The sequence below is a fragment of the Chinchilla lanigera genome, unplaced genomic scaffold, assembly GCF_000276665.1.
Source record: "Chinchilla lanigera isolate Chin_1 unplaced genomic scaffold, ChiLan1.0 scaffold00014, whole genome shotgun sequence".
Classification (NCBI taxonomy): Eukaryota; Metazoa; Chordata; class Mammalia; order Rodentia; family Chinchillidae; genus Chinchilla; species Chinchilla lanigera.
Window position 1 is genome coordinate 30,001,135 of NW_004955415.1, and position 72,089 is coordinate 30,073,223.

Sequence of the window (72,089 nt, forward strand, 5' to 3'; positions counted from 1 at the left end):
CTTTAATTTTTTTTTTTTTTTAAATTTTGAAACAGGCTATTGCTAAGTCATTAAGTCTGGGTCTCTAACTTGTGATCTCTTCACCTCAGTCTCCAAGAATGCTGGGCTTACAAGCAGGTGCCACCTTGCTGGTTCCAATCAATTTTATTTATTTATTTACTTGGTAATGGGACTTGACCTGAGGACCTTGACCTTGCCAGGCAGGCCCCCGTGCCACTGAGCTATATCCCTAGCCCTCCAATCAATTCTAAAATAAAGCTAACTTTCACTGCCCAAACATAAAATAATTTAAGTTGTATGCATTTTGTTACGTGCTTTAACTAATAACAATGGTAATAAATATGTCATTTAATTGTCCTTTAAAATTGAGCATTGAGTTATATGTTTTCTAGACTTCTGAATTTCTGTTTGTGTTTAGTCAAGCTTGTCATGGTTAATTGTGAGAAATGGCAATGTGTGTCTTTGCATGTATATACTTTTTTCTGTGTGTGTGTGTGTGTGTGTGTGTGTGTGTGTATGCTGGCACTTTTTTGCTATAGTTTGGGCTGTGCCCCCCAAATTCCTATGTTGAAATCCTGAGCATGAATATGTCCAGAGGTGACCATATGTGGAAGGGGCCTTCAAAGATGTAACTAAGGCTAACTGAATTCGTTAGGGTAGGTTCTAATTCAGTGTGCCTGACTAGTGCACAGAGAGGGATGACCCTGCAACGACCAGGAGAAGGCACCTTTACAAGCCACCGGGCAGGACCTTGGCAAAACCAATCCCATGGACACCTTGATCTCAGACCTGTGGCCTCAAACTTCATGAGAAAATAAATCTCTGTTGTTTAAACTCCTCAGGCTGTGGTGTGCTCTGTTCTGGCAGCTCCTGCAACCTCAGAGAGTAATCCAGAAGTTAGACACACTAGGAGAGGTTCTTGTCATAAACAGTGGATCGGAGTGGCCATCTAATCAGAGATGAGAGCACTGTAAATTCTCTGAGCTCGTCCAGTTCACAAAACCTCACTGAGTGCGCTCCCTGCATGAAGGCGCTCCAGATGCCCTGGTGAAAGTGACCCATGGCCCTGCCCTGTCAGCACCATGCATGCAGGAGGTACAAAAGGTGCTGGGGTGGTTCTGAGAAGAGGCTGGGGAAACCACAGTTAAGCGGGGCATGTGTGGGAGGATCCTCAGGGGCTCATCCTTGGGGGCTCAGTGGCCCAAGCCAGGACAGGAAGCAAGGAGTCAGCCATGCCCTGGAGCCAGGAGTGCTGGGTGAGCATAGGGAGGCAGGAGATGGGCCTGCTGGGCAGAGCCTGAAGAGTGCTTTGATTGTACTGACCCAAATTTATCCAATGAACAAGGGAAGTAACAGAAGTCTTTTAAGTGGAGAGGCCACGCGAGTCTAAGTGGAAGATAAAACCCCAAAAAACATCTAGAATCTAGTCAGAATGTGCTGGATGTCGGCAGACAGACATCGAAGCAGACCAGGTGCCAGGCCTTGAAGAAGAGAGCACAGGACAGGGGGCCAGAGCCTGAAAGAGTGCCCAGACCTGGCAACTTGCTTTTGCTTTACTTTCTTTCCATAGGTAGAGAAATAATTCACTGTCACACAGCTGGCACCCTTCCTGAGGCTGCTACCTGCCGAGCTGGGAGCAGTGTGAGGCTGGGCTCCCTGCCTTTCCCGGGTCTGCTAGGGAGAACCTCAGCTCGGGCAGCTGAGATCATTAGCATAGAGACAATGGGCCTCAGTCTCAGAGAGAAGCACTTGAGAATCGAGAGGCAGGAAATGAGTGGGTCCACCGGAGAGATAAAGTGTGATGACAGTCGTCCTGCTGCTCGTTATCAGCATTGGTGCAGGGGATGCCGGGCCTGCTAACTGGATTTGCACTGAGTAGTTCAACTTCCCCCTGGCTGGGACTCTACTGGCAGAAGTTGTGCTCTGGGCCTGGTGGCCTTTGGAAGGTGAATGTCTTGTGTGAGGGTACAAGTGAGCTTTCTCAGAAGAGACCTGAGACACTGTATCTCCCTGCCAGTCCTGTGCTCGCCACCCTGTCCTGCCTGACCCACAGGCCTCCAAACACTTGGCCCTGGCTGCCTTGGGTTTCTCTGTCCCTTACTGATTTCTTTGCTTCTTTCTTTATTCTTGTCTTTGACTTATGAAAAAAACAGAAATGCATCTTCTCATGCCTTTACAGACTGGAAGTGGAGCTCAAGTGCTGGCCCAGTTAGCTTCCGGTGCTGGTTCACTCTGGGCTTGCAGAGTAAGTGGCTCATGCTGGCTTTCCCTAGAGACAGAGATGGCTCTCCCTCTTCCTCTTCCAAGGCCACCAGCCCTATCCAACGGGGACCCTTCCCTTAGGGCCCCATACACCCTTGACCACCTCCCAAGACCCCTCTCCAAATACAGTCATGGTGGGTACCAAGGCTTCAGTGTGGGAATCAGGGGGACACAGTTCCATCCAAATTAGGCAGTGAGATATAATGAGAAGACACACTGACACTAGCAGCATGGCCCTCACTCATTTCCTGTTCCTTGAATGACTGCTAAAAGAGGCTCATCTTCCCCTGGGCTCCAGAACTGGTGCCCTACCTTGGATCTATAGGCTCAGCCCTGTCCTCAGCATTAGAAGAAAGCTTCACCCAGAGCCCTTCCCTAGCCAGAGTCCAGGGGCTCAGGCCTGAGCTAAAGAGCTGAGCTTCACACCTGGCCAAGGTGGGGCTTCATCGTAGTAGGCTCCACACCCATGTGAACCATAAAGGTTGGAAGCATCTGGAACCCAGTTGCTAAATCCTACTGAGAAGAGATGTCTGCTTCCCCTTCCTGGCTGTGGTGGGAGAAAAACCTGTATCCCTGAGAGTTGCAGGGACCCACTGGCAAGCCTGTATGAAGCTGAACACACAGGAAGCCAGCAGCACAGAACTTGGGCCCTGAAGTTCTTACTGGGCTTAGAAGCTTCCCCATTTCCGGATTTGCAGGCATCTGCTTGCCCGCCAAAACTCAGGTCGAGGAGCTAGCATGTGAGCCAGGTATAACCTCATCAACAGAAAGAGTGGTCTTTTACTGTATTTACACCTATCAAAGACCTCACAGCCGAGCAGCTCTCAGAACAGATGATGAAATTCCCTCAAACCATTTTCAAATAAAACCTCTGGTTTACAGTTTGCAAAAACACCTTCATTCAGAATTCAGAGAGGCTTAGACCAGAGCAACATTTTTCTTCTAAAAATATCTACAGCAGGATTTAGAACGGTTAACAGGATTACTAAAACAAAGAAGCCCTGGAATTTTGGGAAATGGTATTTGCATTTGCAAAATGATTTGCCACCGGACCCGCCAGGTAGCACTTCATGGAAATCCAGAAGCTGGTTTTGAATAGCTAGATCATTTTTCCTCAGCATCCAAATCTATAGTAAAATTGATGTCCTAGCTGTGTGCAGTCAGTGTTGCAACATGCTCAGAGTAGCTCCTGGATGTGCTGAATAATTCTGATGCAAGCAGAGTAGCTGGGGCTCAGTCATATTTATTTGCCTCACCTCAATCCTCTACACCAGTGTATCGCCTAGAAGCCTTCTTGATTCAGTTGTCCCAGTCCTGCGGCCACCTTCCCTGGTTGCCAAAGCCCGCGCAGCGCCTGAAATAACTCCAAGTTCGCAGCACAGGCATTTGGGCTGTCAGAGATGGCAGCGTCCCCTTGTTTCTTCATTCAGGATTTCTCCCCTCAAAGAGCACTTTGTGCTGCCCTAGCTCCTTCCCTGCTTGTACGACTCTGAAATGAATTCGCACTGAAAGTACTTGTGGAGTGGTTATGCTCCCAACTGCAATTTGGAACCAAGGAATGAATATTTTATACTCAACGAGTCACTGAAGATTTGTGAAAGGTTTTTAAAAATAAAATGAATACGCTCATTATTGTTGGCACAGGATGACCATAGCTGGGAGAAAACAAAAATACTGCACAAGCCTTCAATCACTGGACTTTCAAAAATGGACCTGGATGTGTCTGGGGAGATTCGGAGGGTCTGTGGTGAGGACAGAGTGTCCTCTGGGGCAGACAAGTGCCCCAAAGAAAGGAACTAGGAAATTAAAACCAGAGACACTGGGGCAAACTCCGATCTTGTTTTAAACCAGCTCAGATTCCAGAGGTGTCGCTTCAGGAGGCGCTGTCCGTGCCCTGGCAGAAAAGAGGTGTCAACCTGGGAAGCAGCCCTCAGATGCCTGTGGCTTCCTTCCACTGTAAAAATAGATTTAGAAAATAATCCAGTGTTTGGCAAGGTCCCTGCCAAGACCGAGAGCCCTCTCGGCCCCTGTGTGCTGCCTGTATATTGCAGTAAACCATGGGTTTTGTGAGCTCTTCAAAGCCGCTTAGCATAGCTGAAATAAAAAACTAATCCATGTGATGAACTATTTCCTTTTTCCCATTCTAGAAATGTGTGAGGTGCATTTTTCTGCTGATATCTTTGGTTTATACCAAAGGATCCTGTTCAGGAATTTTCACTGGTGGAGCCTCAGCTTAAAAGAAGGAGAGAATAGAAGGGAAACTGTTCGGGGTGTGTAACTGTTCAGCATGACCACACGTAGGAGGACAACATCCTCAGACACCCAGGTTCTTTCCTGGAGTCCTGTACAGGAGGGCAGTACAGTCACAAATCATTTCTGACATTCATTTTTCAGTAGAACTTGGCCCACTCTTATGCCGAGAGGTGTGTGGCAATTTAGGGGGAAGGGAGGTTTCTGAATTGGATGAGGTGGCTGCCACATAGTGAGCCCAGGGATGCCTTGTGTGTCATTCTTTAGCAGATGTTTTTAAGTGACACCACTTCTTTATCTCTGTCCTCAAAAGGTTTATTCCGATTGTTCAAACCCTACCCCAGACCACGGTTCCTTTAGATAGAGCCAATCTATGAGGATTCTGTGAAAATTCAGCATTCTGCAACAAGAACACAATTTTGTCATGAAAGATTAGGTACCATTTTTACCCATGATACAGGCAGGGATTCTATAGTTCATTAATACAAGATTTGGCAAAAGTTTGGTTAATATGTGTCCTTGTAGCCTGGACGTGAACATGAGGGCCCAATAGGTGCAGTCTTTGAGGACAGATCAAGGTGCACAGCCTTTGATTCCATGTTGCCAATGCTAGCGATTAACCTACAGCTACAGGAAGGAACCAAGATTTACTATCCCGTTTACTGCAATTGTGAAAGTGTGGAAAGAATATCCGAGCAAACAACAGGGGACCGGCTCTGTGCTGTCGAGTCCTCACACACTTGCAGCCAGGTGCCACGCAGCCACATAACAGGTGCACTGACAGGGTGTGTGTGTGTGTGTGTGTGTGTGTGTGTGTGTGTGTGTGTACGGACCTCCACAGAGCTCAGTGCTGAGGAAACAGAAAGGGAGCTCCGGGGGAAAAGTTTAATCCCACTTGTATAAAAAGGCACATAGGTGCACACACATATGTGAAAAATTTCTGAAAAAGCAGAGAAGAAATTGTCATGACTGATGAACTTCCAAGGATGGAACTGAGGGACTGAGGAGAGAGGAGGGAGAATGTACTTGTTATTTTATATTCATTTGCTTACTTTGTTTTTAAAATAAATCATATTTGTGTATTATTTTATTATAATCATGCTTATTTAATTTTGTTGTTGTTGTTGTTGCTGTTGTTTTTCTGGTACTGGGAATCGAACTCACGATCTTGCACTTGCCAGGCAGGCACTGTGCCCCTGAGCTAAATCCCCAGCCCCTTTGTTTAATTTTTTAATAAGCAATAAGTCCAGCTGGGGCCACAAGTCTGCATTTCCTGATTTAATGTATACCTTTCTTGTTTCTGTTCAGCCTCTCTGGCAATCCCCTGTGCTGGGCCACCCTCAAGCACCCTGTCCTGTGGGAGGGAGGGAGCAACATTCCAGAAACGACCCATGCACCTAACCTCATGAGGATGGCTCCTTGGTCTCTGTCTACACAGTCCTAGTGAGCTTTTTTGAAGCCACGGTATTACTCATCTTTTTCTGTGTGACAATCACCACAAATTTGGTAATTTGAAGCATGCTCATCATTTTCAGGCTCTGGAGCAGGAGTCATGATGTGTGGCAACATCCCATAGGCTAGGTTCACAGGATGGGCTGGGGCACGTACCTCTCGAGGTTGGGCTGGAGCTTAGCTACTTTTCTCATTGCTAGAACAAAATACCTAATATTCAGAGTTAAAGGAGGAAGGGTTTATTTCAGCTCACAGTTTGTAGTGGTTTCCTGCTAGCTCCAAGACAGGGTAGCATGGCAGAGGGGCATGGCAGAGGGAAATGGGAGAGGAGAAACAGTCCCTGGCAGGCCAGGCGGCAGGCAGGAGCAGCAAGCAGCAGTAGCTTCCCTTCCTCTTTTATCCCATCCAGGACATAAGTTTTTTGGATGATGTCATACATTCCCAGGGTCAGGCTTCTCATTATCCATACCAGAACTATGATTAAACCAATTAATAGACTGATCTAGTACTACACACTCTTAACCCCAGTATCATACACTCTAGATCCAGTAATCTCCCAAAAGCCCAACCTATGAATACATGAGGCTTTCAGGGACATTTAGATACAATCCATAACAGTTGAGAAAGACCCACATTCAGGTCCTGAGATTATTGGCTGGAGTCTGTCTTGGATCTTTGCCATGGGTGCCCAGCCTGATCCCTGGTTCCATCAAAGCCATCAGCAAGACAGATGTGCCAGCAATAAGGTAACCACAGCAGCAAATTCATCACTCATCATTTGGTTAGAAGCCAGTCACAGGTCTCACCCTTTTTCAAGCAGAGGGGACTAGCCAAAGGCATAGACCCCAGATTGGGAAGGAATGAGGGTAACCTTAGATTTTACCAGTCATAAACCTGTGGGATTGACCCTTGGGTAGGGTAAAATAATCCTGTCAGAAAATTGTGATAGCCACAGATGGCTTTCCCTGCATTGTCTTCATCTTTCTGCTTCCTTTCCACTTCCTGGGCCATTGTTTACCCATCCTGTGCTCAGCCCTGTGTCTCCTTTCCTGGGTTTCATCAGGTGATGTTGCCTGTGGTGAAAGACTAATTTCCTTACTTCCTCATCCGGGTCCCCACCTCTAGTCCTAGGGAAAGTGACTTGGAAGCAAGGGGGGCGGGACACTTGAGTTTCCCCTTCCTGCCCTTGGCCCCTTGCCCCCCACTCACCTGTGTCCCATGCACCTCTGGCTTTCTTCCTGGGGGCAGTGGCTGTGTGAAGTCCTCCAGTGCTGGTCATCTATCTCCCATCAGAGAATAGAACGCAGGGCACGATGTTGCCTGCACTCATTCACCACAGCATTTGCAGGACCCAAGCATGGGGACTCCTCTAAAAACTGCAATGAGATAAATGATTATGTTAGCTGCAAGTCCTCAGTGTGCCCCGACTGCCTTCTCTTGTGTGCTGACCCTTCTACACATCCCCGCCTGGGTACCAAATGCCTGTGATTGCCCCAAGCCTGGCTCTGCCAGTGTTATGGGTGCCTGGGTAGTAGCATCTAAGCATAGCCCAGACCTCCCTTGGTCCTCCCAACCCTCAAGGGCTACATGCTCTGGAACTGGTTTGCTGCAGACCTTTCCCTCCACATCACCCACCTCTGCATTGGTGGTGGCAGCCAATGTCCAGCTGTAACTAGACATGGTCATGAGACATGACACTGACAACTGTCCCTGTCTACCTGTGTATTGTGTAATGACAGGTGGCAATGGATAATGACCATAAAAACACCATCACCTCGCAAAGTGCCCACCGTGTGACCAGTGGCCAGCCAGGGGCTTCATTGCAGCAGAGTCCCCTCTGCTCAGGAACCTAGACCCTCACCAGGGCAAGAGTCATGCCCCAACCCAAGTAAGTACAAGTGCGGTTTCTAAACCAGCTTATTAGAAGAATGTCAGGGAAAATAACTTTAATAGTGCTTTTGCATTAGGAGGAAGCTTTAATGAAAACATAGTTTTAACATAATTAGATTGAACTAGCCCAGCACTGTATACATAATCTGAAATGATCTCACTTAAGCTCGCCTAGTACCTTGACAAGTCACTGCTGTAAGCGTCTAAGAAATGGATTTCTAATATTTGATTTTTCCTATTGTTTATTCAAAATTTAATTTCACCACCATAATTTGCATTACAGGAGTCATTAAGGCAACACCTTTCTCATTACTGTAACGAGAAGACACGTTCAAACAAAGGTACTTGGAGAGCTTAGGACTTCCTACTCCTGCTCTGGGCCTCACCAGAGCTGGCCAGTGCTTTTTGCTCTCTTGGATAGGTGCTCTCACCCTGCAAAGAACCCAGCTTATGTTCGATTTTAAGTCCTTTTTCATGGCCTCTCATCTACAGTCTTTCTATGCAAACCAATGCTTCGTTTCCATCTATGCTTCTCTATCTTTTTTGACCATTGTGGGAGAGGAGAGTGGTGTATCAGAAGTCCTTCTACTGAAGGGGACGGCATCCTGCCCAGACTGGTTCATACCTGGACTTGTCCCTGCCTCTGGGAGACAGGGACAGCAAGTACACAGCAGGGATATTTTTGCCACTGGGCTGGGATGTCCCAGACGGTTATGTGGAGGGGGTAATTAGGTCTCGGTTTGGGTGAATGACACCTTTCCATGAGCAGAGAGAGGACTTGGAGGCAGATGTGCCTGGGGCTGGCGTGAGCTCAGGACGTGGCAGGCTCACCTTCTAGTTGCCCCACTTCTAGGCTGTGTTGCCCTGGGCTGCTTTCTCAACTTCCTTGAACCCTAATTTCTTTGTCCTTGAACAGAGGACGAGTGAGATGGCATCCCACCCCAGTCCTAGAGAGGTAGTGTTCAATGAGCAAATTCATGCCTAAAATTTGTTTGTTCTAGATGAGAAAGGAAATGGGACCTGCCCTCTGGACTTCCCAATTTCTAAGGTAGCTGGAGTCCTCCTCCTATGACTCAAGCAAAGTTGAGGCTCTGTTAGCACAGATGAGGGGTGGGGACACTGTTCAAGGAGAAAGCCACCACAGTGTCCACCCCAATGTGCAGAAACAAGGGGCAAGTGAAGGGTGAATTCTGGCAAAAAGCCCAATCCGAAGAACAGAAAGAAATACCCCACTGTGAGTCTTATGTGCTGCATTTCCTCCACACGTGCTTGGGGCTCTGCTTCCCCTCCACCCAGGTTTCCACATGCTCATTCAGTGCAAGCAACACCCCAGCCTTCCAGGAGCTCCTGTTCCACAGCTGAACCTTAGCCTTGCTTTCCTTCACCCTCTGCCCAGACTCAGGCACCTGCCTTTCCCTCCACTGAGGCACTGAGGCCCTTGTGCTCAAACCATCCAACACCTCTATTGATGCCAGGAGCAACTTCCAGAGCTACTAAAAGCATTTCCTTCTGCTCTGTGAAGCCACTGTCAGGCGAGTACTTAGCCATGTAAACCTAATCCTATTCCTCCCACCCTTACAGCCCCCAGTACCTTCCCATTAAACTTAGAATAAAACTGGTGCAGAAATATCAATATTCTACCATCCTCCATCCTCAAGTTGGACCTCAGCAACAAGGACAACAGGGCTCAGGAGTCAGTGGAAGCAACTCCAGGCCAATTCAGTCTCATCAGGCGGGGGAAGCAGAGAGGCCATCTCAAAAACTAAACAAAACAAAACGAAAATCTAGAAAATGAATAGCGTAGTAGGAAGTAAAACAGAGCTCCTCTTGGCCAAGAACATAAATGGGGAAATAATACTATTTACAGCTTCTAATTACAAAAGGGATGATCAAGAGTGCTGTAAAGGTCACAGAAAAGAAGTTAATACTATTACAATTATCTATAAATAGATAATTAGTGGAAAGTGTATATAGAGAAAACACTAAAAATTAATGTTAAAAGCTGCTGATTTCCTCATCTTTGGTAGCAAGTCATCCATAGTTGAAACGAAAATACAAAAATAATGACAATGATCTCATGAAATGTTTTATATTCATTTATTTTAACTTTGGAACCATTTAATAACTACCACTTTCTACAGTGGAAAAATATGTAACATTTCCTCAAATTTTACTTTACCATCATTTTCTTTGTTTAAAATTAAACTAATTAATCAAAGTAAAATGTCATAAGTAATGGGATGTAATTATCCTGAGGTCATCTACCTGCCCAATCAGACTACCTGCCTGCCTGTCTGTCAGTCATTTCGCCTGTATGATGAGATGGGGGTCTTAGATGCTGTTTACTCACCCACTTCTAATATGGTTTCTTTCCATTTGTATGATATTGGAGGATTTCTCTTCCTTCCTTTGTACTGCTCTGGGTTTTTAATATTCAGGAATTGGCATGGAAGTGTGTGTTTTGTTTTGTTTTGTTTTGTTTTTTTGATAGATGTTTTCAAAGCAGATGCTTGTAAAAAAAAAAGAACAGATGATTTAGAAACCAAATAATTGGTGCAGCTGGAGGTGAAATGGATAGCACTGTGGAGTGTTACGGTTCCCATGGGAGTCTCATCTTGGACAGTGCATGACTTCCTTACTGCAGTGCCTTCTTCCTGCTTCTGCTGTCTCCCACCTGCTGTCCTTCCTGCTCAGCCTTCTTCTAAGCTCTGGTGCACAGAGGGTCTCTAGCTCTCCCTGAATGCCTGGGACCTGGGACCTCTGTACAGCGAACTGTGTCATGCAGTGGAGCTAGAGTCCGTGTTTATGACTGATCTTCCCACTCACAAGCTCTTGAGCAGGACGGGCTGGCTGTCCTCTCCACTACTGGCCCAACACTCACAGACACCATGAAGCCAACTGGGACAGGCTCTGGACTCAAGTGCTGTCCCACTGCCCGGGATGCTGCTAAGTGGAAAGATGGCAGAGGAGCTGGTGTTGTGACCTCTTGGCACTCACAGCTGGCTTGTGGCAGGGAGTCCTTCCTAGGTCTTCTGGAGGGGATCTAGGATGCATAAACTCACACCAGAGGAAGTGCTGGCTGGGCCCCAGCATGAGCTGAGTGTGCACCAGATGCTGTCTCATTACCCCTGAGTTTTGTGGCCATACCTTGCTTAGACACACACTGTAGTATACTAAAAATGGGTTCTATGCTGAACACACACCACTTCTCCTCTGAGTGGTGCTCTGATGTGGGTTACAGGAGCCACAGCTAGACCAAGTGGAACCTAAAGTCTGGTTCCCTCATCTCTAACAGCCAGTCCTTCCTTCTACATAAAGGGGAGTTAATGTCCTCAAGACTTACCTGGGGATGTGAGAGTAAAAATGAGTAATCTCAGCCAGGATGGTGGCACCCACCTGTCATCCCAGCATTGTGGGTGGTTGAGGCAGGAGGATCCCAAGTTCCAGCCCAGCCTGGCAAACTTAGTGATTAGAGAGCTGTCTCAAAACTTAAAATAAGGAAAAATTTTAAAAGGCTGAGGATGTAGCTCAGTGTGAAGGCCATGAATTCAGTCTCCAGGACCACACACACACACACACACACACACACACACACACACACAATTACTGTTGTAGAGATGACCCCTCCAGTTGTGGTAAGGAGCAAGTGGTCTGGTTTGTATCTGAGGGAAATCTTCAGCCAGGTATTGATGGAGACCACTACAAAGCAGCTTTGAGCAAGAATTAATTTTTTTTTTCTTTTTTTTTTTTTTGGTTTTTCTCCGGTACCAGGAACCGAACTCACGACCTTGCGCTTGCCAGGCAGGCGCTTTTGCCGCTGAGCTAAACCCCCAGCCCCTTGAGCAAGAATTAATTTAACCACTTCATTTTTAAAGGTTTTTTTCCAACTCTTTCCCAGTTGTCAGTATCTACAGCGCTTGCATGAGGAAACCATGACTTATATTTGGTTACCTCTTATAACATTTTTGTTCGGTCTTTTGTGGCACATGAGCCCCTGAGCATTTAAGGAAACCTTGGAGCAGCTTTATGTATTTTTGCTCTTCAGTTGAAAATTTTTGGCCTATTTTACTCCTGGATAAAAATGGCTGTTCACAATGGGAAGACTTACCCCTATTCCTTGTAGAATGCTTCTCTTCCCTCCTTTCTCCAGGCATTTCTGATAAAGTTTTCATCTTGTGAAGGCCTTCTTTGTCTCCCACACTTTCTACTCTAGATAAACTTACTTGTTCAGGATAAAAATTTCCAGTCCAAGGACTATACATCCCTGTTCGAGCACCAGTTATCAGGTTACTAATATCCTTTAGTTATTACAGGCTGATCAGGTCTGCAATCTCCCAAACGAGTGTATGGTGAAGGCTAAATAAAAAGAGAATGGAATGATCTCAGAGCTCCAGGAGGATCAAAGCCCTCTTACAGCAGTCAAGATTCTCTCAGGGCTAAGATCAAGACCTTTTCTTGGTGGCCTATATTTATTTGGTTATCAGAAGGGAGGGGAGTACTCAAGAAGGGTGGAATCACACAAGGACTTCTCCAAGTAAGGTATTAAATTAATCCTTAGTAAGGATTAAATTAATCCACAGAGGAGTGAGATGCCTGAGGCCATAGTCTTAATCTAGTTGATATTGGATCCAGGTGTCCTCGGCTGTGATCTTGTCTTATCTTTTGAGGCTTTCCAGCTTCATCCACCATTACAGGCTTTAGTAGAGATTAATGATTCACAGAGGTTCACTTACTATGAGTCTGCCATCCATTTCCAGACAAGGAGCTTTGGACAGGCTCACAAAAAAGCAAGGAAAGCCAAATGGTTATTATTAAATCTTGCTCAAACCTGCTTTGTAGTGGTCTCCATCAGGTTATGGGACACAACAATCGGGCCTTAGCTGCACAATTATTTCTTTTATTTTAGCTTAAATTCACAAATCCTTTTGCACCTCCCCTCCGTGGTTGTAAACATAGTAATATGATGTCTTCCATCAGTACCAGGTGTTGAGTGGGCGAGAATGGGCTGAGCTGGAAGTTGGGTCCTCCTGCACTGATCAGCCTCCCCGGTCTCCATCTCCCACTCCCCAAGTGGTCCGCTGAGTGCTCCTTGACTCTGTAGTTAGCCCTGTCTGTCTGGTGAGGAAGCGGGACTGTGAGTGTGGCACCACAGGAGCAGAAGGGAGACACGTCTGATGCTTGCCTCTGGCTCCTGGGGTGTGAGCATCTCCCAGATGTCGTTACACAGAGTGACAGTCCCCACACTCACACCACTGCACTGACTGAGAATTTATATGGCTCCCAGTAGGGGGTCACCAGGCAGGTTGCAAATCATGAAGCACATAATAATAACACACTGCAAAAAAAGGAAATGAGAAATGGATTCAGACTTTTTTAATTACACTGATGTGAGTTTTTTTCAGAAGAATGAATTTTGTAAGATTCAGAGAATGGTTTACACATAAGTGACAAAACTGATGTACGTTCTATTTTCAGTTTGCAATCAGTTGCCACCACTGTTCTCTCCCCCAACCCATGGTTGATTGATTGATCAATTGACTGACATATGGATGTTCAGAGCTGGGTGGAACCAGGGCCTTGGGCAGGTCTGGCAATTGCTCCCCCACCAAGCTACACACAGTCCTCCAATTCTATGGTTAAAGACTTCCTCCTTCTCTGGAGGAAGATGAAATTGTCTGAACCCAGACAATCTTATCTAGAAAGAAAAGCAGGCCCTGTGTCCTTGTCCCATGTCCAGGGCACACTGCGCCACAGGCTACCTGCGCTACTGTCCAGAGAATACAACGCTCATGAAAGGCTGAACACTAAGTGTGCTCACCTGCGGCATCCATTGTGCTCTGTGTTCAAACCCACAAGGAACTCAGCCTTGCTTAGAACTTGCTGTAGGCCAGCAATTTCTTTTCTCCCTGGAAAGGACCTTTTTTGCCCAATATGGAGAACTGCCAATGCAAGGGACAGTTGGCATCAGGTTAGCCTTGCTTTTAAAGTCTGAATTGGCCAGGGGCTCCCCAAGGCTCAAACCCTGGTGCCACACCCTGAATTCACTGCTGCGCTGAATCTCTGGACCGCTGTTACCCAAGTCACAGACAGAACTAGGCAGGGGCAATGGCTGGTCGGGGCTGCACAGGGAGTGGACTTGAATCCATCTGAGGCAGCGTCTAGCCTGGGCCAGTGGGGCTGCGCTGTCTCCAAGTTGCACCTTTGCGGTTGTGTGGAAATAACTTATGCTTCATTTTTGTTGCTGCCTGTGAAACTTTTATTGCTTCCTTTCTGTCTGTCTTTATTTCAGATCGGGTTTTTTGAAGAGAGAACTGACTTGAACTCCTGTTTTGCCAGCAGCAGCTGCACGTTACTCAGCAGTCATCTCTGGCCGGGTCCTGCTCTGAGATCAGATCTTAATCTTCAGGATCTTCACTGCCACATCTCCTGTTTGTTTCATCTCTGTTTTCTCTTCTTCATCTGAAAAACCATAGAGATTTCACCATGAAAAATTAACTTCCCTCTTGTATCAATCAGTTTTTCACTACATGTTAAAAACACAGCATAGCTTGAAGGTAACACAACAGAAAATCAAGCAAGAAAACAACGGTCTTGTCAATATTTTATATAAAATATTTTGGCTTAAAATCCTCAAGAGGCATCCATATATAAGGTGGCATGAAGTTTTCTGTCTTACATACAAGGATCAAATCTAAAGTCACTTATAAGCATAGGAGCGGAGATGACAGCTCTGGAGGAAACTAAGCAGCTGCTTTTGAACCAGCAACCCGAAGGAGTGGAGTGAGCCATGGACTCGGGACTGCGGGAGAGACATTCTGACTCCTTCTGCTGAGAAGAGCTATTGAAAGCACAGACGGCATCAGATACTAATAGAAAAGTTCCAGAAAGGCTTAGCAGGATGATTTAGCCAAGAAACCTGTGGATGGCAGCTGTGACTGTGCATGGAAGTCTGCAAGTGAGGGGCCGTGGAGTTGCTGAGGCCCTTCGTGCAATCTGATCACCAGCATCTGCCACAGGATCTCACTCTAGGCACAAAAGGCAGGAGGAGAAAAGGGCTCCCTGTTTGTCACCCCCACATGTCAAGGCTTAGGAGCTGTGACTCAGAACGGTCAGGAACATTCCTCTCCCTCTGACGGAATCCCAGACATATCTATCACACACGAAACTGGATTCCTGTAACTTACCAGCCTTGCTTGTGTGCCGCTAGCCTCTTCCAAGACAGACAAATAAAAAAGTGGAGGGGACGGCGGTAAATTCAGTTTTGCCTAAATCTGTGTAAATCATCACCATCTTGGTTCCCTCTGCAGCACCCTGCTAAAGATAAAGAACGTAAAATAAAAGAAATCATAGCCACCTCTGTGATGGGATGCTGGCCCATTCTTCCAGTTTAGCAATTAAGGGCACAGCAAGCAGGGAAACATCAGCTGCTCCATCCCACTGTGCATAAAACAGATCAGAAAGTTGCAGCTGAATGTAAGTCCACGGAAAACCATGTTCATGTGGGGAGACTTCCACCTCATTCATGCTGAGCCACTCCAGTACAAAAGAATTGTTTTTAATTGAGTGTGAAATACTAGGTTCCTCAATAATGTAAAACAATTATCTAATAATTCCCTTTCAAGTGCTCCCCTGGGATCCTTGGAGAGCCACAAAGTCAGGGGTTCTCAGGAGGATGACACATGCCAGACATGTGAAACCGATAGGCACTGGTCAGATGATCCTGACACAGGGGAAAGAGAATGACCCTCACCTTCCCAGTGCTCACAGGCTGCCCTCCTCCCAATAAGAGAGGAAAGGGACTCAGTGTTGTGTCAAAGGCCAAAGTGTTTGACACACTATGTAATTTTTACTAGTTAATTTCTTGCAATGATTGCCAACTTGTGGTTTGAATTGAGAACAGGCTGTAGGCAGTAGAAGAGTAAGAGATTGGGGAAAAAATACATAAAGAGCTGCATTGTGCCTTAAATTTATGACAAAATCAACGTTTAAAGCTCTAAGGTTGTGAACTCACGTGTGTGTGTGCACACACAAAAACATCTGTACAACTTTTAAGACCAAAACAGAGTACCGGGTTTTCTTTATTTTCTTTAAAGACTAAACAATAAGGAATCAACAAATCATTTCTGAAAGGATTAGGGTTAAACACAAAGGGGTCCCGCTGACACTGGACATGGTGCAGTCTTCGGAATGGTTTCCAGGGAGAGCTGAGGAATTTCTCGCCCTGGGCCGGGCTGGGGCAGGAGGGGCAGACTCACCTCTAGAGTCCACCACAGCAATCTTGGCCTTGGGTGAGGGGTGATGACAAAGCGCTCCATCTTCCAACATGCATTGCATCCTCAGCCTCCAAGACCACTTAGACAGAGCAAACTCTGGTGTCACAGAGGTCACGTCTTGGCCCAGCTGTCTCACCAGGAGTGTTTGTCTGTACTGGAGCCCTCAGTGGGTGCTGTGAGCAAGGTAGAGCTGGTCCAGGGCCATCTAGGGTCCTATTCAGTTGGTGTGATGTTCGGTTTTAATCTAGTGTTATTCTTCACGGAAGCCCATTCAGCCCTCCAAAGGGCCCCATTGATCCCAACTACATTCTTGGGCAGCAGGTATTTTTATGATAATACCGTGTGTTTAGTGAGCACCCTGCCCTGTGGCAGGTGGGGTCAGAGCTAGCTCGGCAGGCAGTCAGCACTCGACGGAGTCCTGGGGTGTGGAGCTGGGTATTAAGTCACTGTGGAGCAGCCGCCAGTGCCCTTACCACACACCGAGCCCTGTGGCCGGCCTGACGCCTCCCTCCCTCCTGACGCCTCCCTCTCTCCTCACGCGGCCGTCCCTCACAGCCATCAGCTCCTATTTGCTTACGTCTGCCTCGGTTGCTGCGAAGCTCTGCACACACAGACCTGACCAGGTTCTCCCCGCAGATTCCAACCTCCAGGGAGCCCCAGGCTGAGCTGCCCGTGTGGTTAAAAGCAGGAAGCATAGTTGCCCAGAAGTAAAGAGAGCCAGCTGGCCAGCGGAGTAGCGGGACTTTTCCACCCGAGCACAGGAGGAGGAGGTGGCTTCTAGCAAGAGCAGGGACAGGTCGGGCCCCAGCTGCTGCTGGGCCCAAGGAGGGTCTGCTGGCCTTGGGGAAAAGAAAAGCTCACCACCCTGCATTTCATACCAGATACCCAGGCAGTGGGGGGAGGATTCAGCAGGAGAGGTTTTCCAATGATACAAGCAACACAAACTGATAGTGCAAAAATTAGAAGATAGAGCGACATAGAAAAAAGAAAAACCCTTAAGCATCACCCATAAAGACACCTCCAAGGTGACAACCCTTTGCTTTGTGATGCTCTTTCACTCCGTCTGTGTTCCTGTGTGTGTGATGTGTATGTTGCTTTGCATAACCAAAGCTGTATTATTCTAAGTAGGGTCACTTCACACACAGGCTGTAATACACAGCAAATCATCACGTTTTAGAGAGCCTTTGAACTTCTGTGTTTTCTCACATGCCCCGTAGAGAGCAGGCCCAGGAGATTTCTATAACATCCTGGGAGAGGCCAGTGCTCCAGGAATGACACTCTGGTGCTAAGTCCTGAGGGAGCCTAAGCCTGAGGCACCAGGAATGAGGGTGGGACCACCACCCAGTTCGGCTAAAACAAGACAAATTATGAGATGCCAAAGTGTACACTTATTTTTCAAAGGCAACCAATTATTTTACTTTATGTGTCGCTTTTATAAACAAATCTCCATTCATTACCTGCAAAAATAATAGTGTATTTTGTGTTCTGAGGTGAGTCTGTGAGCAGTAGCTGTGAACTGTGACCAGGAGGGACCCAAGCTAGCAGCCTGCATACCAATGTCTTTAGTTTCTCATTTAAAAAAATATTTGGGGTTGGACAGGTCAGGGCCGGGTGGGGCCCCTCTGTCCCTGGGCAGCAGGAGGGGCCCAGACTGGCTGCTGCCCGCGGCCCCATGCACGGTGCCTCCACCTGAGGTCAGTCACAGGGTTGCTGCTGGACCTTCTGGCTGACAGTGCACAGATAAACACGAAGAAAGCCTGGAAAATGGATTTCAGCTCTCTCTGCTCTTCAGGGCTGTCTAGAAGTTTAAGATGAATATCACTTAGTAACCATCTGTGTCTAAAATTTGATGTAAAAAATCATTACTAAACCTATGGAAAACCCCAAGACTTCCTTTTACACGGGAGCCTGAGCTACAGGCTGAGGACCAGCATGGGGCCAGGGAACCCCCATTGTGCGTGAACCCCAATTGTAAATAACACTGAAGCTGATGAGGAGAGAATAACTTTGCAAAATAAAACCAAATCACAGGGAGTCTGAGGCTCCTGAGCTTCTCCAGTGTGGGGTGCTCTGTGACATCACCTGCATCCATCCTGCACCAACTTCTACAGGGATCTACAGCTCAGAAGTTTCCTTAAAATATTTCCTTCAGTGGAGAATAAGTCACCAACAGCCTTTGGCTGGGCTCTTCTCTTCTATATTCTGCTTTCTCCTCAGCACCCTGAGAGCAACAGACCTGCTGCCTTCACTGATTTAATTCACCTACTCTGCCCACAGCTGTTTGCTAAGCGCTCCCTAAGGTTGTTTTCCTGGGGTGCAGACCTGAGAAGACAGAGCTCATCCAGGGATGTGGGTAACTTAGCACCCCAGGCACAAGAATGACCTGAGGGAGAGATGCAGGATCATCAGACCCCAGGGACTGCAGGGCCAGAGTGGTCACTCAGATTGGCCGGAGAGTGACGGCCAGGACCTTGCATCCCTCCAAATGTCCCTGGGGGGGCGTCTCCCTGAGAGCAGCTGTGACAGTCCCGGGCTGGGCTCCTCTGAGCATTCAGACGCCGTGGGAGCCGGCGACATTTGTTGAGTGGAGCAGGGGTCTGGGCAGAGCTTTCCAAAACCCATGGGCATGTTTGTTAGAGGGACTCAAGAGATCTAGAACCATAAACAGAGGCACTATCTTCTTTGGGAGTAGCTGGGCAGGACTGCCTGGGTCGCAGAGCCCAGATCTTCTCTATCTTGTCCCTCTGCCCCTCAAGGCCATCACGGACAGCTACATGGTGAAAGCCTTGTGGCAGCATGGTCAGTGCACACAGCAGGAGAAAAGCGTGCAGGGCTCTGGGCTCACCCCACTCCATGTGGCACTTGGACCCGCTCCCAGTGATATAGCTGAGCGCTCAGTCCTAGCCCCTAGAGTGTGTTAGCGAGGGACCAAGAGCACGACAGATCACAGTTGGCAGGGCAGACTTGGGGAAGTACAGGGGCCAACCCCTGCACTCAGCTAGGATGTGTGCTGCTGGATCTTCATCCCACACTGACCTCTGCTTTCTCCCTCCACCGCTGAGCAAGCAGGGCCGCCATCAATGCTGGTCACCAAGGTTGTCCGGAGCCTGGTGGCTGGCACCTGCCTCTCTGCATCTGGGTAGGAGGTGCACAGGTTTACAGGTACCCTGTACTTTGGGTCTTCAAGAAGCTACTGAGCCAGCTGATTTAGGACAGATGACGCCCTCTGCACCACCACCCCGCTCCTCCTCCCCAAGTAAGAGATGAAGTTTCTCCCTGTATTTGGCTCAGGGACTGAAGCTTTCAGGAAAGTAGGTCTGGCCTTCAGCATGGCTTGACTCAGGACCTGAAACAAAGTCACAGAAATGTCATTCAAGGTCTCCTGCTTAGTTTTGCATTATTTTACCTGACCCAAATGGAAGGACAAAACATCTATCTTCTGTGAGCGTCTTTTAACTCGAGTGTGTCCCCGGATGTGTCCACACTGTATGTCTGCTGCATCTGATATCATATCAAGTGAAGTTACCTCTGGTTGTTTGTCTATTTCTCCATGTTTTGGAATTTGGGGTCCCAGAGGTCCATAGTTGTCCTGAGCGCTCCTGCAAACATTGTTGCCTGAGTTTCTCCCAGGTGTCGGAGCAGAGATGTTTTGCTGGGGTGGAAGAAACACACACCCTCCAGGGCTGCTGACAGCATCGCCCATGCCCATCCTACCAGCAGAGAGGAAGGAGCCCCTCCACTGCCAGGACATGGGAGCCTTGGACCTGTACAGAATGACCAGTCTGTTGGGCATAGACCTTATTTGATGGTGATTTTAATTTTATCTTCCTTATTATCAATTAGTGTAGGCATCTTTTTAAATTGGTATTTGTATTTCTTTTGAGAAAACTGTATTTATGTCTTTGGCCTCTTCTTTCCTAAACTGTGCTTATTTTATGTTATTTTATTGAGTTTTTGAGGCAAGATCTCACTAAGTAGTTCAAGCTGGGCTTAAACTCACTATGTAGACCAGGCTAGCCTTGAACATGACAGTGCTCTTGACTCAGCCTCCCAAATATTGGGATTATACGCATACACTTTTTTAGCTATGATTTTCCTTGTCTTCTTTTAAAAATACTTTTATTTGGTCTTTTGAGATAGGGGCTCTGCTTTTGAGCAACTTTTGCACCCTAGACTGTTCCTTTTGCCATTTCCAGCTTGCACACGTCTTTAGGTGGGAGCCTTGCTTTGGTGTCATTTGGTGTGGAGCTGGCCGGACTCCAGTGTTCTCTGAGTCACCAGACTTTCTTGTGAAGATTTGCACATGTATACCCCATTTCAGAAATCTCACTTTCCATGATTATATCTGCCTCCACAGCTTCTTCTCAGTAATGCAGCTTTACCATTTCATTTAAATATCTTGGGAGGCTGTGACTGAGTTTTCAGTGGCAGGTGGCAGGAAACCAGTTATTTTACCTTTACAGATGCACAACTTCCTCAGTCCCCTTATTAAGTGGTCCAGTGGTGAGTGACTGTGTTGGATAGGGTTCTCTAGAGGAACAGGACTGATAGTAAAGTTCACTAGGAGATTTACTAAGAAGGCTCACAGATGGGGCAGGAGAGCCCACATAGGTCATTGCACACTGGAGAGCCAGAAGATCCAGTAAATGCTCAGCCCAAGAGCTGGAAGCCACAGACCGAGAAGGACCAAGGATGCAGCCCCAGCCCAAGGCTGAAGGCCTGGGAGCTCCCAGAGAGTCGCGGTGCAAGTCCACATGAAAGGCTGTGGAGGCTGGAGTCCAATGTCCACAGGAGATGGTGACGGAAACAGCCATACCTGCTCAATCCGCATGGAGCTTTTCAAGGGCAGGCTGATATTTTCCTTCTTCTCCTTCATTCCCTGGGGGCTGCAAGCCTATTGGACAGTGCCACCCACACCAGGGTGGGTCTTCTCTGTGGGTTTGCTGGCCTGTGTGCCAGTCATCTCTGGAAACACTCACGTGTGCTCTACTGACCTTCAAGGACTCTCTTGGTCCAACCCAATTGACAGTCAGAATTAATGGTCACGGTGGCCTTGGGCTCCCTTGTATGTAAAATGGGGATAATGAGAGGAGGGACCATCTGGGTCTGGTTTCCACCTCCAGTAACAAGTCACTGCAAAGCCTCGAAGCTCAAAATGTCATCTACTGCTGGCGTTCTGAGGGCCAAGAATCCAGGTCTCTCCATGGGCTGTGGTCTCCTAGGACAGATCCTTAGTAGGCATCCCTTCCAAGTTCTTTCATTGGGCAAGGTCAGCACGATGTAGCTGCCTGGGGAGCTGGACCAGCCATTGACCAAAGTGTGCCCTAGTCCCCCGCCCCCTGCTCTGCAGAGTCCATTAACCGCTGCATGGGTAGCACGGCCGGGCCAGCCCCACTGCAAGCCCTCCAGGTGTGTCTGCTGCTGCTACACTCAGTGCATTTGCCCAGCACTTGCTTCTGTGCTGAGTTCCCATGTATGACAGGGTCCATGTCTAGATACTGTGGGATATTTCTATTTGTTGTTTTTGAGACAGGGTCTTAGCATGTAGTCCAGAGTGGCTTTGAACTTATGATCCTCCTGACTCGGCCTCCTAAGCGCTATGATTATAGGCATTTGTTTGTCACCACATGCCTTCTCATTTTTTTTTTTTTATTTGTTTTACTTGCAGTACCGAAGACTGAACATAATTCTTTAAACTGAACTACACCCCCAGGCCTTTTTTATTGTTACTTTTTATTTTGAGACAACGTCTCACTAAGTCATCCAGGCTGGGTTCCAATTTGCAATCCTCCTGCCTCAGTCTTCCAGAATGTATTTGTTTACTTCTTCTGTTCCTGTGGTGTGATGACTAATGCTGGTGTCTGGCCTCGTGTCCCTGTGCAGCATGACGAGGACTGGAGCAAGGGTGGCACTGCCTGGAGCCCAAGGGATGTCTCTGCACCTGGTTCTCTGGCCCAGGACTCCCAGGCGCACAATCACCACCCTGTTGGGGCACCCAGGAGGGGGCAGCTGTTCAGTGATGAACAGGTTTGCTCCTCAGAACCAGCTCTAAGTTCCCACACAGCCTCCCATCTGCAATCTGGAGGTGCTATGGATCTAGCAGAACAAGCAGCAAGTAGAAATTTCTCTCCAGCTCCTCCTTTCCCCACATTCAGAGGTGGTCTCTGGGAAGAAGTGCAGGTTGCTGAGGATCCCGGCCGAGAGACCTCCGTCCATGTTCTGAAGAAAGCACAGGTGGAAAGCAACCGACACAGGGCTGGAATCTCCTTCAGAAGATGTAAACCTTCACGTAACTGCCGGTGGGAGTGCGGCTCACGGGTACAGTGCTGGGTTCAATCCCGCTGCTGTGGGAGGACAGCAGCATCATGCAGGAAAACGTTAGACTTTTGTGTGCCTCGGAGGAGGAGTGAAGCAGAGAATTACACTGGAGCAGTTGACATCTCTCCTCGTACCCCAGCAGGAAACTGGATCCAGGGCGCTAGGATGTATGGGAAAGCATAGTAGGGGATTCCCACAATTACACTGGATAATATTTGCACAGCTATTTTAAAAACTCCATAGCTGAATCTTCGCTAATTAGATTCGCCATCTAATGGCCATTCTTAATTCAGGAAAAACATTTTCAGAGGATTTAATGATCTGAATCAAACAAAAGCCGGGGCTGTTGTTCACATATTGAAATGACTCAAAATTCAAGCGGGGGGTGAGCTTAGAGGATTTCACCCCAAATTCTTTGCTTGTCAGAATCAGATCTAACTCCTGGGAGTCTGTCTTTCTGCCCTGCTAAGGGGTCTGAGGGTCCTCTTGGTCAGTACAACCTGGGAAACAAGACAGGCAATCCACTCAAGTGCCACTGCATTGTCGATGGTGTCCTGAAAGCCCAGGGAACTCTCCTGGATGGGTTTCCTGGAGATAAACAGGGAGGGGAGGAAGTAGGAAAAAGATCAGTTTCTTCCGTGTTATCTAAGAGCAGATTTCTCCTTGCACGGTGGGGAACCTACCTCTCCTCATCCTCTTGGGGAACAAGGAGGAAACCAGGGAGTCTGAGGAGGCAGAGAATTCTGCCTCTTCCTTCAAAGTGACATCCAGAGTTGCAGTCATTTGAACCTCAGGGCCCTGCCTGAGCCTCACACGCTTTTGCGGCTATGCTCCACAGAGAGCTTTGCTGTGTGTTGCGTCTACACTAGAACCAGTCCAGTGGAAAGGGCTTTACTTGGAGCAAAGAGACTTTGATGGGGGTGAAACTCTGCATGGATTAAGGGGTGGCTGTCTGAGCCCTCGATGTCACCAGTGTGGTGCAGGTTCCCTCTTTGCACATCTGAAAGTCCCAGGAGGGGGGTGTATAGAACTAGGTGCTCGGGTCCTAGTGGGGTGGTGCCTTCCCCTCCTTCCAGATCCAGGTCTTTTGAAACTTTCTGGACTATGAGGCCTGTCATCCTGATGATCTCACTTCCAAGATGGAGAGAGTTTCCTGTCTCCCACGAGCTTCTACACACCACAAGGTGCCACTTCTTAGGCATTTATAACATGCCACGCAAGGCACTGTTATGCCCTCGCGGCTGTCAGTGGTGCGAGACAGGAAATGCTTCCTTTGCTTTCCTAAACACACACCCAGGACTACGAGTGTATTTTGTATGTGTGCGTTTTATACATGTGCCTGTGTATAATACAAAGCTTTTGATTTTCAGCACGTGTGAACTTATAATTAATAGGCAGTGAATTAAAAGCCAGTTGGGCTAAACGTTCTGATGGTCAACTCAGACTTTTGTCTCTGCCCATGAGTAAATTATTCCTGTCACCTTGTGTTAAGTAGTTTGACATAGCAAGCACATCTAAAGGTGTCAGCTGAATGACTAACATAACAAGTCAGCCACTCATCCCAGTCCTGCTTTGGGACAACACAGAGGAAGTGTTGTCACTGATGACTGCATGGGCTGCACCAGTATTCATTTGGTGTCACCAGAGACAGGAGCAGAAAGGCAGCTCTCCTGGGAGTTCTGTGCTTCCTAATGCTGGAGATGCATTTTCAATCCGTGCACCTGTGCGTGTATGTGTACCCAAGTGTGTGCACATGGGTACAAAGATGTCAAAGGAATTAAACTACACTCTGAATTTGGATCTGAATGGTCACGGGAATTCCAGTCCTCTCACAGTAAAGTCCCTGTAAAGCAGTCCGTCCCTCTCTGTGTCTACCCTCATGAGCCCTGGCCATGAGTCTTTGTATTGGCGCAGCCCTGTGTGCTAGAAGAGGTGTTGGCACAACATGATCAAAAAGGGCAGGGTGCATTTGGGAACGGCTTGGTGTGGGTGCAGATGCAGCAGAAAGGCCAGCTCGGCTCCACCACCTGCTACTCCAGGCAAGGCTGGAGAGGGAAAAGGTGGCACCTTCAGGAGTCTGGCAATTCACCCAGCTATTCCACTTCCTTGGTGACTGTACCCTCTTGAATATTTCCCCTTTCTTGAATGCATTCTTCAATCCACCATAAAGACCATGGTTTTATGCACATTATTCACCCTGTCGTAAGCCATTCAGCAAAAGGCTCCTAGAAGGTTTTTCCAAATGGCATAGAGCAACCTTCAGTGCAGTAAATGGAACAGCAGAAAATGATGACTGCCCAGTTCTTTAAACACTGCTCTCTCTCCCCTAAATCTTGGATTTCAGTCAGAGTAAATGCTCTATACCTCTTCTTTCTCTTAACTTAACCTACAAGGGCCTTCAGCAGAGACAATTCATAGTAAAATCAAAGAAATGTGGCTTTAACATTTGAGGGAAGTTTGAGTCTCACTGGATGCAACTGATACTCAGAGTTCCCTTGAAAGGCCAAAGCAGGACCCTGAGGGAGCATCTGCCCTGGGAACTGGTGCTGGAGGTCCACACACCAAGTATCAGGCCCACGTCATTCCCTTGCTACATAAAGTTCTGCTCCACAAACACAATAATGTGCTGTTCCAGATAAGGTTAGATGAGCCCTGAACCGAGCAAATCCAACCAAACAGAAAACACATGTTCTTGATTCCTAAAATTTCACATCTAAAATTTTGATATATTTCCCACGGTGCTTTTCCTTGAATCATAAGCAAGTCTTGAAGAAAACTTTTTATTTATTTTCCTAGAAGTTCTATTTAACATGAGAATGGCCAAATAATGAATCTGAATTTTCCATGCTGTATGTACCTTGAGTAACTCCAGCTTGGCTTGCAGTTTTAGAGTTTCAACTCAAAATGACCCAGAGGGTCAAGTAATAGATATAATCTTCTGCACTTGTATTTACAATATTGTGCATTCCTAGAGAAGAAGCAGAAGTGGAGACATGTCCCTATCTAGGAGCCTAGGAAGCCTAGGAAGCAGCTCTCTGCACGTTGATGGTGTCCATCCTGTACAACTTCTGTTTGATGTGTTCATGGGGAATCATTACAATGCCTGTGGCCGTGAACTGCAGAAATATTGAATATATACGGCTTTAAGAAAAGGACTCCAGAGGTCTAGGGGTTACTCAGGGATGGTATGCTAATGTAGCATGTGTGAAGCTTGGCTTCGATCCCTAGCACTGCAAAAAATACATATAAAAATGTATTTTCAAACTAGAATGCATGGTGGAGGAAGTATGAGTTCCAATTCTGGTGTCAACAAGGTTAAAGGTGGCTCTCTTGCACCAGGGCCGCAGAGAACAGAATGTGCTGTGAGCTTGAAGAGGCCACTCCGTACCTCGAACTTGTGTGACCAAATAGTGACACTGTGGGGGACACAGAGAGGGACTATCATTTCAGGGAATGTGCTTTGGGGAGAATACATGTGCGTGTATTTCCAAATCACAGTGCAAACCCTTCTTTAAGACAGAACTGTTTTGATCTCATTTTCACCTTGTGAAAGTTCTGAATGCAGAGAAACCTCTGAACTGGAAATCAAGTCTTTCACAAAAGAAATTTCCCTTTAGAAGTTTCCATTAAATAACTGTCTCAAATTCTGAGTCTTTGCAAATAGAGATCCTGTTTTTCAAGATATTATTCCTAGGCTTTTGAACAGAGAGGAAGAAAAGATAAAGCAGAAGGTATTTTGAGTATGACCAGGTGTGAATCTTAAAGCACTGGTTACATCTCCAAAGAGACTTGGAAGCCGTTAGGGATGTGCTGGCCACAGAGATGAGTATAGTGCAGCCCCTGCAACAAAGAGATCGCTGTCTGGGGTGGGGCTGGGCGTAGCTGCCTGCTGTGACCTGGTAGCCTTGCCTCCCAGCCAGTGTTGCACGAACTCAGGAATCACGGCCCAGTGAAGACCCTGTTGGGATGACCTATAAGCAAAATGACTGCGTGGTTTATGGAAACGTATGAAAAAACTAAAAAACAAAATAAATAGCGTGCATCTGTTGACTGTTTGCAGTAGCTCACGTGACCTCCTCAGGCCTGATACCATCGCTTCGCACATTTAGTTAGGTAAACAGATTTGCGGAGGCCCGCACACATCTCCGGAACCAGACATTTGGCAATGAAAACCAAAGATCACACAGTGAGGAAAGTGACTTTTGCAGGTACTGGTGGTTTTCATGTGCTTGCTCATGGCTTGAGCAGTTTCACTGGGCAGCCCAGGAACGCTTCATCTTGACAGGTGGTCTCTGCCGCCTACCAGCCCCCTCTGCTTCTGCACACAGGAAGGTCTCCAGAGAGGGGCTCTCAGAGGGAGTACGCCATGCAGGGAGGGAAGGAGCTCAGCCAGGCTGTGGGGCTGTGGTCTCAGTTCCAAGATGGGGAAGAAGCAGGCCGAGGGGTGGGAGGCACTCTTGGAGGAGGAAGATCTCCTTGAGGTAGTAACAGATAGACTGGCCTGCACAGTGTGATTCTTGGGCAAGGAAGGAGGGCATGCAGAGGCTGGAGAGCAGCAGGCTGAGGAGATGGAGGGAGCTGAGATGGGGCAGGACCGGGGCACGGGGGCAGAGAGCCTGTTGGACTGTGGGGGAATCTGGAACTCTGCCCTGATGTGTTGGAGGGCCCATACCTCACTACATCATCCTCAGCCTCTTCCAGAGCTTTTTGTCACTTACACAGTCAAATAAGAGCTTCACACTTTCCCAGTCATGCTGGCCCAACTGTCCTATGACTGTAAGGGGATAAGCCTGATTTCCTCACTGGTCTAATGAGCATGGGTTGTTATTATCATGGACACTGGGGACTCCCCTGAACAGAAGCCTGTAACATCACTGTAGAAGAGGGGCCATCTCCCTTCCTAAGAAGTCAGTGGCCCTTAGAAAACAACCGAGGTGCTAGACATCCTGGGCCTGGGCTTCAGCAGCACCAGGGGCTTGGCCTGGGAGGAGTGGGCCCTGGAGGAGTGCCCAGGGCAGGACTGAAGAGGAAAGGAACTTAAAAACTGCTCATAAAGACCTCAGCTTTCTGCACAAGACTGCAACCAAAGGTCAGACCTGGGGTACACGAGTAGCACAAAGTGTTGCAATACAATTCACACACCATGAGGTTTACCCTTTCAAAGTGTAAAAGTCAGTGGTTCTTAGTATAGTCACCGAAGTGTGGGGTTATCACAACCAATCTTGACGCATTTCCATCACAGAAAAAGAAATCTCTTACCTATTAGCAATCATTTCTCAATCCTCGCCCTGTCTCTGAAGACCAGAGGTGCGAGGTGTGCTCTGGACGTTTCACCTGGAGGGAATCAGACACTAGGGGACCTTTGGTTTCTGCATCTGTGACCGTCACTTGCCCAAGTGGCACCTGTGTGTTAGCATGTATCACTGCTTTTTGTTGCTCACTAGTAATTCCATCACAGGAATCCACCACATTTTGTTTATCCATTTTTCAGTTGATGGAATCTGCAGTGTTTTAAGTGCAATGCTGCCACAATTGTTCTTGCACAAGTGTTAGTGTGGATATTTCTTTCAGTTCTTTTCATGAACTTATCAGCTATTTCTGTGTCTTCTTTGGAAAAGCATCTGTTCCAATGCTAATTTTAAAACTGGGTTGTGCTTTATTACTGAATTGAAAGAGTTCTGTGGATACAAGTTCTTGATCAGACATATGATTTGCAAGTATTTTCTCCCATCTGTGGTTGTCTTTTACTTTCTCGGTAGTAAATTCCTCATAGCCCAAAAGTTTTTAATTTTGATGAAGCCTATCTATTTATCTAGTTTTCCTTTAGCTGCTTTAGCTTGAGGTGTTATATTTAAGGAGCCAAAGCCACGGAGATTTACATCTATGTTTCCTTCCAGCGGTTTGTAGATATAGCTCCTATAATTGCATCTTTCATCAGTTTTGAGCTGATTTTTATCCATGGTGTGAGGTAGGGGTCAGAGCACTCCCCATTGCATGTGACTCTCTAATTGTACTGGTCCCTGTGCTCCTTCTCATCCAATCATCTTGTTGAAAATCAACTGACCATAAAAATGAGGATTTACATTTAGAATTCTATTCTTTTGATCTATGTATCTGTGTGTCTGTCGTATATAAGCAGCAGATGATCTTGAATAGTATCCTTTTGAATGATTTTGAAATGGGCACATATAAGTCTTTCAATTTGTCTTTTTTTAAAAAAAAAATTATTGCAGCTGCTTTGGGTCCACTGAGTCTCCACATCAATCTTAGTTTCAGCTCATCAGTTTTTGTAAAAAAAGGAAGCTGGAGTTGATAAGGAGCATGTTGAATACCTAAACTAATTTGGGGGAATATTGCTATCTTGACAATACTGTTTTCCAATCTATGAAAATATCTTACTTATTGTTATTTTCCATCAATAATATTTTGTATTTAGTGTACTAGCCTTGAATGTCTTTGTTAAATTTATTCACATGTATTTTCCTCTCTTTGATGCTACTTTAAATGGAATACCTTGGAAAAATTCATTTTCAGATTGTTCACTAATGTGTATAGAAATACAACAGATTTTTAGATACTGATCATGTATCCTAAAACTTTGCTGAATACATTTATTAGCTTTTAATAGAATTTTTGTGACTTCTTTGGGATTTTTTTACATAGAGGGTCAAGTCATCTTCAAGTAGAGATACTGTATTTCTTCCTTTCAGTTTGCTTACTCTTCTTTCTTTTTCTAGCCTAGTTTGTTCAACCAAAACCTATAGCAAAGTACTGAACAGAGTGGTGAAAGCAAGCATTTTTTGTCTCACCCCTGATATTCTGGGAAAATTTATCATCTTCCATCTTTAAATATGACTTTTTAGACAACCTTTATGGTTCAGAGGAAGTGCCAATATGTTCTTAGTTTTTGAGTGTTTTTATGATGAAAGGGTGCTGGAATTTTTCCAAGGCATTTTCTATATCTATTGATGATCAGGTGATTTTTAATATTTATACCATTACTATGGTGCATAACGCTGGCTGGATTTCTTATGTTGAGCCATTGTTATATTACAGGGATAAATCCAAGTTAGTTATGATATATAATTTGCTTTTTGTGTATTGGTTTTGCTTTACTAGTGTTTTATTGAACTGTTTCATTTATATTAATAAACCATACTGGGTGGTAATTTTCTTGTGACATCTTTTTCTGACCTTCCAGTCGGAGTTGTAATGATTTCATAGATGGTGTAATAAAATGTTCCCTCCTTTTATATTTTTTTGGGAAAATTCTGTGAAGAATTGCTAACTCTTCTTTAAAGGTTTGGTAGAATTTACCAGCTGAAAGAAATCTGATCTTGGTTTTCTTCTTTATAAATCTTTGTTGTTGTTGTTGTTCTTGTTTTTAATCTAATCTCTTTAGTTTTTACAGGTCTGTTCAGGTTTCTATTTCTTCCTCACACATTTCTAGTAGATTATCTGAAGAAAGTTATCCATATCAGATAGATTATCTGAATCAAATAGATTATCTGAAATGTTGATATATAATTACTCATAGCATTTCCTTATATTGTTTTTATCACAGAAAAGTTACTTGTAATATCCTTTCTTTCACTGCTGATTTTAGTAGTTTTTGTTTTCTCTTTTTTCTTGGTTAATCTAGCTAAAGTTTGTCAATTTTGTTGGTCTGGTGCAAGAATCACCATTGGTTTTATTGAATTTATTAATTTATTATTTCATTTATTTCTGCTCTAGTATTTCTTTCCCTGTACTTGTTTTAATTTTAGCTTGCTCTAATTGTTTATACTCATAAAATACAGTGGTACCTCTGTTTACAAACTAATTTGTTTTATGATTTGGGGGAAGATGGCTGCGTTTGTATTTGTGGGGGGAAGATGGCTGTGGTTGTGTTTGTGTTTGTCATCCAATGCAGAGTTTGTGAATGGAAGCAAAATTCTGCTGAACACTTTTGCTTCTAGAATGAATTATTTGCAAACAGAAGCATTTGTGAACTAAGTGAGGTATTATTATAGGTTAAGGTGTTAAATTAAGATATTTCTTCTTTTCACCTAAAAATGTAGGTTTTTACACTCATAAATTTCCCTTTAAGAAATGTCTTAGTCATAATTTCATGAATTTTAATAGTGGTTTTTGTTTTATTCATCTGAAAATATTTTCCAATTTCCCTTACAACTATTTCTTTTTTGACATATTTGTTACTGGAGGTGTGTTGTTTAATTTATACTTACTAGGGATTTTTTTTCTCTCATCATTAGTTTCTAGAGTTATTTCTTTGGGGCCAGAGAACACACTTTGTATGATTTAAATTCTTTTAAATTTTTAGAGATTTGCTGGGTGTGGTGGCACACCCTTGTAATCCTAACACTTGGGAGGCTGAGGCAGGAGGACTGCTGTAAGTTCAAGGCCAGCCTGGGCTACAGAGTGAGCTCAGGGCCAGCCGGAATTGCATAGTGAGATCCTGTCTCAAAAAGAAAAAAGTTTTTTAGAAATTTGTCTTATGGCTCCATACAGGGTCCACCTTAAAGAATATTCCATGAACTTATGAAGGATGCATATTCTGGTGTTGTTGGAGTGTTCTGCATACTTTTGTTAATTCTAGATGTTTATAGGGTTGTCCAAGTTTTTTTTTGTTTTGTTTTTGTTTTTTGGTACCAGGGATTGAACTCACAATCTTGCACTTGCCAGGCATTTGCTGTGCCACTGAACTATATCACTTGCCCTGTTGTCCAAGTTTTTAGCTCCCTTTCAGTATTGTCTAGTTGTTATAGCTCTTATTCAAATGGGCTGTGGAAATTTTCAGGTGTTACTTTTGAATTGCCTATTTTTCTTCAATTCTTTCAGGTTGAGGTTCTGTCTCCTTAATTCCTAGATCTTCTTGAATAATGGATTCTTTTATCATCTATTTTTTTTTTTTTTTTGGTACCAGGAATCGAACTCAGGACCTTGCACTTGCCAGGCAGGCATTTGTGCCACTGAGCTATATCCCCGGCCCTGATTCTTTTATTATATAATACAATGTTTTTTATGTATCCTTATTAACAACTTTGATGTTAGTCTATTTCACTTGGTTACAGCCTTTTCCCTATGTCATTTCCCATCTTTGTCTCTCCACTTGTGCCTCTGAGTATGTAGTTTATCTCCTTTAGACAGTGTTGGTTCACTTTTTCATCCATGATTTTGTTCTTTTATCTTTTGATTGGATTAATCCACTCATACCTAATGCTGTTATCAGAATAATAGGATTTATACCTGCCATTTTACTCTTTATTTTCTATGTCTTGTGTCTTTTTCTTCTTTTCCTCCTTTCCCACCACATTTTGTGTTAAATAAATATTGCTAGTCTACCATTTTTCTTTTCTTGCTATGCCTTTTCCTATAGTCTCTTAAGTTATTTTCTTAGTAGTTGCTGTGAGGATTACAATTATGAATTTACAATAGTCTTGTTCCAATTAACACATATTTAATTTTAATAATGTACAAAACCTTTGTTCCTTATGACTCCATTCTGTCCCTCTCCTTTATGCTATTAATGTCATACAGATTGCAGCCTTATGCATGGCCTCTACTCCTCAACTTCAGCTTTATCATTATTGCTTAATGTAGTTGCCATATAAATAATATAGCAGAAAAAGGTGTCATGATAAAAGATGTTTCTAGTGTCTTTTGTATTTACCTATGAAATTACCTTTTTGGATATTCTTTGTTAATTCATGTAGATTTAAGGTTGCCAGCCAGTGTCCTTTTGTGTGTGTGTGTGTGTGGTACTGGGGATTGAACTCAGGATCCTGTGCTTGCCAGGCAGGGGCTTGTACCGCTGAGCTATATCCCCAGACCCCACTGTCCTCTTATAACTCTCACCTAGACTTGCTCTGGTATTTCTTGTAAGACTGGAAAGAAATTAGTTTTTGTTCTTCTAAGATTGTTTTGACTTGTCCTTCAGTTCTGACAGAGTTTTGTTCAACATAGAATTCTTGTTCAGAAGAGCCTTTCATTCAGTACTGTGACTCTGACATCATACTGCCTTCCAGCAGCTGGTTTCTGATGAGACATCTGTGGATAATCTCATGGGAATCCCATGTATGTGATATGCTATTTCTCTTGTCTTGCTTTTTGTCTTTGTCTTTGGATTCCAGCAGCTTGATTACAGTGTATGTAGATATAGACCTTCCTGGGATGATCAGATTTGGTGTTTCCTGGTCTTCCTGATGATGTAGATCAACATTTCTCATTGAATTTTGGAAGTTAAGGCCGTTATTTTTCCCACTGTTCCTTTTAGAGCTTCATCTCTTTCCCTACCTTGTAACACTCATCGTAAGTATGTTGGTTCACCTTTCTTTGTCCCACTGACTGGGGGCTCACTTTTCTTCATTCTTTTTCTTTCTCTTCCTTCAATGAAGGATCTCAATTTATCTATTTTCAAATTTGTTGATTCTTATCTTCTGCTGTCTTAAAATTGCTATTGCACCCCTCTAGTGAATTTTTCATTTCAGTTAGTTTACTAATCAACTCAAAAGTTTGTATTTTTAAAAATTCTTTTTGTTGATATTTTTTATTTAGTGAGATATTAGTTTTGTAACTTCATTTAGTTGTTTTTTTTTTTTCCCCATCTGCTATGGTTGGACCAGGGTAAGCTGAGAGGGGACAGCAGATTTCCATGGGAAAAGAGGAAACAAAGATCACAACTCAAGGACATTTGCACACAAGCACCCCTTTCCCTGGAGCAGAGGCACCAGATAACAGTGCATCCTGGATGTGTGAAATGTGTCAGGAGGATATCACATCATGGAATTTAACCATTTTTCTAGACCTTTCCTTTTCTGCTAGAAACTTCAATGCAGTCCTCCCTTATGTCCCATGACTTCCTTTTTCAAAGGGGGATGTATGGAAGGCACTAAAATCCAAAGTGCCCTCTCACAGGTCTCAAAGTCCTTTGCAATTTCATCCATGAGTTCCATGGGCCCTGTGGTCATTTGTCTTTGCCTCACCTGTCACCCTCCCCATGTGGCCAGAGGGGCAGTGCACCCTCCAGTCTGAGACACAAAGACGTGGGCCATGCAGACTGCTCAGAATTCTTTACCTTGAGGCCATACCTCCTGTGTGTCACAAGGACCTTGGCCATCTCTCCTCAGAGACAACATGCTGCTCTTGTTGTGGAGGTCTAATGCCATCCAGGCTAGAGGTTGAAGCTGGCAGAGGCCTGGGCCCCAGAGCATGTGCCCAGCCTCATCTCTACCTGACCAGACCTCAAGTCCACCTTGAGACTTTCACTGGTTCAAAGACTGTAAAGTAAGTGGGAGACAGCTTCTCAGTACACCACTTAGTCCATGTGGGATATTTGGCCAATGAAATCTGATTGAACAAAGACCTTTATGGCAGCATAGGGAATGTGAAAACTGAAAAATTTTCATGAAATCACCAGGTTTTCAGAGACAGATGTGCTCCTGGAGGGTTGTGTTCCGTATGCCTGCCTCATACACCCACAACAAGCCAGAGGACGGCTCTAAAAGCAGGCTGTGCAGGGAAACTAGAAGACAGTGTCGGCGTCTGGAGTCTCCTCAAGTAAATTTCACTTGCAAGGAGTTATGCAGGAGGTGACACGGGTCATGGGGAAGAGAGACAGGAGCACATCACACAGCCCTGAGCACCTCGGTCTGGCCGAGGAACTCTGGGAAGTGGTGTAGACAACACCATAGAGGGTGAGGAAACTACCACGGGCTGAGGGTCATGCATGACAGTCACTCCCTGTCTCTTTTGCCTGTTGGGTGATCCATGAGGAAGCCCAGGCCATGAGTGTCAGGTCCCTTGGTGACTGCCATCACTCTGCTCCTCTCATGAGCTCTCTATCCTGACCAGCCAAGGCCCCTTTCCTTTCTTTCCCCTGCAGGTTGTTTTTCCAGAGCAGACTCCACTGGGGCAGCGATTTGTGACATGCACATAGGGGCTTAAAGATTCAGGTTATGTGCTGTCCCTGCTGCCTCCTCACAGCTCCGTCCTGAGCAGGCCCCGTGCAGGACATGTGTATGACGTGCTCCTGGGAGAGGTCGTCTGACCCCAAGGCATGTGTTCTTGGTGCTGTCCCTGGCTCCCCTGCTCTGCACCCCTCTGAGTGCGTCCCTTGTTGTGTGTTACACATGCTGCCCGAACCACTGGGCAGTGGCTTCCAACAACAGCGCACCCCAAGCTCCCAGAGCATGGAGTGGTCACACGGGGCACAGAAGAGCTGGCCCAGCTCTACTGCACCTCAGTCAGAAGTGAACGCTTGGCCAGCATTGTCTGAAGGCACCTTGCTCACTTACATGTCTCACATCGGGACAGGGGACATTCACACGGCAAGGACTGGGACAGCAGTGGCTCCCTGGGTGACTCCAGTGATGGGCTCTGGGTGGGCAGCTTCTTGCCTGGAGGTTTAGGGCCTTCCAGGTTAAAACCCCAAGGCAGGGCAAGCCGGGTGGACATGTCACCTCCGGAGACCAAACCTCAGGGGCCACACATTGCCACTTCTGCCATTTCCTATGGGTCCAGGCAGCCATACCAGTGCACCCAGGTGCAGAAAGGGAGCTCTGAGCCCAGATCTCGTGGGTCAGTGGCAGCCCTGCCCTGGGAGCCAGCATGAGGACAAGAGATGTTAAAACACAGCCCCGGAGTCCTGACAGGTAACAAGGGTCCCCTGGGGGAATAAGGGTGCTGTTTCACCTGCAGACTCCTCCTAAACACTCCCAGAGGTGCACAGCTGTACACAGAAAGCACCCAGTGTTGTGCCTGCAGGAATGGCTTTAAGTCAGCTTGCATGTTAGCGGGAGAGGGAGAAGAAACACTCTTCAGGCCTCATGGGCTCAAAGGGATAGGCGGCTACTGCCTTTCCTGAGGTCCCTGCTGAGTGGATGGATGGGTGAGTGGGGGATGCAAGCAGGACAGGGTCACATGGGGCAGCAGTGCCCTAGGCTTCCTTCAAGAGGATGAGGAGGACAAGTGGTGCTGAGTGGGAGTGGTATCTTCCACTCCTGGGGCACCCCTTCCCCCAGCCCAGTTCTGGAGCAGAGCGTGGTAATACTCAGAGCTCTGCATCATTTTAATGTGTTTTGCTCAGACAGAAACCTGCTTCCCCAGAAGTGAAATTACTACCTCTTCCAAGAGGTGGGTGGCAATGCCAGCCAGGCTTGACTGTGCCAGGCCCACTGCTGCCGCTCACCTTCTTGGATTCTTTAACAAGCTGGTTTGGGACTGAGGAGCAGAAAGCAGGGACGTTTTTACTCCTCCCACTGAGGGTGTTTCTGGCAAGTCCCACCGTGAGCCCACGGGCAAAGGGAAACCTGGGACCCCCAGATTCACTGCAGCCAGGCAAGAAATCAGGCCCTGTAAACAGCTGGGGGACATCTGGGAGTCCCTTGCCATCTGCAAGGAGGAAGGGCTCATCTTTCCTCTAGTAAGTCAGTACTTTGTCTTTTTAGGACAGAAGGAATTGTACTCACTTGCAGACATTTCTGATGTCAAATGCAGTAAGATGAGCACAAGCATCCAATTTAACATTTCAAGAGTGCGCTGCAGGCTCAGAAATGAGAGAACAAGGTGGCCCAGACTGTAGTGCAACAGGCCTCTAACAGCCTCTTCACAGCCTTTGTCCTTGGTGAGCGCTGGTGAGTATTTGCTGCCCACAGCCCTGGTGACAGCAAACAAGGCCACAGTGGAATCTGCCCTGGGGCACAGCTGTGGCCATTCGGGTTGGTCACGGGACGTTGGGACTGTTTACCTGAGAAGGAATGCAAGAGGCCACAGGGCCAGCACTAGGTCCGTGGACTGGGAGACTGTGCCTGGCTATTGAGAGCCCGGGGCTGTACATCTTGTCCATGCCAGCTGCTCGCAAGGACAAGGAGGGCCCCCTCAGTGAGAACTGCTCTGCAAATAGAAGTCACCTCCCAGACTTTCAGACAGGAAAGAAAGCAGACAAAAGGGCAGCGTCACATGTGCCTGTGATGAGTGGCACACAGGGTGCCCAAGGCAGTGACAGGACCTGTATATCCGGTCACTGCCAGGAACTTGGGGAAGTTGCCAAGCACACATGTGTTCACACTCACAAGAGATACATATGTGTTCATACCCACACACATGTGCTCCCACACTGAGACATGCACACACACACTCTCACTGGTACAGACTATACTCACACACAGCTGCACATGGTGCCTGCTGGACACACACTGCACACCCATCCACACACAGGCTCACACACAACCGCTCATCCACACACAACTGTGCACATCTACAAACATGCACACAAATTTACACAACCACACGCACACATTCAGATACATACAGGTATACACACAAATTCACATGCATCATATATACATATTTATACACAAATCTAAAACCAGACAAATATGAACATATGTTCATGTACATAGGCCTGCACAAGCATACAAGCAACTCCATCAGTGTACACCAACATGCACTCATGCAGAACACTCACCAGTGTGGCACACAACTCTCACCTCACAGCCTTACACTCTTACACTTGTGTACACATCCTCACATGCACACAGATGTAAGTACCTTCCTGCACACACACATCCTCTCCTACACACTCACATTCTCCATTCACAGATACACTTGTAGACACACACTAGGGTTTGCTTCCCATGCAGATGTGTGAGTGTGGTGACTGGTTCTTTAGGACACTTGTAAAAAGTGCGGGTCACATCCAGAAACCACTGCTACCTCCAGATCTGGGGACCTTGCCTTGCAGTGCTCACCCAGCTCGGCTGCCCCTGAGTGCCCCTGATGCCTGGAGGACGTGGGTGGAAGGCAGCTTGACCCTTTCCTTCCCTGTGCTGGCATGTGGACATTCCCCTTTGGGGTGGCTGAAGCCTTCATAGGCTGCAGGGTGCTCTCTTTGGTCGGTTGAGCCTCCTGGCCGGGCTGATGGATGCTGTGAGTCAGATGAGCCATCGCGTCTTCCTGTTTGATTACCTGTGCTGTCAGCTGGCGTTTACTCTATGCAAACTCTCCCTCCTGCTTCCTTTCCAGGTGCCTCTGTGCCAAGTGCACAAAGACACAGAGTGAAGGGGATGCTGAGGGAGCCGCCAGCCCTCTCCACCTCTGGTGAGCTTGGCACTGTCTTCTGCAGCAAGCCCTGCTCCGGGGCCAGCTAGTGCTGTGGACAGAGATGGCAGTCAGGACCCTTTCCCTAGGTTGGCAGTACATGTCATGGATTGGGCATCATTAAATTACTCTAACATTTCAGTTATAACATTTTCATTAAAACAAGAAGGAATAGTACTTTTTAAACCATCAAATGGTTCATTACTCTCCTCCTTACCTTCCGTCCTTATCCTTACAGCAGTGGAGCAAAGTAGCTAGAATTTGTAAACAATCCACATGAACTTCTTTGAACCCTTGAGTTCTGTCATTCTCTAGAATAATCAGATCCTTCTTCCATGAATACTGACTGCATTACTCAGGGTTCTGTTGAGGAACAGACTCAGTATAAAATGTGTGTCTCACTGGACAAGGGTTTATGAGGTGGGTTCACAGGATCAGAGGTGGAAAAGTCACAGTGACAGTGTGCAGGCTGCACAGCCAGAGAATCTAGTAGCAGCTGGAGGTTGAAGGACTGGAGCTCACCACAGTCACTGTGAGAGTCTGCACAGGAAGCCTGAAGAGTCTGTGTCAGAGGTGGAAGGAACTGAGACTTAACATTCAAAGGCAAGAGTGAAGACTGGACATCTTCTTCCTCTTTCCCTTTTTATTCCATCTAGGCTCCAAGTCTGTTGGTTGGAGCCACACCCATCTGGGTGGGTCTTCCCCTTCAGTTGGCTGGCATATATGTCAGTCATCTGCAGACATGCCCAGAGCTTACTAATCAGCTAGGCACAAGTCAAATGGACATAACAGAAACAGCAGTCACACTTTGTTGCTAGTAAAACTGGAAAACACAATAAAACAGAGCTGCATAAGTACGTGTATGCAGTGCTTTTCTGTGTATGAGGTAAAATATGCACAACATAGTGTATTAGTGAACTTTCCTATCATGCGTCACAATACCAGGCCCCCAGAACTTAAAGGAGGAGAGATTTCTTTGGCTCACAGTTTAAGAAGACTCAGTCCATGGTCAGCTGGCTCCAAGGCAGGAACATCATAGCAAAAGGAAGTGTTGGAGCAAAGCTATCCAGCTCATGGTGGCCTAGAAGCAGAGCCAAGAACAGTGCCAGAGAGAAAGGGCCCAGGGACCAACAGAGACTCCAAGCCAGTCCTCTATGACCCACCCAGACATACTTAGAAGGGTCTTCACTAGTTCCCAGGGTGGATCCCAGAGCCAATCAAGCTGCCACTGTACCCTAGACCCCACACAACACATCTGCCATGTTGGTCATTTTTAGTTCTGTAACTCGGCAGCATTAGGCGCATTTGTAGTGTTGTGCAGCCAGCTCCACCATTCATTTCTGAAACTTTTCCATTTTGCAAAATCAAAACTCTGCTGCCATTAAATAACACCCCTGTCCCTCCTTTTCAATCTCCTCCTCATCAGGTAGCTGCCATGCTACTTCCTGTCCTGTGGATCTGACTGTTCTAGGGACATCACAGGAGTGGAACTGTATGGTGTCTGCCTGTTAGTGAGTGGCTTCTTTCACTTAGTGTAATGCCCTCAGATTTCATCCACATTTGCCATATTGTCCAAATTTTCTTTCTTTTTAGGGCTATATAATATCCCATTACACACATGAGCCATGTTTTATGTATTCTTTCACCTGTTGAGGAGAAATGGAGTCATTTTTGTCTCGTGACCTTTGTGAGTGATGCTGGAAAAAACAGTAATGTTGACAGTCTTTTAAAAAGATTTAATTACAGCCAGGTATAGTGGCTCATACCTGTAGTCCTAGCACCCGGAGAAAGTTCTAGTCCTTCCTGAGCAATATAGCAAGATTGTTCCAAAATAAAAATAGAAAATGATGGGGATGTGGCTTAGTGTGAAGGCCCTGGGTTCATTTCCCAGTCACCCACGAACACATGTGCACACACCCCACTTTCCCCATCCAGCCTTGTCTCCTTTGTGTGTTGGGCTAGTGCTCACCAGCAGGTACTCTGCTCAGTTGTCATTATCTGGTTGAATATTTGGGAGGATGTATCAAGACAAACAATATTGCTTTCTTTTGCAGATGGGGCACTGAGGCTCCGAGAGTCCAATTCATTGCCCCAAGGTCACACAGTAGAACCAGCCAGAGAAGGAAAAACACAGTCATTGCTGACTTGGGTACACTGTTTCCTTCTTCCATCCCTGTGGCTCGTGCAGTGCCACTGTCCTCAAGGAGCGCCAGAGGGTTCTGATGGTCACTGACTCTACAAGTGGCCAGATGCTGGGCTCTCTGTAGTTCTTCCACACAAGGGAAGGATGTATCCTCTGTCGAAAAGGATAGTGGGGTGGTGACAGGGTGAACAGGAAGACAGTGGATGCCCAGGTCTCTGAAGTTATGGCCACACCTGCACAGGGATAGATGGAATGGTGGCAGAGTTTTCTTTATTTCATTTACTTTATTTCAATTATGCCCAGCACTGGGCATGGCACCCTGGGCCAGGCACAACCTAGGCTTTTGCCATGCTGCCGAGCACCAGGCCCCCACCCAGGTCAGGGAGTGTGACTTCACGTCCATGCCTGGACCTTCCCTGCTGTGCTCTGAGGTAGAGGCCCTTCTGGCCAGACTCCTGGAGCATGTCCTTTCTTCTCCAAGCACTGCCACCTTCCCTCCAGGGTGCTGTGAATTCCAGATTGTGGTTACCACCTGGCAACACGGTTGACCAGAAGGATGGACATGTGGGCCGCTGCTTCATCTGCACCATAACAAATGTCTCTGCTGGAACCAGAAACCTTGGGCACCACTGGGTGTCACAGCAGGGAGCCTGAGCCAGGAGGCTTCCCCAGCAGAAGGAGGGAAAATGGTCCACACCCCAGAGTGGGAGCTCAGTTATACCACACCCAGGGAGCCCATGGCTGACACAAGTGCGGGGTGGTCCTGGGAAGATAATCCCTGGACACTGGCAGAACTATTCCCCAGGGCCTTGAATTCATGCTAAGCAGGGCCTGAAGGCTGAATGACCCTGTGACCCCCTTTGGAGGACTATTTCATTGCATTGGGAACCACTGTCATCGAGGGGCTATGAGAAGTAAATCTTGGTGTTGTTAGCACGAGGCTAAGCTGTTTGGTTGTCAACAACTTCAATACTACAGATACTAAAGAGTAAAACAGGAAAGCTCGTGTGGATAAAACAAAGTTAATAACCCACTGTTTCAAGAGCAAGTTGACTTTCTGTCAAATCTAAATGTATTTCAAAATGTCAAAGTTCATGATGTGTTCCCTTATTCCAGTGGTTCTAAAAAATACAAATACAAAGACTTGGGACCTCACAAGGGCTTTTCCTTCTGCCTGGGGACTAGGGCAAGGATGGAGGGTGAAGGGCACCCTGCTGGGGCTGCTAATTAGAGCAATCAGCAAGTATTTGTCTCCATTAGGAGGTGTGGAGAGGTCAGCAATGAACATAATTACCAAAAAAAGGGAAAAGAAGTCACTGAGCAAAAGACACTACAAAGCGCTCTACTCGGAGCAGAAAGGACCAGAACATGCTGTCACTCGCACACACCGCCCCTGGCACGCACTGCTCTCTAGCGGAGGTTTTACAGCTCGACCTCCCATCTGTCATCACTCTTCGATCTCACAAGGTGAGCAGAACGTCCGTGACAGAGATGCTGTCACCGTGTGCCCAGAGGACACTCAACGAGCTGAGCAGACGGCCTGGAGCAAGGCCACCCAGCAATCCTTAGAAACTCATGGTAGCCTCTGGAGATACAAAAATCTGAAGGACCCCGTGACTTGTGTCTTTGCATCTCAAACACTGAAATATCTGATGCACAGTGAAAGTACTGATGCTTTCGTTGGTGCAAGGAGACACAGCAGTGATGTGAGCATCTGACATCAGTGTCAAATGTCCCATCAAATTCGAAATTTATCAGATGACTCCTGAAGTAAAACAGCAAGCAGTGGGCCTCCAATTTCCTGTCAGCTGGATCAGTGGCCACATGGGAGCACCTTGCCTTTTTTCCTTGCCTTTATGGCAATGGCACCTGGATCTTGAGAATATGAGCTGTGATCCACGAGGAAGGTGAGTGTTTAAATTGTAAAATTTTATTACAGTAAAGACACAGTGCCATGAATCCCTCTCAGAACTCGCCCCCTCGCTTTGAATGCACTCATCCCGTCATCCTTGCCACTTTCTGCAGCAGCTCTGGAGTCCTCTTTCCTGAGTGTCTTAATTTGTACTGTCCCGGTTGCCTCAGTGTCCTGGGTGGATTAAAAACCTTGGCACTCCATGGTCATTTTGACTGTAGGGAAGAGCCAGAATTGCACAGTGCCAGGTCCTGTGATAAGGTGGATGAGGACACAGCATCATGTTTTTTACAAGCCTGTCTTTCCACAGGATGGCATTCAGCAGTAGCATTCACTGCATTTTTGATCACACCTCACAAAAAGGACTCCAGAGCTGCTTCAGAAAGTTGTATGGATTATGGGGTAAGTGTGCTGGAATCAAGAGGGTATTTTGAGGGGCACTCCTGGCAGTGTGTCTTTTACTGTAATCAAATTTAACATTGAAACACTCACTGTGAATTTCTATCACACTGTGTATCCTCCTGTTCTACCACCCAAGACTGGGTCTCAGAACCCAGTGGCTCAGCTCTGCGGTCCCTGTCACCAGCCCCAAGCCCATCTGGAGGACAGGCTGGTGCCCAGCCTCACGCTCATGCCTCATGGCTGAGGGACGTGGACCACACAGGCCAAGGCTAGGACTATACCTGCCCAGGGTGGGAAGCCGGTGCTCAGGCCCCACCCCTTGCTCATCTCTCACCCTCTGCCTCTGCAGTTGCCTCTCTACAGGCTTCAGGGACTCAGGGCCACACCCCACTTTCATCCCAACTGCTTGGTACAGTCAGAAATAAGACTCAGCCCTCTGGACATCAGTGACACCAGATTTCCCAAAATTTGCCAGAAATATGACTTCACCAGTTTTAACCTTCATGCTATCAAATTTTATAGCATTTAATTTTAAAGATAAAAGAATGAAAACATTAACAAACACACATACATTTAGAAAATAGCACAAAAACAATACAAGCAATACAGAATTTCGGACAAGGAAATAGGAAATTAGCAATGGTTGTTGTAATTACATATTTATATCTTCAAATTGGATACTCAGATAAATGAATATAGACATGTAACATTGATCAAACATTTAAACATGAACTGCTCCTTTCAACAGAGCTATAAAATTCAGTAGTACAACTGTGTTAGCTATCCTGTGTATACATATATACATATTTTTCCCCTTCTTTCTTTTCTCTTTTCCCTCATCCCAGTTGTTCTTTCTTTTTGAGCAATTTCCTTTTGTTTCACAATGTCTATCATCCCACCTAGATTTTATTCACTCTTTCAGGTTTTTACACTAGTGAGACAATATGGTGTTTACACACATAGCTCTGATTTATCTCACTTATGAGTATGATCTCTAGTTGGGTCCATTTTCCTATAAAAGCCTCGAGATTACCTTTCTTTATAGCTGAGTAATATTCCATTATGTAAAAATACCCAAACATTTTTATCCATTCCTCAGTTGATGGGTATTTGGGTTGCTTCCATGATTTAGTTATTACAAATTGCATTGCTATAAACATGATTGCACATATATCACTGTGATATGATGTTTTCAGTACTTTACCAGTTTTAAAAACATTTGCCAGAAAGACAGGTGCAGGATTAATCATGACTCCTTAGAACCGGAGTTCTTGAAGGTCAACCGTGATAGAAGCTGACAGGGATACAAGTCAGGTCCCCACACGGGGCATCTCTAACCTCAAACCCAGGGCTCCCTGCAGGATGGTACCCGAGAGCTGCTTGCCACTCACCTGCCCAAGCCCCTGGACAGGTAATATCAATTGGACAAGCAGGACATATCAGTGCTACCAACTGCAAGTGTCAGCCAAGCCTGGGCTGCAGGGGTCCCCATATTATTACCTCATCAGCTCCCTGGGGCCTCAGGCAAACACAGCCTTCCCACTGCAGGAAATAATGTCCCTTGACATGCAAAGCCTCATGACACCAGCACTTGCTTCCTTCGCACTAGAGCAGCTGGGCCAGGCCTCCTGCAGAGCGTGGGTGGGTGGTGGGGCTCAGGTGGCCAGGGATGTGGATTGGGCCCACAGGCGGTGCCCAGGCAGCAATGGGCAGACTTCCTCCCCAGCCTGCATTCTCCAGCCCAGCCAGGTTCATTTCTGGCCGCTCTCAGAGGAAGCAAAGATTTCCAACTCTTCAAAGAGGGTGCTGAGCTCTGCCTGGGTCTCTCTCAGGAAAAGCATCTTTCTGTTTTTGAGGAAGGGGCTGTCTGAGGGCTTTGGTGGGTATAGCAGCTCAGATTGTCCCTCCTGACGTTCAAAGTGATGTCCTCATGTCTTTAGTGACCAACTGAAGATGTGTTTAAAGATTTCTGCCTCTATCACCCTTCCTAAAGACAAAACAAATAAAACAGCTCTTGTACCTCTGCCACACTGTATCCCAAGAACCTGCTGTAGCTCACTGTTGTCTGGGACCCACACAGAAGCTGTGTTCCTGGTGGTCCCTGTTCAGCCTGCAGGCACCCAGGACAACACGTCTCAGGAACCTCCCCTCCATCCCACACCAGCACATCAACGCTTTCCACAGGGTGCAGGCACATGGATTATTCCAGCTGCTCTGCCTGCCTCCTCAGAGCTGCTCAGGCCAGACTGGGCCCTTCTGATCAGATCTTGCTTCACCTGTGAAGCCATTTCTAGCAACTCTGATTCCCCTCTTTCTGGTCAGCTCATGCATGCTTGGCCCACAGACTCCCCTGACTTCTGTTCCCAAACCCCCTCTACTTCTCCATTCTCTAAAGCCCACTTACCTCACTTTAACAGACTTTCTAACAACTGCAGCCCATGAAAATTGCTTCACCTGCTGAATGCCAAGCTATGTAAATTACCATCTGAACATCTTATTTACTTTTCAATTGTTTTACTATCATATTCTAGAAAGATACATAAATACACATGTATAGATGATACAGGAAAACCAACATGGAAATAGATGCTGGGCTACCCACGAATCTTTTAGCAAATAGAACAAACTTTGATTTGAGAGGAAGCTCCTGATGGAGAATGACGGTGGCTTATTTTTCTTTTCTGGCCACCAGCTCTTCACAGGGTCCATGCTAGGAATAGAAAATAAACCAGTATTGCTGAGTCCATGTGTTCTGTAGTTTATGTGAGATATCACTTTTCTGATCTTCTACTAAATCTCCATATTGCCAGAACACCACTGAGTCTCCCTGTCTGCATGTGAAGTTATCTGTCTGTATGATACCGTTTTCATGTGGGAATCATTCACTGGCAATCTGTATGCTGACTACATTTCCCAGCCTCCCTTGTGATTAGATTGGTCATGTGACTGAGTTCTACCAGTGAAATGAGGGTATCGAGTGCACACCACTTTCTGGACTTGCTGTGTAAATCTCTCTCCCACATACCCTCATTTCTCCTCATCTGTTGTCTCGACAAATGCCCTGTGTGGGCAAGAGTTAGGTGCTGAAGATGAATCGAGGTGTGGAGAACACATAGACCCCATGACCTGTCAGTGGCTCACTTCTGAAGCATGAGATACGAAATTTGGCTGTGTGTGGCTGGTACTTAGTGTATGCACTGTAGGGACTCTGAACTCATAGTCCTGAGAGAAACTAGAAGGTCAGAGTGACTCCTGTCTTCTGTGGCTCCTGCAGAGCCCTGCCTTTTGTCTTGCCCTGGTAGAAGTTATCTCTGGACTCAGCATGTACAAGATTGCACATCTGCAGCATCTGCCAATCACGACCTCCAACTCTCTCACTTTCTACCAGGAGGTGAGGTGGGACCCATCTGTACATCTTCATGGTGGAATTTTAAAATCAAAGGGCATGTCATTTATCCTGATGCAAATTGCCCTTAGCTATCAAAAGAAAAAGGGAAATTTTACTTCCCCATTTTGACCACTGAAATGTTAGAGTCATCTCTACCTTGGCTCTTTTGAACTCTGAGGTGTTCGTGTTGCTTTTGGCCTCAGATTCTCCCCTAAAGCTGACAGTAAGTGAGAGGGTTGGTCTGAGGGGATGTTCCAGAAGGCCCCCAGTCTCTGGAGCCCAAGGACAGAACCCCACTGGGGCCTACAGCTGACCCCAAAGCTGATCATCTACTGGATATTTTTACCAAGAAGGATTTGATGTGTCAGGTTCATTTTAGTCAGTGCTTGAGAATCTAGGCTGATTCTAACTGAATTCTATTACTCTATGAGTAACTTTCCTGTCACTGGCACAAAATAGTTGACACTCAAAACTTAAAGGAGGAAAAGTTTACTTTAGTCACTGTCGCAGAGGTCTTGGTCTATGGTTGGCCTGGCAGAGGAAAGCTGTTCAACATTGGTAGCCAAGACACAGAGGGAGAAGGGAGGAGCCAGGGAGGGAGATGCACCCACCAATGGCACAGCCCAGGGACTCACCTCTTCCAAACAGGCCCTGTCTCCTAACAGCACATCCAGCTACTGAGTTTAATAGATTAATCCACTTATTAGAATGATGCCCTCATGATTCAGTCTCCTTCTAAAAACTCCATCTCTCAACACATGAGACTCTTGGGAGACATTTTTTATTAAAACTATAGCATTCTGCCAGTGGCTCTCAAAAGAGTCATGTCCATCTAATTATGCAAAGTGCATTCAGTCCCTCTCTAAGAGTCACCAAAGTCCTAACCATTCCAATACTGCTGAAAAGTCCAAGTCTAAAGTCGCTTCTGAGACTCAAGGCAAGCTTTTAGCTGTGAGCCCCTGTAAAAATCAAAAAGAAAATTAGACTTTCAACATTTAATGGCACAGGATAAACAGCCCTCTTCCAAAAGGAAGGAATAGAGGGTAGAAAGGAATTGGATGGAAGCAAGACCAAAACCCCACAAGGCAAACATTAAATTCTATAGCTCCAGGTCCAGTACCTGGGGCAAGTTACAGTGAGATGGGTCCATACTGATTGATTGATTGATTTTTATGCAAGACAAGGGGGTTTATTAGGGAGGCATGAGATCAGAAGTGGGCAAGTCCACATGGTTGGCTGTCCACAAGGGAGCTGGAGGATCCAGTACTTACTCAGCAAAGAAGCTAGAAGCTGCAGAGCAAGAGGGATCAGTGCCAGTCAAAGATCGAAAGCCTGGAAGCTCCCTGGAGATTCTCTGTGTGAGTCCACATGAAAGGCTGAAGAAACTGGAGTCTGACATCTACAGTCAATGGCAATGGCAAAAAATACACACCTGCTGAGGCTGCTTGGAGCTTTTCAAATGCAGGCTGACCTCCTCCTCCTTCCCCTTCCATTCCTCCCAGGCCTCTGCCACCCATAGTCAGAATGGTCTTCTTCCCTCAGTTCACTGGCCCACATGCCAGTCATCTCTGGAAACACCCCACAGACACCCAGAAGTGTGCTGTGTTCATCTGCTGGATGTCTCCTAAGCCACTCAAGTTGACATACTGTGATTAACTGTCACAACAACTAACTGACCCTTGGAGTTCAGTGGAAAGTGTGGATAAGGTTGTCAATCAACAACTTTGCATCTTGAGTGAGTGAGGCAGGATGGCACATCCTGAAGGAGCTTCAGAAGATTTCTACCAGTGTGATCCTGTGCTCAGGGAACTGAGGTTATGCTGGCACCCACAGAGGAACTGCCCAGGTGCCCCATCAGGCAGCTTTGAGGCATAAGAACTGAGCTGAATGTGGAGGCTCAAAGCACCACACCTGACTCACCTTCAACTTCCCTGTCTTGGGCAGTTCCGCAGGACTGAGCACCTTGCTGGAGCTGGCTGCAGAGCATGTGGCTGATTCACGCCCTCTGAGCTGCAGCCATGTCTCCTGGTGCTCTGTAGGCCAGCAGTCTCAATCTCTTGGTGGCGAAGTACTCTGGGAGTCAGAAGGGGCTAGGCTGCAATGCACAGGTACTGTCACTCCCTGTGCAGCAGGGCTGGATTGGGCCCTGAGAATTCCATTATGACAACAGCAAACAAATAACAACGCCAACCTTGCAGCCCTACAGAAGCATAGCCTTTCGGACTGGGGGACGGGTCCCTGGACACAGGCAGGAGTCAGCAGGCAGGACCAAGTGCTCCACTTCTATGACTTTCAGGGAGGCACTGGACTGACAGGGGTGCCAGGAAGGGCAAGCACCAGGGCTGACAGGGAGCACCAGGACTACTGGCCCCATGTCCCCTGTTGGGTGGATAAAATATTACCTGGAGAAGCCAGAGGCTGAGAGCTGCGATGTAGACATGGCAGACAGGGTAGTAGGCAGGCTCCAGGCTTCCTCTGTGACACCAGTGACAAGTGATGGGGGGGAGTCAGGTGCCAGCCCCTCCTCTTCCACATCCAAGCACAGGCATCAGAATGACTGCTCCTCATTTGCCACGGAGAAAGGTGGGAGATTTGACTCTTCTTTTGCCATGGAGCTGTTGCTCCTCTTGACATGCAAGGGCTCCAGAAGAAAGTGCGTCCCGTCCTGACCTCTGCAGGATCCCACTGAAACCCCGGTTATGGCATCGTCATGCTGTGGTCCCCTCCTCATGTTGCTAGCAGTTTTGTGGCTGTTAGGATCTTTCTGCCACAACTCCTTTGAGTTAGGAGCTGAATTATGTTGCTCATTGCAGTGAGTTTTCAAAACCTTCAGTCTGGGGGGTCCACTCCTCTCCCCGAGTGGCTCCCTCTGTCTCCTCCACAGTGCATTTTCTGGAGACACTGGCTGTGGTCTCAAGGGCAATCACCAACCTATACTCTGTGAGGGGCAGAGCTCAGGCGTGCCCCTCCAGGAGCTCCTGTCTGGAAGTGGAGGAGAGGAGGCGCAGTTCAGCCAAAGAAGTGGGAGGGAGGAGCAGCTCTGTGCTTGGGGCCCAATGAGGCCATTCACTCCCTGTATTCTACACGGTGGCTGGCACAGATGCTACCAAGCCAAGGGCTCATTGATGCCTCTCGGGGCTGTGTGGCCAGGGAAAGGGGACAGAAGCTGTTTCTGTGACCTCTTGATACTTTGCCTCCTTTGGTAACTTCTACAGCTATCACATAAGAAACAATGAAAATACAGTGCCTTCTTCTGTGGAGGAAGCAGTCAAAGCCTCTGCCCCTGCCTTGGTCTGCTGGCACCTCTCACTCCTCCTCTCCCACTCTCTGTGAGTCACAGGTGCCAACCTGCCGCCCAGGGAGCACTGTGCACTGGTGCTGTTTGGCCCAGCTTTCATCCTCTTTGCACCTGATTTTGCCATTGTCGGAGCAGAGTGAGGTGACATTCTGAGTCCTCTTTCCTTCTGTGACTGCTCCAAGCACCATCTGGCTAGGGACCGAGGTCTGAGTGACCCTACTTGGGGCCTGTGCTCTGAGGGCTTGTGCCACCTCACGTGACCTCTCCCTGGCTGGCCTCCACCCAGCCCCTGCCAGTCTGTGGCCAGCGCTCAGCCTGCCCCAGTGAGCCTGAAAGTGTTAGGAATGAGAAGTGAGGATCGTGGGCTGGGGCAGGTCCAGGAAAGCCCTGCGTTGAACAGCCCGGTTCCGTGTCCAGCCCGCAGCTCTCATTCTAAGAATCAAGATGGGAGGGCTTGTAGGAGCAGTGACAAATGCCCAAAGTCCTTGCCCAGACTGGTTGTCAACAGCGCCTATTCAGGGAACGCCTGTTTCTCTAGCACTGTGAATGAGCACAGAAGACCTTTCATAGCTCCTCCACTCCATTAAGTTCGCACAGTAAAGGACTGAGTTCTGATCCAAGCTGAGTTTAGTTTTAGGGATCTGAGCCCAGGATTTAGGAGCTGAGTTTCGATTCCAAAGCCCAATCCATGTCAACACCCTGCCTCGCCTTCAGAGTCTGATTCAGATCTGGGCATTTTCTGGCCCCATGCAGCACACTGCCTGCACTCCACTAGGTGACGCTGTGAGCGCATGGATTCCTTCTCCGTCTTGGTGTGCTCCATCGTGGCTGGTTTTGTGTTGTGTCCTGTGTGTGCTCCACACAGGCACCACACCGAGCCCCAGCCCAGGCCTCATTGTGGGGTTTTTAATGCAGCTGGGTCTCATAGAATTTCACAGCAAGCAAATGTGTAAATAAACCACTCTCCATACAGACCCGCAAGCACACACGCATACACACACACAATATTGAAAGTTCAAGAATGATTCCACTGCTTCTCCCATCTGATGCTATTTGTCAAAGGACAAAGTCCTGCTGGAGCTTGGAACATGCCAAGGACCCTGGGATGGGGCAGGGGGAGCTCGGAACCATGCAGTGCTGACATCTGGCCAAGGCGGCATGGCTGGCCTTGGCTACAAGAGAGGGAAATACTTCCTCACAAGCAGCGGCACCACCACACTGGGCTAAGCCAGATCCAGCCACACCCCTGCAGGAGGAGTGGCACAGTGAAAACGCCGTGGCACCTGGCGCCCCGCACAGTTTATTTGGACAAGTTGCATACTTTTAAAACTGAGGCTCTTGAAAAATTCTTTTGGAAATGTCAAGGTGACTGACACATGAAGAAACAAGCCAGAGCAAACAAGGGCGCCATTCTTCTCATTCCTTCCCCAGCTCATTCGTTCCTCGGCACTGCCCTCCACGCTGGGCATCTTTGGTGAGGGGCCAGCCATCAGTTCAGAGGTCGCACCTGGGGACCCTGTGAGACAGGGGACGTGCTGACGATGTCTCTCCTTCCTGTGCCAGAGTCGGTCAGGCTTGAGTGTGGCTCGTGGTGAGCTCTCACCAGCACTGCAAAACAGATTGCAGAACAGAATCTCTAAGGGTGTCACAGCGTCAGCAGCACCGCTGTCCAGAGGAGGAGGAGGCCCCCGCCTGATCCATCTCAGGGTGTCTCCCATAGTCCTCATCTCTCGCTAACCTAAGGTGTTGTCTGATCCACGGCTTTAGATAAGGTTTAGGTTTAGAACCTGGTTTGGGGAAATGTTTTTCAGTGAGACTGCCTACATATCCCATCAGTAAAGACAATCAGAACCTTCTGAGCTGGGTTGAATCCTGTATGTATATGCCACCATTGGATGTTTTTTGGTCAGAAGAAACATTAATCCCAAGCACAAAAGATTACTTGCTTCCAAAAGACAAAGGCGAGAATGTTACAACAGAGCTAAATTTTGGAAAAGTATGTTTTCTGGGTGAATCCATAATTCCAATTTCCATATATTGAATAAGTACTTCCCTCTCATATTGCACAGCAAAGTTAGAGAGCTGCTTCTTTGGTAAACCATTTGCTATACAGATAAGATAGGATCACACTTAAGAAACACACTATTAGATGCAGGGACCCAACTGCTGGGCACACATCTAAAGGAAATGAAGCTGTGTGCTGAAGAGACGGATATCTGTGTTCACTGCAGCCCAATTCCCAATGGCCAAGGCAAGGAAACAACCCATGTGCATCAGCTGGGGCTTGGTAAAGGAACTGAGGTACATGTACATGTGGGAATACTACTCAGCCATCAAAAAGAACCAAATCCTGTTATTTGTGACAACATAGATGGACCTGGAGACTGTTATACTCGGTGAAATAAAACAAGCACAGAAACACAAGTACTACATTGTATCCATCAGCTTTCTCGGTACTGTTACAAAATAGCCAACACTCATAAGTTAAAGGAGGATAGGTTTATAATTGGCTCTTGTTTTCAGTCCACAGTCAGCTGGCTGCAATGCAGAAATGTCAGCATTGGGGCTGGGGATTTAGCTCAGTGGCAGAGCACCTGCCTGGCAAGCGTGAGGTCGTGAGTTCAATTCCTGGTACTGGGGAAAAAAAAAAAAAAAACCAGAAATGTCAGGGTCCCCGTAGAAGAGCTGGCAGGGCAAAGCTGCTTTCTTCCTGGCGGTTTGGAAGCAGAGCGCAGAACAGCATCCAGAAGCAACACATCCTGCAGAGGCGTACACCCGTGACCCACTCCAGCTGGATACCACTACCTCACCACACGTCCAGCTCTGAGCGTAAGCGGGTTTCTCCTCTGCCGAGTACAGCACCCTGTGATCAGGCCACCTCTCAGGGAGTCTCTTTGTCTCTCATGTGTACAGAAATGACACTACACGCTCAGCCTTGCTCATCTGTGAAATCCAAGCAGGTCGACCTCATAGAAGCAGAGTGAGTGGGCTGACCAGAGTCTGGATGTTAGGAGGATGGGGAACAGGTGTGGCAGGCAGAAGACACTGTGCGATAATTAGACAGGGGATACGCTCCGTTCAGCACAGAACTAACTGCCAAGAGAACAGACACTAAGTGTATTCTCACCACGACGACACCATGTGAGCCACTCGTTTGTCGATCAGCTGGTTTTAACATCCACAGTGCATGAAATGTCACGTGTTATAAATCTGTGTAATTTTGTCTATTAATAAAACAATAAACCGGGCGTGGTGGCGCATACCTGTAATCCCAGCACTTGGGAGGCAGGAGGACCATTGCGAGTTCAATGCCAGCCTGGGCTACAGAGTTAGTTCAAGATCAGCCTGAAGTGCATAGTGAGACCCCGTCTCAAAAAAAGACCAAAAAAAAAAAAAAAAACCCAAAACTAAAATAAAACAATAAAGATCCCAACATGAAACAAAGGTGAGAAAAGTCAGAACGCGAACTTGTCCTCATTCCTGCAACCAGGAACGTCAAGTAGGAATTTTAGAAGTCACAACATAATCATTTTAAGAAAAAGTATTGCATAATTATTAAAAAGAGCCCTGGCACAGAAATGCCCCTTCCTGTGTGGGGGTAGAAAGCAAGGCTTCTGTGATGTGCTTTGAGGTGGTCTTAAGGGCCAATGAAAATCTTCCAATCTTCCTTTTCCATTTTCTGACACATAAACCCATACACGGGGAACTCAGGACTGCAGTTCACTTTCGGTTTCTGTCACCAAGTGTCGCAGGGAGCAGGCTCCACGGAAATCCCCTGTCCTACACAGATTGAGAGGGAGGGACATGTGAGTGTGGGAATGTGCTGGCCCGAGGGCCCCACAGGAGCGGCGGTGACAGACACCAAGCCTCTGAGAACAATGGCTTTGGGGCTGTGCTGTGTCTTCACCATCACCAGCCTGCAGCAGGTCCCCAGGTCTGGCACACTAGGGCTTTCATTTATGTGGCTCTGAGCGTTATATTATCCCGTTATGTCCTATTAGAATTGATTTGTCCATCAAAACAATGGAGCAGTAGTTAGAATGAGTTCATTCCTAACAGGAAATTATTGAAAATAATTGAAGCTGGCCTGTCATCCCTAACAGCAAAGGAGACAGGAAGGCGTGTAGCCAGAACGCTTTCTGCTATTAAATGCAACACAGACCTTTGTTTTCCCCAAACACCACCTACCATGTTAATTAAATGTTGGTGATTCGCATCTGTTGGTTCTAACATTTTGTTCATGATAAATATGTACCTTTGTTTGACTGTGACTGGTTGTTTAAAAACAGTGTTTGTGAGATGTTTCATGTGTTCTGCAGTTGTACCGGTTTAAGTGATTTACAGCTAGATAGTCCCTAGAGTACAGTGGTCTGGCTTGTCATTTCTCAACTTTACAGGGGTGGGACATAGATATGCACCCAGCAGAAGCCCTGTTTTCAGCAGGAGGGGTGATCAAAGCATATGGTGAATGTTTAAATAAAGAAATTCATCACAGTAAAAGACATGTTGCCTTGAGCACACTTTCCCATCATTCTTGCCATTCTCTGAAGCAGTTTACCCCATAGAAATTTCTGTCAAATAAAACCATGATGGACGCTGTGTCCCCAGCCACCCATATGCACTGGCTCTGGCACCAGGTGACCTCTGGCTCTTCCCCAAAGTCAAAATGTCCATGAAAAGTCAACATTTTGAATCAGTCCAGGACATCGAGGCAGCCACAGCAACACAACTAAAGACACTCAGGAAAGAGGACTCCAGAGCTGCTCCAGAAAGTGGCAAGGATGATGGGATGAGTGTGTTCAAAGTGAGAGGGCATATTTTGAGGGGGATTCATGGTGCTGTATCTTATACTGTAATAATTTTAAAAGTTTAAATATTTACTATATCTTTTTATTATACCTCTTACAGTAACCACGCATTAACGGTGAGTACCCATGCAAAACCCAAATTTTGCACTTTCAATATTATGTTCGAGAAATGACCTGAGTTATTCCACACTTTGTTGTACGGTAGGCTTTCTGTGAGGTGATTCTGCAGAACTGTATGCTGTTCTCTCTGAGAGTGTTCGAGGCAGGCGAGGCAGGAGGGGAGGGAAGAGAGGTTGTCAACCAAAGATGGACTATGCATTGGTAAACCCACCAGAAGCTGAAAATATTGAAAGCAGAATACATGTTTCTCACCCAGCCCATCCCTTCGAGGTCCTCTAGCACACTGGAGCACCAGCTGCTTTCTACTGCCCCTGGGTACCTGGCTGTGACTCAGGGTAGAGGCCTAGGCTCAGGAGGGAGTGTGGCACCACACAGCACAGCTAGCAAAGGATCAAAATCCAGACTTTGAGGTCTGGTTCTGTGGATGTGTGCTGCTTTCACACCATTGCAAGATCATGGAAGTAGAAGTCAGGGATCATCTGTTTGAAATGTATCATTCTGGTGGTATGGAGGTGGCGCCAGGGCCCCGCACACACTAAATAAGCACAACATCATTTCAGGACCTGTGGTCCTGCTGAGCCACAGCCCAGCCCCAAGTGCACTTCTGCCTGAAACTGTTGTCAGCTTAGGATGGGTTTATGGGGATAATCCCACTGCAAACGAAGAGGCACCTGTACTAACAATAATTCCAAGACAGTGTGTTCTTTTCCAGGAGGTTGGACTTGGTCAGATTTGGTGAGCGCAACTGCAGCACGTCAGGCAGAGCCACCTCTACTCACTGCAGGGTCCCAACAGCTGGATCAGAGCCAGCGGCACCATACACCCCAGAGGTGGGTGAGGTGAGAACGGTCCCCGAACCCTGGAGACAGAGCCAGGCCAGAGCCCTGTGGGACCTTCCACCCTCTGCACAGGCAGAGCTGCAGGCCAACTCGGGAAGGAGAGGAAGTGATTCCTGTGTTTCACTCTGTGCATGTCCAGAGCAGGTGGGGACATGGCCTGTGTGGCCACCCAGCTCTCATTGGGATGGAGCAGAGGCCAGAGGTCAGCACTGTCTCTGTGCGTCTCTGGGCCTTGCTTCCTAGAAGTCCCAGACTCTGCCCTGTCCTGAGTCCCTCTCTGCAGAAACCTGTCACTATGTACACTGAGGGCTTCTGTCTGATCCTCAGCAGGCTGGAGCTAGGCTCAGGCACTGTCAGGTCCAAGGCGGCTTGTACCTGTAGGTGCTCAGCTAGGTCGCCTGTCTGTTCTGTCCTTCTGCTGCACAGAGCTTCGTCCTTGCAGCCCACAAAGCCTAACAACTTTCTCTGTCCTTTACAGAATAGGCTTGCAGACTCCTGCAACCCAGGACTAGTAGGAAAATCTCCCCTTTCCAGGAAATCAGGAGGGTCAGCATCATCCCCGGGCACCCGTGTCCCCATATGCAGGGCAGGCAGAACTCTGAGGCCACCTTGCTGAACTGTCCAGCCTGCTGCCAATGGCCATTCTCGGGCACAGGCCAGGACAACAGTGGGTACTGGTTCTTCATGGAGACTGCAGGGGTCAGCCCCACAAACCAGAGTCTGGGGCCAGCCGGGGCCCTCCCCCCTGTGGCCCCTGGGCTCTTCCTGTGCGTTACATGGTGTTTCATGCAAACCAAACAAAGTGCAGGCTCAGGCTTGCTTTAACATGACCTCGGCATCATGAGTGCTCGGAGCTGGGGTCTCAGGCTGGAGGATGTCTCCCTGGAAAGGAAGCTGAGGTCTGACTTTCCTCACTCATCCTGTGAAACGGGCAGATCCGGGACCCAAGGCCCACCCTGTAGCCCGCTGAGGGCTGGCCAGCTATGCCCTTCCCTGTGACCTCACTGCTCAGCCAGGGCTCCCTCCCTTCACCCCAGTGTTGCAGACACAATCTCACAACAACAAGCTCACAACTCTGTCCTCCTGGGTCTCTTTAAAGCTTCCTGTAGGCTCCCTGGGAACAACTCTGGGGGCTGGGACGGGCCAGGTGGGAACACACCTGGGAGGAAGCAGCCTCCACCTCCAAATCCCCTTCTGGGAGTGGCACTGCCATGGGGCCATCTAGTGGGCAAAGGTAAGATTTTCCCATAGTTAAGACAGAAGTGCCACCAAGTCACCAACCACCCCCACCCAGCTTTATTAAACCCCAGTCTCCGGAAGCCAGGACAGGCACACCGATTAGGCAGCACCTCAGTGTGTGTGTGGGGGGGGTCGGACTGGCTGGCAGTGACATGTCTGAGACGTGCAATGGAAGGAGTCACTCATCTTTCAGAGCCTGTGTCCCAGGCCACCAGGGGCCAGCTGTGCACCCCAAGGACATAGGACATTACCTGGGGACAGGTATCATGATGGGGGACAGTCATGGTGGGTGTACATCACCCATGGCCGATGATGAAGATGATCCAGCTTCAGCATCACCAGTGCCTCAGGGCTGGGAACCCTGCTGTACCCCACAAACAGCAATGGATCTCTCATTGCCTTCTCTCTGCCCTTCCTTCCCTTCCACCCAGCTGTGCACCTAGAGGACAGTGTCTGGTCCTTCATTTCTCCCTGAGCAGATCTCAGCAGGGATCTGGGGTGGGTGAGTCACTTGGGAAGGGACCCAAGAAGCCCCTACTGGGAGTGGAAAAGAGACAGGGCAAGGGGATAGGGCAGGGCAGGGCAACCGCTGAGACCTGGGATCCAGGTGGAGGTGCTGTGAGTCCCCAGGAAGAGGCAGCAGTGTTCATCCCCCAGCAGCCAGTCCTGTCAGGTAGGCGCTCCTATCAGACACTGTTATGGTATAGACATGGATGTTCCTCAAAAGGCTCATGTTCAGAGGTGGGGCTTTTGGAAGGTGACTGGAGCATGGGGTGCGAAACTCATCAGTGGCTTCATCCATGGATGAACTCAGGGTTGAATGAGCTGTTAGGGGGTGGACCTAGCTGGAGGCGGACAGTGGGACTGTGACCTGGAATGTCCCTGTCTTGTAACCCAGAAGGTCTTGTCCCTCTCTCTCTGTTTCCCAGCTGCCGTGATGTGAGCTGCTTTCCTCCACCAGGCCGCTCTACCAAGCCCTTCCTGCCTTGGAGCCAGCTGACCATGGACTGAACCCACTGGAACTGTCAGCCACATAAACCTCTCCTCCTTAGCTCACACTGTCAGGTATTGTGTCCCAGGGACAGGAAAGTGACTCATGTAGTGTCCCTGTGCCCCAGGTGGGGGTATTATAGATTTGCCCATGACGTGTGTCTGCCTGCTCACCTTACCCCACTCTAAAATGTGCTCATTTCAGCTTGCATCATTCCACCTTGTCACTTCATATCCCTGAAGCTCCTGGGAGTAGAGACAAGGGCATGACTCGTAGTGAGACCACCAAGGGAGCTGGTCCAGCCACAAGGGTCTGTGAGCTGTGTCCTCACTTGAGGAGCACGGCTGGCTTCTGTGTCCTGGGGCCACCTGGTCAGGGTTTTGAACATAATCACTGCAAAAAGTGTTACATCGTGGCCCAGACCAAACTGGGCTGTGTTTGCTTGGGAACAAAAGCAATATTTTTGTTGAATTTCACGTTCTACCAAATAATGAATTAACCTTTTTGTTTTGTTTTTGTTTTTTTTCCGGTACCGGGAATCAAACTCACAACCTCATGCTTGCCAGGCAGGTACTGTGCCGCTGAGCTAAATCCCCAGCCCCATGGATTAACCTTTCTGAAGTCACAGAAGAGATCACACTGGGCAGATGAAGCCATACCCTGTTTGAGCTGGCTGTGCACAGAGACGCACAGACCCCAGCAGGAGAGGAAGAAGATAGGAACCAGGAGCCAGGGTTCAGGGTCGACCAGACCAGGCCCAACCCTCGAGTGACAGTGAGGTCCTGGGGCCTCTCCTGTCCCGGTGTGGGCCAGCTCTGTCCAGCAGGAAGGAATCCAGACTCTAACCTGGGTTCCAGGCCCTGAGCACCACTGTGGGAATAAAATTTATCGAATCAGTGAACAAGTTTTGAAGCAGCTTGAACCCCTGGCAAGGTCAACACTAAAAAGGCTCGACATGGTGCGTGTCCTCTGCATCATGGCCTGGGGACAGGACAAGAGAGGCTTTGGGATTCATCCGTCGGGACTCACAGGGCCGGTGTCCACTGCTGACCTGGGCCTATCTGTATGTCAACAGCAGGCGCCCTGTCCATTCCTCTCAGCACCAGGCCTCGGAACCAGGGTCCAGCAGGCAGAGTCCATGGCAGTGAGCTTCGGGTACACAAAGCAAGGGTGAGGTCCTTGTCACCATTTGAGTTCCTCAGACCTGGAACAAGTGGTTGGCAGCATCCCATGTCCCCTCAGCCCCCCTGAGTGCCCGCTCTTCCCAGGGCTCCCCAGCACCCCACCCCTCACTGCACCCCACTTCTCTGCACGAGATCCATGAGACCCACAGGGCACACACAGACCCTGAGCCAGGGCTGCGTGGAGACAGGGGTCAGGACACAGTGCCCAGCGCCTGCTGCCCAGGGGGCGGTTCCCAGGGTCTGCAAGGCTCCCTGGTCATCCAGGGAGCAGCCCCGATGCCCACGCTGAACTCACCTTTGCTCCCCAACACCCTCTTCTTTGCCACCAAGGTCTCACCTCCCTGTGCCTTCTTTGCTTCCCAAGACCTCACAGGCCACCACCTGCGCCAGGCTGCCTCTGGGTTCACCTGGATCCAAAGAGGTGGAGCACAGGTTTTCCTGGTGGCTCCACAGCAAGGTGCACTTCTGTGGAAGCAGCCACTAGAGGGCAGCCTGGCTCCGTTCCCTCAGCTCCCTCCTCCTGGGACAGCACTGGATCCGCACTGGTGCTACACGCTCCCCGCTGCCCAGCATCCTGCCCTCCCCTCTCCCCCAGTCCCTTTGCCCGGAAGCTGGGTCCTCCTGATGGCTCCTTCCTGGCTTCCCAGAGGACGGTGGAACTACACTGCCCCCTGGTCACAGGTCCTCGCAAGTCTCCAGTTCCACCAGGACTCAGCAACCCAGAGAAATCCAGGGGTGATGGCAGCCTGTGGAGCTGATGGAAGAGAACCAGGTCACTCAGCGGGAAGTGGCGGCTGTAACAAGGTGCTGGGCTATGGGCCTGAGAGTCCAAGTCAGGGCTCCAGCGACAAATGCCAGGCTCTGCAGCTGAGAGGAGCATCCAGCTCTGCTCAGTGGGGCTGTGCCACCCTGGCACTCCCTGTGCCACAGAGCCATCCCCTGACCTTGCTTCTTTCTCTGTGCACCACCCTCCATCTCCGTGTGTCTGCCCCCACACGACCCTCTTCACGTCCACATCAGTCACATGGGATTTGGGCTTCTGGACTCTGCCCAGCAACTTCATCTTAACTAATTACATCCCCTCGACCTGACTTCCAAGAGAGGTCACATCCTGAGGTCCTGTGGATTAGGATGTCAAAACTTTTGGTTTTTTGACAGACTCCCACCGTGTAGCCCAGGCTGGCCTCAAACTCATGATCCTCCTGCCTCAGCCTCCAGAGGACTAGGATTACAGGCAAGCACCACACACAGACTTAAATATACCTTTCGTGAGGGACACAATTCAACCATGACACTGGCATAAGGTCACGAATCCTGTGAGTGGCGCAAACCTGGGGGACAGGCACATTACTTGAAAACCGTTGTGCGATGATGTACGAGGTGGTGGTGGCATCTTGTGTCCCCTCCCCCGCTCAGGTGGGCAGGGCCATGTGGTGGTGGGAGGGGCCCTGGAGAGGCGGTTAGGCCTAGAGGGTTCCTCTCTCAGGAACTTTGTCGAGATCCAGAGGAGCTTATATTTGTAATCCCAGGAAACAGTTATCAGAATTCCAGTAAGTACATTTTTTTTTTTTTTTTTTTTGGTTTCTCTCCGGTACCGGGAACCGAACTCAAGACCTTGCGCTTGCCAGGCAGGCGCTTTTGCCACTGAGCTAAATCCCCAGCCCCTCAGTAAGTACATTTTAATGGACCACTTCCGGTGCAATCCAGGGTGGTCATAACGAAACAAACACATATCTGCAGTTGTGGGCTGCCAAGGGGGTCCTGAGTCCAGTCGGAAAAATGACTAACCAGAACAAAGGCCTAGACCCCAGGCTGAACCAGGTTTGATTAATTTATGAAGAGGGGAGTGGCTCGGGGCTGAGTGACTGTGAGAATGGCGGGAAGTAAGTGAATGCTGTGAGCTGGGCTAGGTACAGTGCACCTCCGCAATATGCAGACAGAGATCTGCAGAAAGGGTACCAGATTCCAGTAACAGGCAGCCTCTAAGTTTGGAAGAACCTGCATAGTGCAGTTTGAGGATGTATCTTCTGTTTTTGGTTGGTTGCCTCAGCTTTGATGTGTGGCCTTCCTGGGATGTCACGGCCTCCTTCTCAAGACTGAGTCCCAGCAGATAGCACAGCACCTCTTGGCCTAGCTCATGCTTAGTAGTTGGGAGTTAAAGGCGGGACATCACTGACGTGGTGCATTGCTTCAGAGGCTACACAGCAGCACTGGCTAGACCCCTTTGCATTGCTAAAAGCCAGTTGAGGGGGTAGAGTATTTTCCTAGCCAGCTCTGCACATACCAATACATGGAAGTAGGGAAGGGTTAGCCAACATGGAGAAAAATGGTCCTCCACAGACTGAAGTTTCCCAAGGTTCCCAGCACCACCAAATCCCTCCCAATCCCGAGAACCTGGCATCTTGGAAGTAGGTTGACCCCAGCAGATGCCTCCCCTGTGGGGCCTTGATCGGGACTCCTGGCCCCACCTCTCCATTCTTTAAAAATGGCCTGATCTCAGGCATTTTACTACAGTGGCCCAGAGGAAAGCACTTCTCAGGAAGAGGCACAGACACTTGTCACACACTGGAGGGGTGACATGTGGGGCAGCAGCGCAGAGCCTGAGCAGCCAATGTAGGAGTAGGAGGAGCATCCAGAACCCAGAATCGGGTCACCCAGGGCCACAGAGACAGGCAGGGCCAGCTGGCTGGAGCTGGGCCGTGAGGAGAGAATAAGTGCCTGTCTGACCTGTGTCTCTAGTCTCTTTCTGCACAGAACTTTTCGCTGGCCAGACATAAATGAAAGCCAGTTCACCAGCAGCTCTGATAAAGTTTGCTGGGCTGGCTGTGGACCAGGTCTGAAGCCGACGGGCATGTATGTTTAGTGGCCACTGATCGAGAAAGGCAATTAAAGCAAGAAGATGAGCTTCATAACAGTTGGGCTGGAAGCCTGTGTGTAGTCACAAAGGCTAGGTGGTGTGTGGTCCGGGTGTCAGTCACCTCCAAAGCCATGGTGCCCTGGTATTGTTCTGGTCCTGCTCAGGCTGGGTGCCCTCACTACAAGATGAAACCACAGAGCGCCCCACCTCTGATGGCTCACAGGGACACCCTGGGAACAGAAGGTATGAACCCCCAGCATTTACACGGTGTTGGTGCCCTTTGAAGATCTGATTAGCTCTTTTAATTACCCTGGGCCCTTTCGGCACTGAGCTAATTAACGCTCTGGTGCCCAGGAAAGCGCTCATCTCCCTGTCTGGCTCTCTGGATGGTGGCTCTTTCATCACTTTCTTGTCCTTTGCTCTCTGCTTTTGTTGCCTTCTGCTTGGGCACAAGATGTCTCTAGGGGAGGACAGGGCTGCTGGCTGGATGAGGTGGCCGGCATGGGAGACTTGGGAGGAAAGGAGATTATGCTCCCAGATTGTTCCAACCACGCCGTGCACATGGCCTCTTCCTGGTGGTGGCCGTGGGGACAACGTGCCTCAGCCACGTGACCCACCAGGTAAGAGTGAAGGTCTAACTGGGGAGAAAAAGCGCGCTCCAGGGGCCAGGACTTGTGTCTGGATATTGTTGCACCCCAGAGCCTGGAGCAGTGCTGGTGCTGCTTATCCCAGGAACGGGGCATCTCCTGACATCGGGACAGATGCTGTCTCTTTTGTGGGGTACAACGGGGGGAAGTCCACTTGGAAGATGAGCTGAGTGTCCATTCAGAGCTGGCCCAGGTGCCGAGGGGACAGGAAGTCCCCAGCACCAGCCTCTCAGAGCCCATGCGGTCAGCGCCACGGTCATGCAGGAGCAGAGGCCAAGGGGGAGGCTTGGAGCCGATTCCCCTGCTCCTGTGGGGGGCGCATTCTCTTGCCTCTTGTCTGCCTGCAGCTGCAGCCCCAGCTGACAGAAGGTGCCCCCGCTCAGGGGTGTCACTGCAGTTTCACAGGCATAAAATATGACCACCTGAGCAATTTCTGCCAGTCAACTAAGCAAAAGGCAAAGGTGAAGAGAAATTCCAGCTGCAATGAAGACGAACTAGCAGCAGAGGGAAGCAGAGAACGCTGTTTCTGGGTCTGCTGTGCAGGCTTGGCTCCACTCCAGTCCCACCTAGGTGCGCAGTGTGCCCCATGCCTCTAATGTTACTGCAGGGCACAAGATGGACAGAGCTCAGAGAACTTGGCTCAGGCCAATGGACAAGCTCACCGCGCTGGCAGGGCCTGTGCAGTCTGAGGAGACAAGTCTGGGGGCTCCCCGCTGCCCCCCAACCCACAGGGGCAGGAGTGGGGTAGCTGCTCCTGGCCTTGCAGGACTGCTGTTGTTGGGGGTCCTTCCGTCTCTCCCACAGCCACCGGCCTTTTGTCTACAGAGAGACCTCACCTCTGACTTCAGACTCGGGGTCCCAAGTACACAAGCCCTGAATGTCCCGTGCCCCGGGGATGGCCTGTGCGGTCGTGTAAGACCTGCTGGACCTACCAACCTCTTGCCACCTCCATCTGGGCAGAGAGGCAAAAAGGTGTGAGCCTGGAAGGAGACCAGCCTGAGGAGAACACAGATCCCACACTGAGCTAAGTTCACAGACTCTGTTTCTGAAGATGCTGCTACCTTCAGCTCCGGGTGTTATTTCCCAAATGACACAAAGAGCCTCATGGGGGACAGTGTGCCCTGTTCCTTGGAGAGATCAGGGAGGAACTCATGCTGCTCTCCTATCCACCCAGGGCTGGTGTTGTTTTCATGCTGCATTTCCTAGAGTTGGGCCTGCTTCCCGCTGCCTGTCCTCTGCTGGAACTCTCTTCAAATCCTCCCTGGGCTCCAGAGCACCAGCCCCCACCAGAGAAGACAGGTCAGGAGCTTGTTGGCTCAGACTCAGGGTGCTGCTGTGTTTGAGTCTGCAGTGTCTTCCAAGGCCGTAGGTGGATAGCTTGGTCCTCAGGTGGGTCAGCTGGAGGTGCTAGGACCTTTAGGATGTAAGGTTTACAAGGTAGAAGTTAAGTCCATGGGGATGTGACCTTGCAGGGGACATGGGCACCCAGCCCCTCCTTTCTTTCCTGGCCACCATAGGTGAGTAGTTTCCTCTGCCTCCTCACTGCCCAAAGCCGCAGGGCCACATTACCATGTACTGGACCTCTGAAACCATGAGCGACACCACACCTTTCCTCTTTATAAGCTTGTTTTCTCAGGTATTTTGTCAGAATGATGGAAAACTGGCTAATACAACCTGGATGTGGGTCATGGAGCCCAGAAAGCAATTTTCAGGCTTGTATCCCAGGGGTAAATGCCCTGCCTTACATCCCAACTTCCCCACAGTGTCTGGGTGCCCAGGCTATACCCTAACATATGGACTCAGGAGGCCCTCCCACCTTACCAGGTTGTCCCTGTTACAGAAATCAAGCTGGGCCCAGCTGGGAAGACATGCGTGGTTTCTACAGGCATTGAACCTGGCCTTTGCACTAAGCTATTCCTCCAGGCCCTAACAAATTCATTTTGAGCTAGAGTCTTGCTAAGTTTTCCAGGCTGAGTTGGAGCTTAGCAGTCTTGCTTTCTCAGTAAATTTTAGCTTCCTGGAGGAGCTCAAAGCCTTCCTAGATGCAAGGTCTGCTCAACAGGGGTCAGACTGGAGGTGGCCATAGACCCAGAGAGAAAGATGCTGGGAAGGGGTGCCCCCGTGGGAAGTGGGGGACCTGCCCTATTCTGCCAGTCTCAGCTCAGAAAAGCAAGGTTCTACAAGGTGGCTCACAGGCAGAATAGCAATCTGCTATTCCTTTGCAAATCAGGGGCAAATTTACATCCAGGCACCCCATGTGGCATCAAATTAATTCTTAAGTTAAGTCATTTAGTTTCATTCTACACCTTTGTCCTTACGTCCGCATCTTTTCATAAGGAATTGGGACAGAAGTTGTCCTGAGGTGTTACTTTGTGGTCTATATGCCACCATGACACCCAGTGTGGCCCAAGGATTGTCTCAGCTTTCTTAGTAAAGCCAAGACTCTCCAGACACGCACTCTTTCTTAAAAAGCAGGGACCCAGGCTGTTCAAGAAAGGACCAGAAACAGAGAAATGGAGGCTCTTGGAGATAGAAAGCCCAAGAAATATCCCATAAAAATGGCACCTGCCTTGGCGGCTCAAGATCAGAAGAAATGAAGTCAGGCTGGGAAAATCCCACCAACACATTCAAGAACTGAGCTATTTCCAGGTGCAGCACACCTGGCTGCCAGCTTTCTTCTTTCTTTCAGCAGGGGGAGGGTGTGTTCCCTATCCTCCTCAGCTCTGCAAACGTCCCCCGCCAGATCCTGCCTGAACAGAAGCCAACTCCATGGGATGAAGAATCCACCCGTGGCTGTGCACCAAGGCGTCACCCCCAAACACAGCTGCCTTGACTAAGGAGGTAGATTTTTAAATAAAAGAATCAGCTTTAACCAGTGAAATGGAAGGAGCCTACATGGCCAGCGATAGTTGTAAGGATCCCAGCTCTCTGTCCTTCTCTCCAACGAGGTTGTGCCTGTCTTCATTCATAGCAGCGTCAGTGTGTCTCTCAAGACCTTTCCCACAGCCAGCTTCTCAGCTCTGGGGCTCTCTGCTCCCCGGCTCAGCTTCCAAGACACTCCTGTTGTTAGCGACAGCTGCAACTCCGCTTCTATTGCTTTCACACACCCCCTCGGACTGCCGCACCCTGCATTTCCACTGTTCCCTCTAGAGCTCCAAGCTGCTACCTGTTAAATCCAGGATGTGCGTCCATGCTGTGCCCCATGTGCCTTGGTGCTGAATTCTCCTGCTTTAGTTCGCATTTCTGCATTACCTTAATATTCTTGAGCTTTGTTTGGAATGTGGCTAAGGAGGCAGTTTCTGATCCTTTAGAGTCTTAGTCTATTGTTTTTAAAAGCATATTTTAAAAACTTGACATGTAATCACACATATGTGGGGGTATAGTGTGGCACCGAATATGTGTATACAGCATGTGATGGTCAGACCTGATGACTGGCACGTCTGTCATCTGGACATTTTATCTCTTAAAATCCCCTCCATTAGCTCTTTCAGAATACCTACTGTTCTCACCCATGCCACCCTCCCATGCTGTGGGAACTTGGAAAGAGTCTCTCCTCTCCAGCCACACCCCATGCCCACCAAGCACCCTCTCCTGCCCACCCGGCCCATACCATCCCACACACGCACACCTTGGTCCTCTTCTGCTCTGTGGTCAACCTCAGCTCCCACACAGGGAGAACAAGTGGATCTGATGCTCAGCTCTGCCGAAGAGGCCCAGGCAGCCTGTTTTCACCTCTGAGGGCAGTGTCCTTCCAAATGCCCCTGTGACTCCCTGTGTCCCAGGAAGGTGAGAGGCACTGATGCTTTGCCCTATGATCATGTGTCCAGAGTCATCACCCGTCTATTCCACCTCAGCCCCAGAGATGCCCCCATTGCCCGTGCATCTGCCCTATGAGGCGGTAGGCAACCTTGGGGCAGGGCTTTCTGAAGCAGGTGTGCAGGACCCAGCCCAACCTAGTCTGTGGCATAGGTGAGAGAAGTCACCACAGGCTGCCTGGGTGGTGTGATCCATGCACTGCAGCATAGCATCCTGCACTGGGCCGAACTCCTCTCTGCTGTTCCCCGCTGCCCCTCTCCCCTCCCATCTTAGCAGCAGGGGCTTCTATCATCTCCCTGGAGAAAAGGAATTCAGAGTCCTCCGAACTCAAATAGGTGGGGTTTTCTGCTGGGCAGGCCAGGGCCAATGGTATCACAAATGGTTCCTCTTTGTGTACAAGACAAAGCCCCAAAGTGCCAAGAGAGGACAGAGAAGCAGCTTTGGGGAGTCCTTCCGAGACACTGATGGACCCAGACCCGTGTGTGTTTGTGAGTGTGTGCATATATGTGGGTGCATGTAAGTGTTCACACCCCTGCGCCTGTACACGTGTGTGGAGCCATTTGAAAAGAGCATGGAGTAATCACACCTGCAGGATCAAGCCAGGACCCCTGCCTTCAGGAGAGACGAGCCTGGGGAGTGAGAGAGAGGCACCTGTCACTGCTCTCCTGATGCTGCCCACCTCTGCTGATTGCCTAATACGCTCGTTAAAATCAAGGGAGATGGAAACGACCCAGGGCGAGGAAGCAGCTGGGATGCTGAGCTGAGAGGCCGCGGATTAACTGCTGGCATCTCTGTTTCATCTCCTGGGCTCCCCACACAAGTGATGGCTGTGGAGGCCCACACGGCTCTGTCCACCACGCCCCTCCTGCTCGTGTTGCCCCAGCCAGCCCCGTGTTGCTGGCATTCGGTTCCTGGGGCCTGGGAGAACCTAGCTTCCCTCTCAGAGAAAGGTACCAGAGCCTCCGTGGGCTGAGGCCAGGTTCCTTCCAGGTCTTTGCCATCATGAATAATGCTGAGATAAATGTGGAGTGCAGTTCTCTCCCACGGACATCAATTCCTTTGCACATAGATCCAGAAGTGGGATTGCTGGGTCCTAGGGTCATTCCATTTTTAGTTTTGGAAGAACCTCTATACTATTTTCCAGAATGGCTGTGTCAATTTACATTTCCAAGTCTGATAAAAATTTGATGACATGCAGGATGGTGACATAGTTAGAGCACACCCTCAGACTACATATTTATGACAAAGAGGAATCCTGGCAGGTACTGCCCTGATTCCATGATGAAAGGTAGCGTCTCCAGTAATAGGGTGGAGCTGGAGTTAGGTGCCGCTTCTCAGGATGAAATACAAAGCACACAGCACTGTGTGTGCTATTCTTGCCCAACATGTATTGAGTCACGGGGAACACGAGACGGATGCCAGGAACAGCCTGCCCTCTCCCACCGGCAGGACCAGCAGGTCCAGGAGACCAAGGAACTCTTTGCAACTGCAGGCTGGATGTGACTCAGTGGTAGAGGGCTTGCCTGGTGTGTGAGAGACTCTAAGTTTGATCCCCAGCACCACTTAATTAGTTAATTAACGTATTAATTAACATATTAATTAATTTAAGATAATTAAAAATAAAAATGCATGATGAATAAATGTAACCTGATTCTGAAGTGGATCCTTTTTCTGTAGAAGTCTTTAGTGGAACACTGGGTGGCCCTAAAGAGGCCATCAGAGCTGATGGGACCTGGTGTCAGCCATCACTTCCTGATCGGACAGCACCACTGCAGTCACTGGGAGAAGGTGTCTTTGTTTGTAGGACACATGTATCACTACATTCAGAAGTGATGACGTCGAACCAGCAGTCTTCTCCTTCATGGTTTCACAGGAAAGTTAAGTTCTGCACTTAGAAGTCTTTGTAACTTGTAAAAGTACAAGTATTTGTAAATTTTCTGCAAGTTTTAATTTGTTTCATGATATCATTCCCATACCCTTAAATTAGGATGGTACATTATTCAGTTACCCCACTTGGGGGTACCAGGTTCCTATAAAAACTCACTCTCCAAACTATGAATCCGTCCTTACAGCTGTGCTCACAGAGACACGGCTTGGGACAGAGCCTGGGAACACCCCATCTCATTAAACACCCTCGGCCAGTGGCTCCGGTTCAGAAACTAAATGAATATTGAGGAAGTAAAGAGATCACATTGCCCAGCAAATCCTTAAAATGCCATTTCAGTCCCAAAGCAGAATCCTGGATCCCTTATGAGGTCTTGACTGATTAAATCACCCTCCTTGCATTTCCAAATTTAGTCTATAAAAATAGAAGAAAAATGCATTTAGATATTCTTCCAAGCCATGTGCCAGTTGTAGCCAAGACCTTTCACTCACGCAGATTGTTGAGACTGCGAGGATCAAGGCAGGTTTCAGAGCCCCAAGGACATGCAAGACCTTGTGGAAGGACAGGGGAAGCCACCAAAAGACCAGTGACCCCTGAAATAGATTCTGTCCAGGAGCAGAAGCAGCGAGTGCCAGACTTGTGGAAAAAGACAGAGGTATGAGAGGAATAAAAGGGGATAAGAAGTGCAGTTTCTAAGAATTTGAATAATTGCAATGATTTGGGGCATAATTATAGAGAACTCAACAATGTAAATGACTTCTGTAATTTTTCTTTGAGGGGAAAAGAGAGAGATTTCTTGTGGGACTTCCCCGGTCTGAGGCCGTGAAGCAGATCCAGACCCCCAGAGCTTGGTATGACCCTGACCTCACACCCACCTGCGGGCCACCATAACTCCTGGCTCTGTAGTTTCCTCTCCTGCTTCGGCACTGACCCTTCCATCCGGCTCACTCATCAAAACAGAGCCTTTTTAGTATCCGTGACTGAGAGGCACAAATATCAGACGCAGCATTCCCCAAACCAACCTAATCAAAGACAGATCCTCTGAAAACCGAAAATATTTAAGTCCTCAGCCGCCCCGTGTGTACTCTGGAGACGGCACAAAGGCACGTTTAGGGCACGCAGTATATTCCCTTTCTATCTAGGGTCCCTTGTGGCCTCTTCCTATGTTCCCCTGGAGCTGTAGGATTTATTTCTGAGCTCTATAACCTTGCCCTTGATGGCTCATACCCAAGTAGCTTTCCCTTTTCTACATTTCTTAATGTCATGTTTTCAAGGAATTTGTATCGTCTGAGTTGTGCAGTTGCTGGCAACTCACTGCAGGGTCTCTCCACAGCTCTGTCTTCTGGTCCCATACTGGGTTATAGCGTGGCCTCCCTTTCCCTGTACTGCTTTTACCTCCGTGTTTAATTTAGGGTGTTCCTGTGTGGGGGATGCTGAAGCTCAGCCCACTCAACAGCTGGACTTGCAGGGCTGGGGAGGTGGAGGACCAGACCAGGTGAGGCTGAGGGGACCGATAAGAAGAGAGTGTAGTGACTCAGCCCTGGGGGATGGGACCAGAGCAGAACAGCTGCCTCCCTGCTGTTCCCTTCCGCAGTGGAGCTGTGCTTGGAGATGGCTGCTGAGGGACAACTTCCTCAAGGTCAGCGAGGGCAGCGCTCGCACCCCGCAGCAGTAACCTAAGCAGCAGAACGAGGGAAGGTGAGCTGTGCACAATGCGCTCATCTCCCATGCGGGAAGGCAGGGACCCAGGACTCGGGCAAGGAGGGAGGTATTTGTATACTTGTGTGTATGAAAACCACCATTAGCTCGGAGATGTTTGAATGACAGTGATGTTTACCTTCTCTTTTTCCACAGTGGCATGATAGGACAATTACTTAAGAAGTGTATATTTTTATCACTGTGCATTTTATGTTTTGGTGCACTAGATAGTGTGCTAAACAGCAAAGGAAAACAAATGCCAATAAAATCAGTTGTAAGTTAAGTAAATTACGCAAAGTAATATAAGTTAAACAATAAAATTATAGGGCAAGTTGAAATCAAACAAACAAAAGGACTAAAAAGTAAAGTCTGTGCTGCCTTTTGGAGACACCAATCACCCGCTTTGGGCTCTGATCAGACCTAGCATGGACCCTTGGTACCAGCCCAGGTTCTGAGGATCTGGCCCTAAACGTCACACCCACGGTGTCACTTGGAGCTGTCACTGACCCCCAGCTGGGCTGTGATGGGACAAGAACTGTGCAGGTTCCAGCAGGAGGTGAGTGGATGAAAGAATCAAAGGGAAGCTCGGCCAAAGGTGACTCGGGGAGCGCAGGCTCCTCCAGAGGGCGATGGGGCAGAGGGGCTCCTTCTCCTACACCCGCTCCTCTATATTTGGCCCCTGGTTCCTGCTTTGACACAGGACCTGGTCCAGAGCACGTGTGTAGCATGAGCCTGTGAAGCCACAGACAGTGGAGATGGATGCGGTGCACACTCACATCCACACATGTCGGGAAGACCTAAGCTCCCCCTGGAAGGCCTGTTCAGTGCCGCTTCTCTGCTTCCTTAGGGCTGGGGACCTCTTTGCAGGTCTCATCAAGACATGGACCGGGCCCCACTAGGAAGCTGGCTGTGGCCCCAGGAGACCTCAATCAAAACCCCTACTCAGAGGGGCACGCTGCTGGGCTGTACCCCACTGGCTCACTGGGCACAGAGGTGATGCTGTCGAGCTGGATCTCACCCAGGTCTCCCTGCACTGTTCCGTGATCATGCCCTGGGACATCTCCTTGTGTCCTTCCCAAACATCACATCCCAGATGCCAGGCATGAAGTTCAGGCTGTGGTCACTCGTGCTGTAGGACCCATGGCCCTCTTAGTGGAAAGAGCGTGGTGCAGAGGCCTGGGCTGTGGAAACCCACAGATCAGAAGCCAGGGCTTGGGGAAAAGAAGCTGGGAGCTGGGCAGCTGAGGTCACTCATATAAGCAAGGGCTTCCCTGTCCCTAGTGAGAGAGATTCCTGGCCGCCCAGGGATGTGACTGCATGTGCTGGGGAAGGGTGTCTCCTTGGAGCTGCTCTCTAGCCATGGGGGTCCTGGTGCAGGGTGAGGGCGCGGGCACTGCCCACTGGTGCTATGAGCCAGAGGCCTGGCTGGCTTTCAAATGAAATTTGATGTTAAACTTCCCTTTTCTCCAAAGCCAAAGGTTTTTCTTAAAAAATGTTTTATTACAGAAAATTTCCTACAAAAACAAAAATGAGTCCCCTTGCCCTAGTGCCCTTGGACTCTCCCAGCTAGAGAGTCCCCTCGCTGACCCCACTGGTGCTTTTGCAGCAAATCCCAGAAAGCGCATCGCCTGCCCCACCAACCCGGGTTCTGATGGCTGAGAGCATTCAAGGCCACGCCTGCCGCCCATGAGCTCATGAACACAACATTTAACACTGCAGAGCTCCCCTTGAGCACAGTTATTTCCTCTTTGTTTCATAAAACAGGGTCTATGTGGGTTCTGCTTACTGCATTTAACTAGTAGGTCTCAATTTCTGTCTCTAAAACTGAGGCTAAAAATTCCTGTTGCCCGGTGTGCTGATTTTAATTGTAAGGCTTAATATCTTGGGCTAAGCATCTATAATCCGAAAATCCAAACTCCAAACTCCTCCAAAAGCTAAAACTTATGGAGGACCGATATGATGTCACAAGTGAAAAATTTCACTCTCTCACACCTTGTTTCATGCCCCAAATTTTAAAACATGATATCAAATGAACTTCAGGCCTTGTGTATGAGAAGCACAATGAATTTCATGTCTTAGCCCCAAGAAATCTCATTATACACCCATGTGCCAATGTCCCCAAACCTGAAGAGCCCCAGAGTTCAAAGCAGTTGGCCCTGAGTATTTCGAGTGGGGTACTCACCATTGTTACCTTTGTAAAGGCCCAGATGATTGGCAGGAGAACTCCTCTGAGGGCATCCTCACTCCAAACCCACCTGCCAGGGGGGAGTCTGCTGCCACCAAAAGCATTGTTGATCCAGGGAGCTCCTGAGACAGGGCCTCTAATGCCGGGCCAGGCTCTGGGGGATGGGATGCCGACTGGATGCTGGTCCACCGGCGGGCACAGCTGGCCTGCCGCATCTGCGGGCACCCTCAGCTGGTCCTACCTCCCACCTCAGTACCTTGCAAATGCTTTCCCTTTGCCCAAGTTGGAGCCGGTCTGGTCATTCTGGCTCTGCCCGCTGCAGTGGGCATAACTGATGATGTCTGCCTCACTCTGAACTAGCGTCGGGCTGGTCACTTGTGACAGGTACGCATCTCTCTGTGTAGCTTCCTTCCTCCTTTCCTAGAGACTCCTGATGCTGAGTGCCTTTCGTATGTGCTTATTGCCCACTTGGACGCCTTCCCCTGTGCGGTATCTGTCCAGGCTCGCTCACCTATTTTTTTTAAAATGTCAGGCTGTTTCTTCAGTGTTTTTACATGTGTAACAGTTTTATCCCCTAAAATGCTGCGTGAAGAATAAATTATCCACAGAGAACTAGAGGGAATAGATTAGGAGTGGATAGTTCATGGCTGAAAGACTAGAAATTAAACACAGGGAAAATGCCAAAACTGTTGGTCTCTGTAGGGGATTTAGAAAGAATAGGGTCAAGCAATGGATCTTTTGTTGCTTTCCAAATGAAATCTATTCCTTGGGAATAAGCTGAGGATAAAAAGAATCAAACAGAAATTACTTAGAGGTTAGGGACGTGGCTTAGTGGTAGAGGGTATGCTTACAATGTGCAGAGTTCTGGGTTGGAACCTAGCCCTGTAAAAAAAGGGAAGGAAGGAAGGAAAGAAAAGAAATGGAAAGAAAAGGAGATAGTTTAGTGGCTCGTGTGAAGGATGAACCTTGAGGGTTGCTGGAGCGATGCTGTACCGACTGTCAGTGGACAGTACCAAGGGAGCCTCGTTTGCATGTGTGACACACTGTGGTGCTCTACTCCCGCAGTGCAGCAAGGCCCGGTCAGTGCATGACACAAAGTCATCACCTTCCCAGAAGTTCTCCTGGCTCCCTCC